Source organism: Camellia sinensis, chromosome 5 (genome assembly GCF_055761805.1).
Source record: "Camellia sinensis isolate YWXY chromosome 5, ASM5576180v1, whole genome shotgun sequence".
In the NCBI taxonomy this organism is placed as follows: domain Eukaryota; kingdom Viridiplantae; phylum Streptophyta; class Magnoliopsida; order Ericales; family Theaceae; genus Camellia; species Camellia sinensis.
This window is the reverse complement of record NC_138965.1, coordinates 113476614-113548702: the sequence shown is the minus strand read 5'-3', so window position 1 is coordinate 113548702 and position 72089 is coordinate 113476614. Positions and strand designations below refer to the sequence as shown.

The 72089-nt window shown below is 45.0% G+C and overlaps 1 protein-coding gene across 1 annotated transcript; it reads right to left on the bottom strand.

Moving 5' to 3' along the window:
• Nucleotides 1–64703: 64703 nt before the first annotated feature.
• On the bottom strand, nt 64704–66120 carry LOC145790187 (uncharacterized). The gene is made up of 2 exons (XM_082867997.1): nt 65986–66120; nt 64704–65744 (listed from the first exon to the last, which is right to left on the bottom strand). The coding sequence occupies exons 1-2, from the start codon at nt 66103–66105 to the stop codon at nt 65460–65462; spliced, it is 405 nt and encodes a 134-aa protein (XP_082724123.1). The 5' UTR covers nt 66106–66120; the 3' UTR covers nt 64704–65459.
• Between the last annotated feature and the right edge of the window lie 5969 nt (nt 66121–72089).

Sequence of the window (72089 nt, the reverse complement as noted above, 5' to 3'; positions counted from 1 at the left end):
TGGAATTGCTCCTCGAACCAAGAGTATCTAACCATACCTGCTCAAGCAAGGGGTGGACGTGCTCCAAGCAACACATCCTATCCAGCCACCCACTCCCCCATGTCGGGATCTAGGGGAATCGGATCACCTCTCACGCCCAGACCGGTGATCATAGCAAAATCAAAAGGAGTCATGGTCATCTCCCCTGCTGTGGAAAAATGAAAGGAATTGGTGGTGTCCCACCACCTCTTCACAAGAGCCCCCAGGAGAGGGCGACTCGCTGTAACTCGCGTCAGGCTGCAGTAAAATATACCGAAGCCGGTCTCGTTGACAATCTGGTGGACCCTCGCGGGGAGCACATCATACCAATCTCGAGCGTTCGTAGCGCCGTAGCCTCGGAAGGAGCGAGATCCCTCCTGTTGAAAATACAGTTCAAATCAGATAAGCAGTGTATTGAAAATACAGTTCAGATCAGATCAGTGATGTATTGAAAATACAGTTGCATCCAGAGCAGTGATGTGTCAAAGATGCATTCGAATTCAGAGTAGTGACGCATGAGATGCGGTTGTCTACAGTACATACAGGGCAGTGATGTGTAAAGTACAGTCAAGTGCAGATTAGCAATGCATGAAATACAGTCAGATCAGAGCATGTGATGCAATCAGATCGAAACAGCGCAAGAAATACAGGCGATCGAAATTAATATTACAGAAAAACAGAGATGGTACCTTCACGGCAATGGCCGACAAGTAAGACATCGGCTCTCTCAACAAGAGGTCGTCTGGCACGTCCTCATCAAAATCGGTAAAAGTATGGATGCCTCCCGCCACCAGAATGATGTGAGTCTCCGGATGGTACATCGCAGGGTCGAAGGGACGTACGTCCAATGGTAACGGCTGAGGCTCAACCTCTGGCTCAGCCGCAAACTTTGCCGCTAACTCTACTGGAGAAAGTGCGGGGGAGCCCTCGCCATGAGGTACATCGTCAGCCATCTGAAATGGAAGCAAAGAATGATGGGAAAATGAGCAAAATGTTAAAATTTTGAATAAACTCAAACCTTAAGAGAGAGAAAATTCAAGAAAAGTTGAAAAACCCGGGAAAGTGAACTAACCTCGAGAGAAGATCAGGGGAAATGATCCTTGAATGCGGGAAATGATGAAAGAAGCCTCAGATGCAATTTCTGATCGGTTCAAATCGAAGAAAATCAAGAATCCTTAGTGATGCAAGGTTATATAGGGTGTTGGGAAACGCGTAGAACGCGCGAATCTAGAGAGAAGGCACACCTAGGAAGGAAGAAAATTGATTTCTATGGAAGGGTTTGTGAAGAAATGGGTTGGTTTTGAGCCTATTTAAAGACCCACGGCTTAAAAGCCCCTTTTGCCCGAATCTACCACCGATGGCCGGCAGGGGCACATCGGTGGCCGACAGCCTGTTGTCGATGGCCGGCAGTGTATGCTCATGGCCGGCAGTTGCCCCTAGTGACCAACAGCCTCATATAAGCTTTCTTTGCCTATTTGATCTTGGTATGTGTCCCCGGGCCCCAACAACCCCGAGGAATGCTCAAAACTTGATTCGAAACGCCTCCGTGGGAACTCGGGAATCACGTCCTCAATATACGATGGTTTACACCAATTAAGGCACACAAGGTGTATCCTTTTGATGCATCCCAAACCCTCCGGGAGGTAAACCGGAGGTCTCCTTTTAAGATGTCTTTATTAAGCATCTTTCTCTTCTGTTGGTGTCAATTAGCATTCGTCTGTTACAATAAACACCCATCTAGTTCACATGTATTGCTTTGCATATCTCTAAAATGCATTGTCATACGTTTTCTCTATCATGCATTGTTAAGCATTCTCCTCATCACGCATCGTCACGCGCACCTTACATGCATTGTCATGCATTTCCTTATCCTTATTATGCATTGTCATGCATTTTCTCTATCATGCATTGTCATGCATTTTCTTGTCACACATCGTTATGCACTTCCTTATCATGAGTTGTCATAATTTCCTACTATACACATTCCTTGCGTTACTGCATGCTTTACTTACATGTGTATATGTATCCTTAGGTGGTTACACATTTTATACGTTTCGACGTGTGCTTTACTTACATGTGTTCATACCTTGCTTGCTTACACATTGCATGTGTTTCCACGTATGCTTTACTTACATGTGTTTATGCATCTCACAGGAGGTTACACATTGTATGCGTTACTGCATACTTTACTTACATGTGTTCATTCCTGCAAATACACATTGCCTGCGTTAATCCCGCATGCTTTACTTACATGTGTATATGTATTCTTAGGTGGTTACACATTGTATACGTTTCGACGTGTGCATTACTTACATGTGTTCATACCTTGCTTGCTTACACATTGCATGCGTTTCCATGTATGCTTTACTTACATGTGTTTATGCATCTCACAGGAGGTTACACATTGTATGCATTACTGCATACTTTACTTACATGTGTTCATTCCTGCCATACACATTGCCTGCGTTAATCCTGCATGCTTTACTTACATGTGTATATGTATTCTTAGGTGGTTACACATTGTATACGTTTCGACGTGTGCTTTACTTACATGTGTTCATACCTTGCTTGCTTACACATTGCATGCGTTTCCACGTATGCTTTACTTACATGTGTTTATGCATCTCACAGGAGGTTACACATTGCATGCGTTACTACATACTTTACTTACATGTGTTCATTCCTGCCATACACATTGCCTGCGTTAATCCCACAAGCTTTACTTACATGTGTATATGTATTCTTAGGTGGTTACACATTGTATACGTTTCGACGTGTGCTTTACTTACATGTGTTCATACCTTGCTTGCTTACACATTGCATGCGTTTCCACATATACTTTACTTCCATGTGTTTATGCATCTCACAAGAGGTTATACATTGTATGCGTTACTGCATACTTTACTTACATGTGTTCATTCCTGCCATACACATTGCATGCTTTTCCATGTATGCTTTACTTACATGTGTTTAGGCAACCTCCCGCATTGTTATGCTTGTTTCGAATCGCATTGTTATGCACTCGCATTGTTATGCACCCCCTTCCACCTGCATTGTCATGCATCCCCTCACTTGCGTTGTCACGCACTTTCCATTGCATTGTTATGCACACTTCTAACAAAATTGTACCTGTTAAGTTTTGTTTCTCTTTCAGGCACGATGTTGTATGTACGGTTCATTTGAAGCTGGCACGACCAGACGAGCCGCACAGGTATTATATGCACTCCGCGTGAAACGTGGTAAGACTTGCATAATTTTCTTACATCCTTCTTGTCGAAATATGTAGGACTGTTGTTCACCTGCTTAAAATTGTTGCATGATTTGCTTCATTACAGCATTCTTGGCATAATTATAAGTCATGCTCTTGCATCTTGCATACCATTTGCATTATGCCCCAGCCTCCGGGCACATCTCCGCATGCCTATATTGATTGATTGTCTGAGTCTTCGGCCTTGTCAAAAATGGGTCGTCTCTGGGCTTTGACACTCACTCCCGTTACTTTGTGACAGTCGAGTTCTGTCAAAGAAGGGCAACTGTAGACACCCCATTTTTGACCATCCTCGAGACTTGGTTGTGCTTGCAAGTACACCCAACCACTAGTTTGATTGCTCACTGAGTACTTGACTGTCGTGGCGGAACGTCACCAGTTCGAGCTTCTCGGACCTTGTATCCTTTCTGCCCTTTTTTTTGGACCTTGACTAGGTCCTTTCAAAGTGACATTCTTGGTGCACTATCGGCCATTTACTTGTGCATGCCAACCACTGATGAAGCCCTGCCGGCCATCAGTGAACCACTGCCGGCCATTACTGATGGCCAGCTGGTTTTCCTCCAGATCTTTTGAGCCAACTGGTTTTTTGTTTTCTGCTCTCCATGCACGTGTATGGAGGGATGGAGCTTTGAAAAAGCTTCTTGAAGAAGCTTCTTCTTGCTCTCTTCTATATAAGCAAGAGGGCTCCCTCTATATCAGAGGTTCAGCACTTTGACAAGAGAGATAGCTCTCTCTCTATATTTCTTGCTCTCTCTCTATATTATTGTTATTTTAGTCCCTTTTCCTTGCACTTTTGCACTATACCTCCTAGCACAACACCTCCACCACCCATTCCATCACCTTGGAACTGATTTGCAGAGGTTGAAGACTCACTTCCTTGGTCCAGAAGTTGCTGCATTGCTGTGCTACAAGGGTAAATCCCCATTTCCCCCTTTTTTTGTATTATTTTGCTCTATACTTTAGCTCCATTTGAAAGCATTTTCGAGTTTTGGCATGAACTGAAAAGTGTCTTATTTTGAGTCCCTCTTGAAGTTTGATTAAGGATACTTTTCTGTTTGAGGTCATCTACCTCCTTGTATGCTCCATCTCTCTTTTAAGGCTTATTTTGCATCATATCTTAGCCTTACTTGCAAGCATTTTCGAGCTTTATCATAAAATGAGAAAAGCCTTATTTTGAACTCCTCTTGAAGTTTGTTTAAGGTCTATTTTCTATTGGGGGTGATCTCCCCCCTTGTATGCTTGTTTGCATCTTGCTTTGAGCCTTGCTCCTAGGCCTTTGTTTCATGCTTTGTTTGGCCTTCTAGCCATTGAAATCCAGTGGATTTTCAGTGGCTAGCATACTATTTTGAGAGCCAAAATTAGAGGGGGGTGACCCCCTCTCTCCTTGTCTTGTTTGTTGGCCTTTTTGGCCTTCCAAAGAGGCTCTATTTTGCATGTATTGGATTCATGTTTTAGGCCTTATTTTGTGAGTTTTAAGGTCTACCTAAGCTCTGTCAAGAGCCCATTTTACCATATTTTGTGTCCCCCATGCATGTTTAGAGCAACCCTCTTCAAGGCCTTTCGAAGGGACCTTTCATTGCATGCTTCATTGACTCCTTTCAGGCTCTTTTTGGTGGGTTTTAGGACCCTCATAAGTCATTTCCAGAGTTGGTTTTGCCATGTTAAGTGTCCTTGTTGCATGTGTAAAGTAACCTCTCTTGTAGCCTTTCAAAGGAACTCATCATTCTTGCATGTGTGGACTTCATTTCAGTGGGTTTTTGGGGCTTATTTGACATGCCATGTTTCTTTTTTGGGCTGATTTGATGACCTCCCTTGTGCTTCATATACATGTAGTGAAAACCATGCTTACTAGCCTGTGTTGCATGTTGTTTTAACTCTTCATGTTAGCACTTTTTGACCATGCTTGGAACTGATTTGGTGCATGTTTAGGACTACCTTGGCTCTCTTTTCATGCTTCATGTCCAAATAATGCTTGCTTTGTATGGTTATAGTTCAATGCATTTGCCTAGTTTTGAGTTTCGGGGGCCTATTTCATGCATTGGGTGACATATTTCCATGATTCAGGACCATTGAGCATCATATCTCAGAGCTGAAAATTGCGTGTTTGTATGCCATCTTTTATCCCTTGCCATGGTTTGATAGAGTGGCATTTGATGCCTTAGGATCGGTCCCTTGCATCGTGCATGTTTGCATGTGTCTCGGTTGTCTCATTTCCATCATATGGCCACTGATTTGAGTATGGCTGAGGTCCGCTCATATTGGTGTAAGCCCATCGTGCATTGTGTATGCCATTTTAGTCCATTTCATTGCATATGCTAGGTTGTTAGTCGCATTGTGTATGCCATATAGTTTATAGCATTGTGTATGCTAGTAGCATGTTGCGTCTCATCCTTGCATGTTTGCATGGCTAGGTCGCATTGCATTAGGATTGCATGCTAGTTACATTTGTGCATGTCATGCATATTGCATTGTGTTTGGATTTAGGGTTAGTCCAAACATGGGAAACGAGGGACGTTTCATACTCCGAGTGATGGAACGTGTCTCAATTCTCGGTCGCCGAAGCTCTTGATGATTCATGATAGAGTTCTAGGCTTTACTTGTTGTATTTGTGCATTTATTTTCATATTGATTTGCATAAGTCGGATCTTTGGCCATCATGCATAGGGATGCGTGATTGATGGTCGTGGATCCGACTATACCTCTCCCTTGATGTTTTGAGGTGATTTGGGGTGGCATAGTGCATATACACCCTTGGGAGACCCTCCCAATTCTCTATTTTGTGCTTTGTTGCAGCTTGGTGTCACAACACACCAATGGCCGGCAGTGCACCACTGATGGCCGGCAGGCTCTCATCCTTGGCCGGTAGTGCCCTATTGTTGGCCGGCAGTGCCTCTTTCATGGCCGGCAGGCCACTGGTGAACCCTCTAGCAGTGTTTTGGTAAGTTTCAGCAGCACACACTGGAAGACACCCTGCAAACAGAGCCTCTAAAGAACAACCAGAAGGCGTTCCGAGGCGAGGAACCAAAGCAAGCATGCATACCTTCCTTCTTCGAACAAAGCTGGAGCATCTTCATTTGTTGCTCTTCATTTGTTGTTTATTAGTTAATTTGTTAATTAATTAAAGTTGTGTAAATAATTGGTTGTAGCTAGTTATTCATTTGGTTTTGTAATTAATTAGCTTGTTAGTTGTTAATTAGGCGGCCTGTATTACTTATTCGGACCCTCCGAGAAAGGGCCAATTTTAATAAGTGTGCGTGTGTGTGATGTATGTCTTCCAACCCCATGTCTTTTTCCCTTTTATTTACCAGCTTACGATGGTTAGATTAGGGCATGTTTCAATTAGTATCCTTATGCTATGCATGTTTGCATCATTCATATGTCTTGCATGCACCAGGCTCGGCGCATCATACTAACTGCATTGTATTTCAATTTCAAGTTGAATACGTGTTAGTTGTAGCATCTCATATGCCATCTTAGAACATCCGAGCCTATTGTAGTTGTATTCCTGCATGCGTTGCATTAGCCATCTTAACATGAACTAGGATCATGCATGTGATTACTAACTAGTTTCTGTTTTGGCTCGGAGTACTCGGTAAGTGTTTATGCTTTAGCATCCTTGCATGTGTGTGAGTGACTGCCATGATAGCATGCTTACCATGAGGCTAACTGCTTATGTGATATACCTGCCTGAATGCCTGTGGGTGAAGGTTGGATTATCTGAGTTGGAATAATGCATTGACTGTGAGTTTTAAGCCCACTTGAGAGTGGCAAATCATCTTGTTTTCTGAGCCCACCCGAGGGTGGCAAATCCACGTCTTAGCCTACTTACGAGTAGTACCATCAAACCATTTTCAAATAAACAAACATGAAATGTTTTGTTCCAATTCAGGCCATCCAGTCTGTACTTGTATGATGTGCGCATCACATAGTAAATCTAGGCTAATAACCAGAATAAGAACGCATAATGTTTTCAAAACTTGATATCATGGTTAGTAGAAGCCGATCTTTGATCGGGCGAGCGGGGGTGCTCACGAAGTGACCTTCCCCAATCGTACCCAAGTTCCCGAGCCGAGGCAACTTTGGTAATGACGGACACGTGGCCTTAGGCACGAGTCAGGGTTTTCTAAATTTCTCCCAAAATAAAATATTTAGCTGGCGATTCTGTATCTAGCAAAGCAGTCCATGTTTGGCACTTCTTTAAAAAAAAAATCTGTTTTCAAAAACAATTTTCCGGATTTGGACTCTTTGACGATTCATCGGTCTTGCATTGTACTCTGCGAGATTAGATACAAGACCATGACTTTAAGTCCTGAACTGTAGTGAGCCTTAAATGAACAAAATGGGATTTTCCTCCCGGGACGTTCGGGGACGTCTACAGTACCGTGCAAGTGAATAATTTCCTTGATGTATAAAGTGACAAACTTATTAAGGGAGTACATGATTTTGATTGGCAGAAAATGCGCCGACTTCGTCAATCGGTCTACTATGACCCATATTGCATCATTCTTTGAAAATGACTGTGGTAGCTCGAGCACGAAGTCCATAGTGATGTGCTCCCATTTCCATTCAGGAATAGGGAGTGGTTGCAGCATTTCCGTAGGTCTCTGATGTTTTACTTTAACACGCTAACAATGCAAAGATTTGGAGACATGGCTTGCTATGCCTCTTTTCATTCCTATCCACCAGTAATGTTCTTTCAGATCATGTTACATCTTTGTGTTGCCAGGGTGGACTGCAAACCTCGAGCTATGAGCTTCCACCAATATCTTCTTCTTGAGTTTCGGAATGTCGGGTACACAAATTTGATTCCGAAATTTTAGTATCCCATTGCTTATAGTGAAATCAGGATCAGGCGTATACCTTTGCTCCTCGTACTTTTTCTTCAAAAGTTTATCTTCCCATTAGCGTGCTTTAATTTCTTCAATCAATGTAGGTTCCATGGTTATGTTGGCAAGCAGTCCATTGATCTTACAGGAAACGCGAGTACATGCCAAACTTCTGGTCGTCTTTCGGCTCAGTGCGTTTGCCATAGCGTGAGCTTTGTCTGGATGGTGATGGATCTCTATATCATAGTCTTTCATAAATTCTAGCCACCGTCGTTACCTCATATTCAGTTCCGTCTGTGTGAACAGATATTTAAGACTCTTGTGATCAGTGTAAATTTCGCAAGTTGCACCGTAGAGATAATGACGCCAAATTTTGAGTGCAAAGATTACCACAGCCAATTCCAGATCATGAGTCGGGTAGTTCTTCTCGTGAGTCTTTAGTTGTCGCGAGGCATAAGCAATGACTTTTCCGTTTTGCATAAGAACGCAACCCAAACCATTGTATGAGGCATCACTATAAATTACGAACCCATCTGCTCCTGTAAGGAGTGCTAATATAGGAGCTGACACAAGTCTGCTTTTAACTCTTGGAAGCAACACTCATATTTGTCAGTCCATTCGAAGGGTGTATTCTTCTGAATTAGCTGAGTCAAAGGTGATGTTATTTTTGAGAAATCTTGCATGAAATGTCGGTAATAGCTAGCTAGACCCAAGAAACTTCATATTTCTGATACATTAGTAGGTCGTGGCCAGTCCACGATTGCTGCAACTTTTTGGAAGTTAACCAAGATGCCATCTTTGTTAATGACGTGACCGAGGAAATGTATACTAGTGATCCAGAATTCGCATTTCTTTAACTTGGCATAAAGTTTGTGATCATGTAGTGTTTGTAGAACAGATCGCAATGCTACTCATGGTCTTCCGGTGACTTGTAGTATATAAGGATGTCGTCAATGAAGACGATGACGAACTCATCAAGATAGGGTTTGAACACTTGGTTCATGAGGTCCATGAAAGCTGCTGGAGCATTTGTGACGCCAAAAGGCATGACAAGAAACTCATAGTGCCCGTAATGGGTTCTAAAGGCAGTCTTTTCGATGCTTTCCGTTTTGACTTTTAGTTAATGGTAGCCAGAACGCAAGTCAATTTTCAAGAATACTTTGAAGTTGATCGAACAAGTCATCAATTCACGGCAGAGGGTACTGATTCTTGATGGTGACGCTATTCAGCTTTCGGTAATCGATGCATAATCTCATCGTGCCATCATTTTTCTTTAAGAACAATACTAGAGCTCTCCAAGGTAAGGTACTAGGTCGAATGAAATCTTTGTGCAAGAGTTCCAGGAGTTGAGTATTCAGCTCTTTCAATTCTGTCATCGACATATGATAAGGACCTTTTGATATTGGTTGTGTGCTAGGTTGGGTTTGAATGGTGAATTCGATTTCCCGATCAACTGGGATACCAGGTAGATTTTTAAGAAAGACATCTGGTAATTCTCGAACCACGAGGATTGCATCAACAGTGGGGGCCTCTTTTTGTGTATCGATCACATAACAAATATAACTACAACAACCTTTTCTTAGAACTTGTTGGGCTGTCATGAAGGATTGAAAACTCCAGTCCCATCAAAGATAAGTTCGAGTTGGTTTGGTAACCTGAGGGAGACCTCTTTCGCTTTACAATCAATAGAGACATGGTTGGCAGCCAGCCAATCCATACGTAAGATCACATCAAAGTTCCCAATGTAGAGGGGAATTAAGTCTCCATATAAGGCTTTTCCTTTTAAAGACATAGTACATGATCTGTAAATATCTGTACTACAGGCAAACTTACCAGAAGGAAAAAACACAGACAATATATATCATAATGGTTCGGGGTGTTGATGCCAACTTGGCAGCAAAGTGTAGTGCAACAAAAGAGTGAGTTGACCCAGATTCAATGAGGACGTGAGCTAAATGACCATAGACAAAAAGTATACCTGACACAACGTTTTCGGTAACTTCTAGTTTTCCAGGTACTAAGGCAAAATCCCTTCCTTGGCATTTTTGGTCCTTCCTCCCTCCTTTAGGTTCTGCAGGCACCATCTTTCGGTAGTCGATACACAATCTCAAGGCACCATCTTTCTTTTTAGCAAAGAGAGCCGGTGCTCCCCACGGTGAAACACTAGGGCGAACAAAACCCTTATCTAACAATTCCTGGGGCTGAACTTTCAACTCAACCAACTCTGCTGGAGCAAAACAGTAAGGTGCCATGGAAATCGGCGCCGTGCCGGGCACTAGATCAATAGAGAACCCTATCTCTCGGTGCGGTGGCAAATTAACAAGGTCTTCGGGAAAGACATCCGAATACTCACAAACCACCCTCGGCAACACCAGCTGGGTCTCAGCACACTCACCACTCTCAAAGCTAGCAAGTAGACCACTAAGCTCACTCCGCCCTCGCGAATCATACCCCGGTGGTAAAACACTACCAACCCGGTCTCCCAAGAAATGGAACCACTCCCCGCTCAAGGTACATAACGTAACCCTCTGACGGTAGCAATCGATAATAGCCCGGTATGACGATAGCCAGTCCATACCCAAAATAACATCAAAACCCTTCATGGGCATGACAACAAAAGGAAAAGGAAGCCTATGGTCGGCGACCTCTATATCACAACCTCTAACACCTTGTTTGAAGATCAACCCACCACCAATAGGCGATACCACACAAATAGGAGATGCTAACTGTGCCAACTCCAATCCCAAAACAGATGCAAATGCAGCAGATACAAAAGAATGAGATGCACCCATGTCAATCAACACATTAGCAATCGAGTTGCAAAACAGAAAAGTACCTCTCACTACTGATGGAGCCGGTACTAAATCCTGCGCGGTAACAGCATACACGCGCCTCGTAGGCCCCTGATCCACCTGCTCACCCCTCGGAGCATACGACTGCTGCACTGACTGGGATGACGAAGCTCCCGGTTTGGCCTTCGAGGCCTGCACAGACTGAGCTGGCTGATAACTTTGCGTCTGCCTAGAACCAGACGCTCCTGAAGTAGCACTCAACTGCGGGCAATACCTCTTCAGGTGCCCAGGCTGACCACACTGATAGCAAGACAAGGGCTGGACCCTGCCCTGACTCTGGCCCGGAGGTCTAGCTGAAAAGAAAGCAGCTCACTGACTCCCTCCCTTCAGCGGGCAAACCGAAGACTTGTGACCCAGCTGGCCACACGCAAAACAAGTCAAGCCTCCCTAACTACCTCTCCCAGAGCCTGCACTCGGCACCGGAAAGGTCGATCTAGTAACTCCACCCTGAGACTGCTGAGGGTTATAACCCCTCTGTCTCCTGCCATCACCCTGACCCACCTGGCCCCGCTTGGAGCCTCTGTGTTTCTCTTCGTCCTCCTCCTGCATCATAAGCTCCATATGAGCTGCAGCATCCACTAAATGTCTATACTCTCGGATGTAAGACCCACCAACCCTCAACTTGAGGCCCCGCCTCAACTTCCGTTCAAACTCATAGCAACGGCGTTCTTCGGACGCCACCAACTCAGGTGCAAACCTGGACAAACTAGTAAAAGTGGCCTCAAACTCTGCCACAGACATACCCTGCTGATTAAGCCAGCTAAACTAATCCCTCAGCTTCTCCCTAGCAACTGCAGATAAGAACCTCTCCTAGAAAGCATTCACAAACACCTCCCATGTACCACCAACACGAGCCTTCTCGTATTTCCACCATTGACCCGCATCTCCCTTCAGCTGGAAAGATGCCAAGGTCACTTTCAATGCTCCGTCCTCGATGCCAAGCATCTCGAACGTCTTACTCATCTGTTCTAACCACTCGTCAGCCTTTAGTGGTTCCTTCGGATCTCCAACAAACTCGTCCGGATTAGATCGGAAGAACTCCTTCTTCAAGAAAGAAGGCCCTGCCTCTGCTGCCTGATTCCCTGCTCTGAGAATACCCAAAGCTCCTGCTGTCTCTCAGGCCAAGGCACTCATAGCCTGCTGACCCGCTGGCTCGGCCACATTGGCCTGACCAACTCTCTCCTGCACTGCCGGAATATCATTCGGTAAAGGTGCTTCCTGCCTCGCAGGCCTACCACGCCTAACACCTCTTCCTCGCCCTGACATCCTAATAAAGGTAATGCAGAACGTTAGCACATTTACAAATGTGCCAAAACTAAACACTCACGTCCTAATGCATAGCCAACCGTAATTCATTCCACTTAAGCACATAAACACATAAGCACTTACGAATTTCATTTCCGGATAATGATAGTCCCGAGGCATTACTAGAGTTCCGGTTAGAAACAGCATTGATCAAGTGCCTTTCCAACAAGACTCACAGAAACACAAGGATCCAATCAACATCCTAGAAACTAAATCCCATACCCGCATAGTCACATAAGCACGTTATCAATTAAGCATGTAGCATATGACACTACATCTAAGTCTCTATCAAGCGAGACAAACCCATTGTGATCCTAATCACTTCCCACGTACCCAAAGTATTCAAACCCGATACGCTCTAATACCAAGTTGTAACGCCCTCAAAATAATAACGTTAAACCCATCAAATATAGACATGCATTGATATGTAAAAGCTCCACTTTCTTCTATTCATCAGAGTTTCATTACCAAAAGTATCACATGTTAACAACAAAAGCAAATGCCCTAAAGGCTTACAGCTTTCCAAGTTAACACTTGGTTACAACAAAAGAGTGCTAACTCATTTACACATTAAGCCCTTGGCTTGAATATACATGTAATACATCAAGGAAATAAAACAACAAAAGTCCGCCTGCCTCTAGCCTCCCAAGCTACGTCCTTGGAGGTGGCATGCTACCTGTACCAGAAAATGATATTCCCATATAGGGTGAGCCACAGCCCAGTAGAAATACACTAAACCAAATATGGACAATGACTAAAAGATTAGCAGTTGATAGATGGCCAACACTGATACTTTCCCTTATCACACTTTACAGTTTCATGACATATAAATCCATGTTACAATTCATTTTCCAATTCTTTTCAATTCTCAATTTATAACCATGGCTCAGAACCTGGCCAAACAACTCACATGAGACAGTAACTCATATTAAGCACTTCCCCATTTCATAATAGATAAGCATACTAGCTATATCACACACCAACAGATAAGCATACAAGCTATATCATCACTTCCACAGATATGCATAAGAGCACTATCACACTTCCAATGACAAGCATATGAGCTCTGTCAACACATTACTAGATAAGCATATGAGCTCTATCTATGGAGTCCATCCCATATCTCCTCCCAACAATATCCGGTTTAGAGGTCCATCCCCTATCTTCCCCTAAACCGTGGAGTACATCTCCTATCTCCTCCAACACAACACAATGCATATAAACAATAATTATACACATCATCACACAACACATAAATTTATGTATTCTTTCAACCGTCATACTCAATGACACATTCCGATGATTTGTTTCAGTTTGCCTAATCATCATGCATTGTCTACAACAATCAAGACTATCCTCCACCGATAGCCCAAAGCAGTTATTTCTATACAGAAATTAAATGCAACAATGGATATATAATCAACATTTCAACTAGGTGAGCGATAAATAATCCAACTACACCCTTTAATCCCATACCATTCCAAATCACTTCCTCATTTCCCATAATTAATTATACGAATTAATTAACCAATGTAATTAGGGCATATTTCATAATTAACATTACAACCCTTAGGTTCCATTTTCATTAATGTTTTAATATTAATTTCACTTTTCCATGCCAAACATGCATCTAGGTTTTTATATAGTCAAAACCCCAATTTTTTGTAAATTTGCACAAAAGCCCCAAACTTTCACAAAATTACCAAACCAACCCCAACATCTCAAAATACTAAAATTTAAAGACAAAGCCCATAGTGAGGAGTAGGTTATCCCTACCTCGAAGTTAGAGCTCGAATGGAGAAGAGACCAAAACCAAAGTGCTTCAAAGACCAAGACTTTCGGATCAAAACGATGCCTTCGACGATCAACAACCTTTTTGTAAAGGCCAAAGGTGAGGAAATCACTCCTACTAGATCAATACCTAGAGAGAAGTCAAGGTTTTAGAGAGAGGAGCTCTCAAAATGGGTTTTAGAAAAAGTAGGAGAGAGAAAGGAAAGTAAAAAGTGATTTAAAATCACCCAGCGGATAACTCATATACGCATGACCCGCTCGAGCGGAGAACATAACGCTCGAGCGCCAAGAACGAAAATCTGAACACGCTCGAGCGCAATAAGGCCCGCTCGAGCGCCAAGACACAAGAACAAAGCACTTCCGCTCGAGCGCGAAAACCAGTCCGCTCGAGCGTAGATTTCCCCCTCCCAGAACTTCTACCCAGAAAGTACTACCCGCTCGAGCGCCACAAAACCCGCTCGAGCGCTACCGCTCGAGCGTAAACAAACCCGCTCGAGCGTAAAAATTCCATCTGCAGAAGTTTTGCAGGAACACGAATTACTGGAGGTGTGCAATCCCCGCTCAAGCGTAAGAAGGCCCGCTTGAGCGGACCGCCTAAAAACTGGGCAACAAGGAATTGAAACCAGGGCCTAACCAACCTGTAACAACCCTGCCCAAAACATCCTAAAACTCATTCAAGTTGAATTAAAGGACGACACAAGATAGATACAACTACCAACTTCACGGAACCAAGTCCCGAACACAACAGAATAGTAAAGGGACAACTGGGATCGGTATAGCGTGGGCGTGGTGCTCTGCTAAAATCTCATCCAAATTAATGGCCCCGTGCTCATCCCAAAATGCCTCATCAAGGTTAATCTCAGACATTCCTACATCACTAGAATAAACGTGAGATTTTACATAAAATGACTAACGTCACAGGTAAATATTTATTATTTATTTTATTAAGTAGACATTTTATTTTATTATATGTATCTAGCTATATAATTTTATTTATAGCTTTATTTATAATTTTTTGAACTTTTTGATCAAATTAAAATAGCTTCTTTTTTCTTTTTCTTTTTTTATATGAATGAACTTGATTCTGATACCACCCTGTCACGACCCAATCCCAGTGGCTTAGGGCTGAAACCGTAACTCACTACTTTATTCTGATTGTGGCAAATTAAATGGTGCAGGTGGAGGCAAACAGAAATAAAAATAATTAAACAAAATAAGAGAAAATACATCTATAAGACTTTTATTATTTTATTATTCAGTGACCAGCCCGGAGTAAAAACAAAAGGGAAACAAAATAAAATAAACAAAAGGAAAAAAGGAAAGAAAAACAAAATAATGGTTCAACATCAAATTCTCATGCGGGTTCCACTACGTGAGATTATGGGTCTCCCTTATATCTCGTCACTTAAAAGGGTAACAGTTATAAGCACACAACAGAGTGAGAAATATTATGCCAAGAGTATAGGAAATACAAAATAACCATGGATTGTTAGTTAAGCTAAAGCATTTACATAACTTAATTTGAATAAACAAATTATTCAAAGTGGCAGAAACTAAAATACGGAAATTATGTAAATAAATAACCATAACCATGGTACAAAACAGAACAGAGGTCACATGAGTGACAGTCAGAACAGAGGTCAATGGATCCATGACAAACAAAGGACCACAAAGTGGCCAAACGGAGGCCAATAGTTATTTAAGTCCCCGAAGGTATGGAACTCTCGTGGTAGTATTTACAAAACATAATTGTTTATAAGGTTATAATCAAATACCTTCTAAAATTTAAACAAAATATCCATGGATTTCATTTTAAACAAATAGAGTTCAGAAATTAATCCATGTAATTAGAATATTAACATAATTTATTGTAAGTCAAAGCATACGTAAAATATGTTATGGTGACTCAAGAAATAATATAACTCACCTTAAGATTGAGTCTTACTATTTCCTTCCTATTTTTGTTAACTTCTCACGGCTGCTCCCTCGCTTCCTCTTTTTTTTTTTCCCCTTTTTTTTTTCTTTTGTTTTCTTTTCCCTCCGTCTTAATGGCTTCACAACCCCACCCACCTTTATATATACACAGAGCCTGGTGATAACATAATGATCCTAATTGGATGACTCACCTCCCTCTAGGCCTTGAGTGTCACGACCCAATCCCAGGGACTTAGGGTTAAAATCGCAACTTACTAGCTTTTTCTATTTGTAGCAAATTAAACTGCGCAAGCGGAAATAAAAATAATTAAACAGAAATTACTCCATTTTACTATTTTAATAAGAGAAATACATTTATAGGGCTTTTATTATTTTATTGTTCAATGACTTGCCCCAAGTATAACAAAAGGAAGCAAAATATTTATTAAAAAAAAAAAAAGAAGAAGAAGGAAAAAAAAAGTGGTTCAACATCAATCCACGTGCGGTTCCATTTCGTGAGGTTATGGGTTTTCCCCTACATCTCGTCACCTGAAATGATAACAGCTATAAGCACACAGTAGAGTAAGAAATATTATGCCAAGAGTATAAGGAATATAAAATAACCATGGATAGTTAGTTAAGCCAAAACATTTACATAACTCAATTTGGTAAATAAATCATTTAAGTGGCAGAAACTGAAATACAGAAATTATGAAAGTAAATAACCATAACCACAGTACAGAGCAGAACAGAGGTCACAGAAGTGACAATCAGAACAGAGGTCAATAGATCCATAACAAACAGAGGACCACAAAGTGGTCAAACAGATGCCAATGGCTATTTAAGTCCCCCAAGGCGTGGGACTCCCGTTGTGGCACTTACAAAACATAATCAAACGTAATTGTTTATAAGGTACAGTCAAATATTCTTTAAAATACAAACAAACACGTCCATGGGTTTCATTTTAAGTAAATAGGGTTCAGAAAATAATCCACGCAACTGAAATATTTCTAAAACATAACTTAAATTAATATAACTTGTATAAAATAAATTATGGTAACTCAAAACATACGTAAAACATATAATGGTAACTCAAGGTATAATATAGCTCACCTTAATATTGACCCTTAGCCTTACTCAACTATCACAACCTTCCTACTATAAGTTTAGTACTTACGTACCTCTCTCGTTTTTTTTTTTTTTTTTTCCTTTCTTTGTTTTCCTTCACAGGTTTGATCAACTCCTCCATATTTATAGGGAGGAAAAACCAATATCTGGCCAACACGTGGCCAGCCGAATCATCCCGCAGATTTCCTTCATAACTTCACCTGATTTGCTTATTATTAACATAGATTTATATTTATCTTAATAAATATTTAAGATAATTACACTTTGGCCCAACTTCCTAATATAACTATATAAACAAATTAATCCCTAATTAAATTATACTTGATCGTATACCCACAGAAAATTAATTGTGTATTTTACTACCACACCCACTATTATTATTATTATTATTGTCATTATTTATTTACTCTTACTTTTGTATTTATTTATTTATTTATTTATTATCTTTAACTCTAATTTGGACCAACTAGTATTATAATTCCATATTTGTGTAATTTGGCCCCAAATAATAATCCCTAATTAATATCATATTTGATAACCCAATGCCGAATTAGATTTATATATTTATTATTATTTATTTATTTAATAATATATCATCACATACAACCATAATTATTTATGTGGTATTTAATTAAACGTTCAGGGTGTCACATTTCTCCCCTCCTAAATAGAAGTTTGTCCGAAAACTTGGCATACCTTAATTTTCGAAGAGATGTGAGTATTTGGCTCGCATTTGACTTTCCGTTTCTCATGTAGCTTCTTCGATACGATGATTTCGCCATAAGACCTTTACCAGTGGTATGGTCTTGCTTCGAAGAATTTGATCACGACGATCGAGAATCTACACTGATTGCTCTTCATTAGAAAGATATTCTTGAACTTTTAGATCCTCGTAATTAACAACGTGCTCTGGATCTCGAAGGTACCGTCGAAGTATTGAAACGTGAAACACATTGTGGACATTGGATAGTTCAGGTGGCAGTGCAAGGCGATAAGCTACAGGACCAATTCTTTCCAGTATCTCGAATGGCCCGATGTAACGTAGGTTTAGCTTTCCTCGCTTTCCAAATCGGATCACTCCTCTTGTTGGTGAGATCTTGAGGAACACATGATCCCCTACTTGAAATTCCAAGTCCCGTCTCCGAGTATCTGCATAACTTTTTGGGCAGCTCTAAGCTGTGCGAATTCGTTTTTGGATGAGTTAAATTTTCTCACTGGTGACTTGCACGATCTCAGGGCCTAGTAATTTCTTGTCCCCAACTTTCATCCAACAGAGAGGTGATCAACATCTCCTTCCATATAGAGCTTCGTACGGTGCCATTCCAATGCTTGCTTTGTAGCTGTTGTTATAGGGGAATTCTACTAAAGGTAGGTGCTCATCCCAGTTACCTTTAAGGTCCAACACGCATACACGTAACATGTCTTCCAACGTCTAGATTTTTCTTTCGGATTGCCCATCCGTTTGTGGATGATAAGTAGTTCTAAATTTCAATGTGGTTTCCAAAGCTTCCTGTAATTTGTTCTAGAAATGAGACACAAAACGAAAGACTCGGTCAGACACGATCGAAATTGGGATACCATGCAAACGAATAATTTCCTTGATATATAAAGTGGCAAACTTATTAAGGGAGTACATAATTTTGATTGATAGAAAATGCGCTGACTTCGTCAATCGGTCTACTACAACCCATATTGCATCATTCTTCGAAAATGCCTGTGGTAGCCCGACCACGAAGTCCATAGTAATATGCTCCCAGTTCCATTCAGGAATAGGGAGTGGTTACAGCAGTCCTGCAGGCCTCTGATGTTCTGCTTTAACACACTAACAATGCAAACATTTGGAGACATGGCTTGCTATGTCTCTTTTCATTCCCGTCCACCAGTAGTATTCCTTCAGATCATGGTACATCTTTGTGTTGCCAGGGTGGACTGCAAATCTCGAGTTATGAGCTTCCTCCAATATCTTCTTTTTGAGTTCCGGGATGTCGGGTATGCAAATTCGATTTCGAAATTTCAGTATCCCATTGCTTATAATGAAATCAGGATCAGGCATGTTTCTTTGTTCCTCGTACTTTTTCTTCAAAAGTTTATCTTTCCATTGGCGCGCTTTAATTTCTTCAATCAATGTAGGCTCCACAGTTACGTTGGCGAACAACCCATTGATCCTGCAAAAAATGAGAGTGCATGTCAAACTTCTAGTCGTCTTTCGGCTCAGTGCGTCTGCCACCTCGTTAGCTTTGCCTAGATGGTGATGGATCTCTATATTATAGTCTTTTATAAATTCTAGCCACCGCCTCTGCCTCATATTCAATTCATTCTACGTGAACAGATATTTAAGGCTCTTATGGTCAGTGTAAATCTCGTAGGTTGCACCGTAGAGATAATGACGCTAGATTTTGAGGCCAAAGATTACTGTAGCCAATTCCAAATCATGAGACGGGTAGTTGTTCTCGTGAGTTTTTAATTATCGCGACGCATAAGCATTGACTTTTCTGTTTTACATGAGAACGCAACCCAAACCATTTTATGAGGCATCACTATAGATTACGAATCCATCTGTTCCTATAGGGAGTGCTAGCATAGGAGCTGACACAAGTCGACTTTTTAATTCTTAGAAGCAACGCTCTTGTTTATCAGTCCATTCGAAGGGTGTATTCTTTTGAGCTAACTAGGTCAAGGGTGATGCTATTTTTGAGAAATCTTACACGAAGTGTCGATAATAGCCAGCTATACTCAAGAAACTTCGGATTTCTAATACATTAGTAGGTCGTGGCCAGTCCACAATTGCTGTAACTTTTGGGGGGTTAACCGAGATGCCATCCTTGTTAATGACGTAACCGAGAAAGTGTACACTAGTGATCCAGAATTCGTATTTCTTCAACTTGGCATAAAGTTTGTGATCACGTAGTGTTTGTAGAACCGTTCGCAAGTGCTGCTCATGGACTTCTAGTGACTTGGAGTATATGAGGATGTCGTCAATGAAGACGATCACGAACTCATCAAGATAAGGTTTGAACACTCAGTTCATGAGGTCCATGAAGGATGCTGGGGCATTTGTGACACCAAAAGGCATGACAAGACACTCGTAGTGCCTATAATGGATACTGAAGGCAGTTTTTTCGATGCTTTCCATTTTGACTTTTAGCTGATGGTAGCCAGAATGCAAGTCGATTTTGAAGAATACTTGGGCACCTTGAAGTTGATCGAACAAGTCATCGATTCGCAGCAGAAGGTACCGATTCTTGATGGTGACCTTGTTCAGCTCCCTGTAATCGATGCATAATCTCATCGTGCCATCCTTTTTCTTCACGAACAATACTGAAGCTCCCCAAGGTAAGGTACTAGGTTGAATAAAACCTTTGTCCAGGAGTTCCGGGAGTTGAGTCTTCAGCTCTTTCAATTCTGTCATCGACATGCGATAAGGAGCTTTTGATATAGGTTGTGTACCAGGTTGGGTTTAAATGGTGAATTCAATTTCCAGATCAACCAGAATACCGGGTAGATCTTCAAGAAAAACACTTGGAAATTCTCGAACTATGGAGATTGCATCAACGGTGAGGGCCTCTTTTTGTGTGTCGATCACATAACAAATATAACTACCACATCCCTTTCTTAGAAGTCATTGGGCTGTCATGGAGGATATAATACAGGGAGGGTTAGAAACTCCAGTCCCATCAAAGACAAGTTTGGGTTGGTTTAGTAACCTGAGGAAAACCTTTTTAGCTTTACAATCGATAGAGGCGTGCTTGGCAACCAGCCAATCCATACCTAAGATCACATCAAACTTCCCAATGCGGAGGGGAATCAAGTCTACGTATAAGGTTTTGCCTTTTAGGAATATAGTACAAGATCTGTACACATCAGTACTACAGGCAGACTTAGGAGAAGGAAAAGACACAGACAATATATATCCTAATGGTTCGGGTGTTGATGCCAACTTGGCAGCAAAGTGTGGTGCAACAAAAAAAGTGAGTTGAACTAGAGTCAATGAGGACATGAGCTAAATGACCACAAACAGAAAGTGTACCTGACACAACGTTTTCGATAACTGTTGGTTTTCCAAGTACCAAGGCAAAAGCCCTTCCTTGACGTTTTTGGTCCTTCCTCTCTCTTCCAGGTCCTGTGGGTTTCCTAACTAGGCCAGAGGGGCTGGCTGTAGGATTAGTCGGCTTTGGACAATCCCTTAGCAAGTGGCCAACTTGACCGCATTTAAAACATACTCCCGTGTCTCGATGGCATTGTCCCCAATGAGCCTTCCCACAAGTGGGACAAATTGGAACAGTGCCACCTCAAGGATTAGTAGGACCTTGATGGCCTGAATTGGTTGTGCTTGTATTCACATTTTTAGAAGGCACAACACCAGGTTTTCTGTTGTCTCTTTCCCAGAATCGCTTTTTGTGGCTTGGTTCCCCGGAACGCGAGGCTTTAATTCCCTTTTCTGCAATGTATGCCTGGTCTACCACTTTTGCATAGGTTGGCAGTTTCAAAACCTCGAGCTTTTCTTTAATTTCAATATCCAATCCTGCTTCAAATTTTCTTACTTTTTGAGTTTTGGTGGGTATGTTGCAAACCGAGCGAGTTGTGTGAACTTGCTTTGGTATTCGGCCACCGTCATGGTTCTTTGCTTTAGATGTATGAATTCGGATGCCTTCTGTTCCCGCAATGAATTTGGAAAGTATTTTTCGTAAAATACTTCCAAGAATCTTGCCCAAGTTGTAATTTCTTCTTTGGCCTGAGTGAGAAGCAATCATTCTTGTGCATTGTCTTTGAAAGTGAAAGTGGCGAAAGCTACTTTGTCTTTCGGTGCAGGTTAGGGCACAAAAAATATTTTCCATGTCTTTAACCCAAGCATCTGCTACCATTGGGTCTGGGCCGCCGGTAAATGTGGTGGGCTTCAGATCCTGAAACTGTTTTATGGTAATCGGCTCTTCTCACCGTTTCGGCATCTCATTGTTGATGTTAGTCTGCAAGGCTTGCAAAAAGCTAGTAACCACTCTTTCCATTTTTCTTTCCATCGATTTAGTGCCACTGACTAATGACTCGTTTCCATTACCATTATTGGCCATTCTACAAAGTAATAAACGAGACATTACATTCACAACATAGCATATATATAAGCATGTGTAGCGCAATCTATATTTATATAAAATGCCAACTTTACAATTTTTTTTTTTACAATTCATATTACATCAGTCATAATATATTTGTGTCTCATCCCTGTGGTAAACAAAAACAAAAAGACAACAAAAAAAAGGAATTAGAACACATCATGGTCAGCAGACAAAAAGATTTTCTACTACCCAAATCTAGAGTGGTGGGTCAAATGAGCCGAAAAACCATGGGAAATAGTGCTGCATAAAAAGCTCAAATTCCCACCCTAACTGGACTACACCAAAACACATCCATACTACTTGGACTGTGAAAATTGGGATGGACTATAAGTATCCCAAAAATGCTCGGTCGACAATCCAGCCGGGTGTCTCAACATATGACATGTCATTATTAAAGTCAACATTTTGAATATTAATGATCTCCAATAGGTTAGGGACTGTGGTGAAAATATAGTCCTCCGGGTACACGTTCCCCCTTCTGGCCACAAAGTCTGGGGGTAGAGGGCCTATAATATAGTGCGGGCGGTCATGTCCCGGGGCAACGCCAAGGACACGAGATAGTCCAAGAAAACGTCTGCGTGTATCGATAAGGCTTTGTCTCCATAATAAATGTGGGACATCGGTAGGATCAGCCTGGATATAAACTGGCCGACCCATCAACTAGGCAAGGCCTGGGTGCAGTCCTCTGATTATGTCCTCAGAATCTCCCCAACCCTTAGGTGAGGCGGGGGCGGGGTGCTCAGCTAAGATCTCATCTAAATGAATGTCCCCGAGCTCATCCCAAAACGCATCATCAAGATTAATCTCTGACATTCCTACAACACCAGAATAAACATGAGATTTTACACAAAAGGACTAACATTGCAGGTAAGTATTTATTATTATTTTTTATTTTTTATTTTTATCTTATTTTATTTTATTATGTTTATTTAGCTATATATTTTTATTTATAGATTTGTTTATAACTTTTTGAACTTCCTGATCAAATTAAAATAACATTTTTTTTTCTTTTTTTTTTTGAACCGTTGCTCTGATACCACCTTTGTCACGACCCAATCCCAAGGGCTTAGGGTTGGAATCGCAACTTACTAACTTTTTCTATTTGTAGCAAATTAAACTACGCAAGCGGAAATAAAAATAATTAAACAGGAATTTATTCCATTTTACTATTTTAATAAGAGAAATTCATTTATAGGGCTTTTATTATTTTATTGTTCAGTGACCTTCCCTGAGTATAAGAAAAGGGAGCAAATATAAAATAAAATAAAATAAAAAAGAAGGAGGAAAAAAAGTGGTTCAACATCAATCCACGTGCGGTTCCATTTCGTGAGGTTATGGGTTTTCCCTTACATCTCGTCACCTGAAATGATAATAGTTATAAGCACACACTAGAGTGAGAAATATTATGCCAAGAGTATAGGGAATAGAAAATAACCATAGATAGTTAGTTAAGCCAAAACATTTACATAACTCAATTTGGTAAATAAATCATTTAAGCAGCAGAAACTAAAATACAGAAATTATGAAAGTAAATAACCATAACCACGGTACAGAACAAAACAGAACAGAAGTCACAAAAGTGACAATCAGAACAGAGGTCAATAGATCCATGACAAACAGAGGACCACGAAATGGCTAAACAGAGACCAATGGCTATTTAAGTCCCCCAATGCGTAGGACTCCCGTGGTGGTACTTACAAAACATAATTGTTTATAAGGCTATAGTCAAATATTCTTTAAAATATAAACAAACACATCCATCGGTTTCATTTTAAGCAAATAAGGTTCAGAAAATAATCCACGTAATTGAAATATTTCTAAAACATAACTTGAATTAATATAACTTATAAAATATAACTTGTATAAAATAAATTATGGTAACTCAAAACATACGTAAAACATATAATGGTAACTCAAGGTATAATATAGCTCACCTTAATATTGACCCTTAGTCTTACTCCACTATCACAACATTCCTACTATAAGTTTAGTACTTACGTACCTCTCTCTTCTTTTTCTTTTTTTTTCCTTTCTTTTGTTTTCCTTTGCAGGTTTGATCAACTCCTCTCTATAAATAATAGGGAGGAAAAACCAATATCTGGCCAACACGTGCCCAGCCGAATCATCCTGCAGATCTACTTCATAACTTCACCTGATTTGCTTATTATTAACATAGATTTATATTTATCTTAATAACTATTTAAGATAATTACACTTTGGCCCAACTTCCTAATATAACTATATAAACAAATTAATCCATAATATTTTTTTGATCGGCAAAGAAAAATTTCGTTAAAAATATGAAATTTGAAGGTACAAGGAGATAAAACGCATTGAGAGAGATTTGAAGAGTAAAAACTCACTCTTCTACTACTGCTACTCGCGATTTTACAACCAACCTCTTAGCCTCACAGTTTTAAATTTTGAAAAGCAACTAGAAAATAAAAAAAATAAAATACATCACACTCTCTTGAGCCCCTACCTAACACACAGAAATACACCCCACGTCAGACTCAAACACTTGATACACTCTTGAGCCCCACGTTCTTACACCCTGTACCATTGTCGGACTGCCCCATGCCTGACTCTCTTGGGCACTCAACCTCCATAATCCATTGCCGTCGAGAACCACCCGTCGAGAACCACCATTGCCGGACACCCACGCCTTGCTCTCGACTTCATCCTCCACCATTGCCGGACACCGACGCCTTAGTTCTTCTTCAGCAGCCCCAGATTCTGCCTCTGGGACTGGGTTGCTGTATCACTGATGCACAAATAATCCCCAAGCTTGCCTCGAGAGCAATTCAAAACTCTTCATCGGACACTCTGGTTTCTCCTCCTTGAGTCAACAAATTCCTAGCTCTCGACTCCGACCTCTGCCGGGACTGCTACCCTGAAAACCCAGTTTCTCCTCCTTCACCACGCTTCTGCCCTGAAAACCTAGTTTCCATCATAAACTTCTCCCACGGTTTTCCTCTCCCAAACACCTCCCTCAGTTGATCCTCACCAACAACGCTGAGCAGTCCCCTCTTTGTAGACCCGGCTCCATTCTCCTCTTAACCGAACACAAGCTCCGACCACGATAGAGTTGAACAGAAATCAACCCTTAAACTCCCACGCACACAGAGCGCTCGAATGAAGATCCTAAACAACTCTGGATCCTCCACCCCTCAAACTCTCGCTCGCAGAGAAGTGCCCGAATGAAGTTCCTGAACCAACCCACCTATGGTCAACGCGACCACCCAAAACCGAAACCCATGGCTGAAACTGAACACCATGGCCAAAACACCATTACCACCGAACCTCTTCATTCGAAGAAAGAACCCACCAAAACCACCTAACAAAGCTGTGAAAAACAAGCACTGAATTAATCCATAATTAAATTATACTTTATTGTATACCTGTAGACACCCCATTTTTGACCGACCTTAAGACTCAGACGTCACCAGTTGAGCGCTCGGTGATGTTGCATATTGTGCTCGTTCTGAGGTTTCAGAGTCTCGGCTGCGAGCCTTGCCTCCGGACTTCGGGGCTCTTTTGTGCTTTGCCTCGGTTTGCGAACCAGATCCTGTTTTCTCTCTCCTGGGTCACATTTTTTGGTTTTTCACTATACAGCTGTGTTGCACTCATCTGGGAGGCCACATTTTTGGGGTGGCCGGCCAGAAATTCTTCTTGAACCTTTTGACCCCTGATCGGCCGACCAGGGGGAGTGGCCAGCCGGCCTGCTTCTTGCTTTTTGCCCTCTCTGAATGCATCACTGCTGTGCCAGCTGTGAGGTAATTGGACCATCCTCCATACACGTGTATGGAGGATATGTGAAACCCTTTTGGGATATTTTGGAGCCTCTCCTCTATAAAGGGGAGGTTGATCTTCCCCAGCAGGGGAACAACTTTGAAGACTTACAACTTTCTCTCTATATATATCTCTACACTTGAGCCTCCAAACCCTAATTTTCTTGGATCATTTGCACTACAACCCTTAGGACCACACCTCCTCCATCTATTCCAGCACTTTGGTACTGATTTGCAAGGGTTGAAGGTTCACCAACTTGGTCCAAAAGCTCCAGCTTTGCTGCTCTTCAAGGGTAAGCACCTATTTCCCTTAAACTTGCATCTTTTTGCTCCATTGATTAGCCTTACTTGCAAGTATTTATGGACTTTGTCATAATATAAAAAGTGTCATATTTTGAGCTCCTCTTGAATATTTATTAAGGACACTTTTCTGTTTGAGGTCTCCTACACCCTTGTATACTTTGTCCCTCTTTGTAGGCTTATTTTGCATCATATCTTAGCCCTACTTGTGAGCATTTTTGAGATTTTTCATAAACTTGAAAAAGTTTCCTTTTGAGCTTATAAACATGTTTGTTTAAGATACTTTCTCTATTTGGGGTCATATACCCCCTTTCATGCCTTATTTCCTCATGTTTTGAGCTATGCATGTGAGCACTTGCATTGGCCTTGATTTGGCCTTTTAGCCACTGAAATCCAACAGATTTTCAATGGCTTAGATGTGCCTTTGAGCTTCAAAATCATAGAGGGGTGACCCTCTCACCCCTCATTCTCTTTACTAGCTTTGTTGGCCTTCCAAAGGGACCCCTTTTTGCATGCTTTGAAGTTAAGTTCCAGGCCTCATTCTGAGGGTTTTGAGGTCTTCCTTAGCTCTGTCCAAGGCCCTTTTAGCCATATTTTATGTCCGTCATGTATGTGTGGAACAACCCTCCTCGAGGCCTTTTAAGAGGACCTTTCATTGTATGCTTTATTGATCAATTTCAGGCCCCTTTTTGGTGAGCTTTAGGGCTTTCATATTTGATTTCCAGAGTTGGTTTTGCTATGCTAAGTGTCCATTATATATGTGTTGAATAACCCCTGGCATGCCCTTTCAAAGGAGCTCATCATTTTCGCACATGTTTGCTGTATTTCAGTGGTTATTTGGGCATATTTTGTCATGTTTTATTCACTATTTTTGACTGGTTTGATGAGTTCTCATACGCTTCATATACATGCCATGTAAACCATGCTTGCTAGCCAAATTTGCATGCTATTTTAGTCCATCATGTTAGCACTTTTTGGCCATGCTTTAAACTAAAAATGTGCATGTTTTGGGACTGCCTTGGCTCTGTCTTTGTACTTCATGGCCAAATAATGCTTGCTTTGCATAGCTATAATTCAATACATGTGCCCAGCTTTGAGTTTCGGGGCTTATTTCATGCATCGGGTGCCATATTTCCATGTTTTGGGACCATTTAGCATCATGTTTCAGTGCTGGAAATTATATGTTTGTATGCCATGTTTCATCCTTGCCATGCTTTGGTAGAGTGGCATTTCATGCCTTAGGTTCGGTCCTTGGTATTCGTGCATGTGTGCACATATTTCGGTTGTCTCTTTTCCATCTCATGGCCACTGATGTGAGTGTAGCTGAGGTCCTTTCATGTTCGTGTAAGTCCATCGTACATTGTGTATGTCATTTCGGTCCATAGCATTGCGTATGCCAGATTGCATGTTAAAGCATCGTGTATGCCATGACACATCGAGCATTGTGTATGCCATTTCATAGCATTGCGTATGCTAGGCTGTATGTTAATCGCATTGTGTATGCCATCTCATTTGCATCGTGTTTGGGATAGGAGTTAGCCCAAGCACGGGAAACGAGGTACGTTTCGTACTCCGAGTGACGGAACGTGTCTCAATTCCCGGTCGCCGACACTCCAGATTACCCATGATGGAGTTTAGGTCTTGTTGTGTTTTCATGTGCATTCATTTCACATCGAGTCGTGCAATTCGACTCCTCGGCCATCATGCATCGAGATGCGTGATTGATAGCACGAGGATCAAGGACTACACTCCCTGAAGAGTAGTCATGCATACATATGTGAAAATACTTTGCTGTGCCCCTTTCTTGCTCTCTGTTGCAGCAAATCAGAAATCAGCAGCTTTCTAAAGCCTTGCATAGCATTCCGGGATTAATTGCAAACAGAGGTGAATCGGGGCATCGCAATGGATTTCCGCGCCAGGCAACTCAAGCATGCATCATTCATCATTCAGAACAAGAGCTGAGGCAGTCTATTTTGTATCTTGCGCGCTATTTACTTACTTTCCTAGTTAAATTGTTATTTAATTAGGGTTTTGTACTATGTAATTATTCATTCGGACTGTAATTATTATTCGGACTGTATTATTTATTCGGACCCTCCAAGCGAGGGCATAATTGTAATAAGTGTGCGTGTGTGTGATGTATGTCTTCCAACCCCTCGTCTTTCTCCCTTTTATTTACTAGCTTATGATGGTTAGATTAGGGCATGTTTCAATTAGCATACCTATGCTTGGATGTTTGCATCATTCATCTGTGTTGCATGCACCGGGCTCGGCGCATCATACTAACTGCATTGTATTTCAATTCCGAGTTGAATACTTGTTAGTTGTAGTATTTCACATGCCATCCTTAGAATAGCTGAGCCTACTATAGTTGCATTTTGCATGTGTTGCATTAAGCATTTCTGTATATTCAGGATCATCCATAATTTCTAATCAGCTTCTGTTTTGGCTTGGAGTACTCGGTAAGTTTTATGCTTTAGCATCCTTGCATGTGTGTGAGTGATTGCCATGATAGCATGTTTACCATAAGGCTAACTGCTTATGTGATATAACTGCCTGAATGCCTGTGGGTGAAGGTTGGGTTATTTGGATTGGAACAATTCATCAATTGTGAGTTTTAAGCCCACTAGATAGTGGCAAATCATCTTGTTTTCTAAGCCCACCTGAGGGTGGCAAATCCACGTCTTATCCTACTTGTGAGTAGCACCATCAAACCATTTTCAAAACAAACATGAGATGTTTCGTTCCAATTCAGGCGATCCAATCTATACTTATATGCTGTGCGCATCACATAGTAAATCTAGGCTAATAACCGGAATAAGAACGCGTAATGTTTTCAAAACCAGATATCATGGTTAGTAGAGGCCGATCTTTGATCGGGCGAGCGGGGGTGCTCACGAAGTGACCTTCCCCAATCGTACCCAAGTTCCCAAGCCGAGGCAACTTTGGTGATGACAGACACATGGCCTTAGGCAACGAGTCAGGGTTTCCTAAATTTCTCAAAATAAAAAATTTAGGTGGTGACTCTGTATCTGGAAAAGCAGTCTATATTTGGCACTTCTTTCAAAAAATTTGTTTTCAAAAACGATTTGCTGGATTTGGACTCTTTGATGATTCATCGATCTTCAATTTCACTCTGTGAGATTAGATACAGGACCGTGACATTTGAGTCCTAAACTGTAGTGAGCCCAATGAACAAAACGGGATTTCCCTCCCGGGGCGTTCGGGGACGTCTATAGTTTCTGGCGACTCCGCTGGGGATTTAGAGAACTTGACTCGAACTTATGGTATCTTGTTTTGACTACACTTATGTGTTTTCTGCATTGCATTTGCATTGGTGTGCCTAGGACACCGTGTTTGCCGTATGCTATTCCTGAACGGTTTGTCGGAGGCTCGCTTCGAGAAGCGTGCCACAAGGCTGACCAGTTGCGGGCTCTGCCACGACGGGAACACAAACCCCGATTTTATCGGGGCACTCTTTTCGACCATTCGACCTAGTGCATATTCGGAATCCATAGTGACCATTCCAAACTAGGACTGGTTGCTTACCCGTTTATAGGTTGTTTGAAACCACTGCGTGCGTAGTGAAACCCTAGCTCCTGACAAAATAGGACAGGGAAACCTTACCTCAACATAGGGGTGTTTTGGCTTTCACTTGTTTGTTATGTGCTTTTAGAGTGCGTCTCTATACAAATGCATGTATCAGTTTACAAGTTTGGGTATCAAGCCTGCGGGCACCAGTTCAGTATTTTGGGTATCAGGCCTACGGGCACCAGTTCAGTATTTTCGGAATCAGTTATCTGCGGGTATCAGATTCAGCTTCGGGAACAGTGATTTGGGAATAATGATCAGTCTTTGAGAACACTGTATCAACTGCGTGTTAATTATACCCGACTGTGTGTTATGTTTATTTACGCCGTTATGCTGTCCATTTTTCTGCTCGTTTATTTCCTTATTATTGCTTTATTTATCTTTTTGCTAGGTAGTTTAGCACAATTGCTTCAGACCAAGGAGATATTCCCCAAGCACTCTGGACAAGAGGTCGCCGACTCAATCGATCTGAGGATCTGGTCGACGGACAACCAGTGTTTCACTCTCTACCCCCGGTTATCAGACGGAGGTCGAGAAGACGCAGTGTATCCGAGCAGAGGCAGCCAGCGCAGTGGATTACCCCATCAGTGGACAGTCGGACTGAGATCTCAATTGTTGCTATAGAGATAGACATGCCAGTAGTTCAGACAGATCAGGGCAGTATGGCAGTACCGACAGGAGTTGAAGAAATGATGCGCCAGATGCAGGAGACCATGAGCGCCATGCAGTAGGACGCTGTTCGCCGGGATAAGTTTTCCAAACAACAAGCCGAGATCATGGCCCAGCAGGCAAAGTTAATTGCCAGGTTGCAACAACAAACCGGGGCATCTGCTTCACACCCAGCTCCTCCCCCACCAGGAGTTCCGGCACTGAGGGAGGCACCAAATGTCTAGGGAGATACGGACATCCCGACGGGGCTGGCTCCGCCCCCGATTCTACCACAGTTATCCAAGGCACCTACGCCTGTCAATCAACCAGATTCTCCCTTTGAGTTTGAGGTAGACCATACAGCGTTGAAATTAAGCAAGCTCGAGAAGTTGTTCAAGAAATCCCAAGGGGTGAAGTCCATTCCAAACATCGAGGACGGATATACCGATGTGGCAGTGACGCTACCAGATAGGTTCAAAATGCCACAAATCGACCGCTTTGACGGATCCGGGGATCCCATGGTCCATCTTCGGTTGTTCTCAGATATACTGCGACCGATGGGCCTCACCAGACCACAGAAGCTTTCACTATTCAGCCGGACCTTGTCAGGTGTGGCCGCTATCTGGTATGCAAAATTAGAAGATGATGTTAAGCGGAACTGGGACGAGATGGCCGAGGCTTTCATTGCGCAGTACTCCTATAACACTCAGATCGAGATTACAACCCGTGATCTTGAGATAACAAGGCAGGAGCCTAAGGAGAGCTTTTCTGATTTTGTGGCCCATTGAAGAGCGAAGGCCTCAACGATGACCCTAAGGCCTACAGATAAAGATCAAATCCGGATGATTGTGCGTTTTCTCCAACCAAAACTGATGCAGAAAATGATTGTGCTCCCCTTCCCTACCTTTTCAGATTTGCACGAGATGGGGGTACAAATAGAGGATGCTATGAAACAAGGTCTGATCGATCAAGATAGAGAGCAACCTTAAAGAACTTTCAACCGCAACAACAACACAGGCACCAGCAATGCTGCAAATGCTAGAGCTTCAGAAGTAAGCGTGGTCACCACCATCCCCCCTCCCAGACCCATGGCAGCTACACCTTTCTTTAGCGCGTCCGGAAGCAACACACAAACCACCCGATTCCAACCCAGAGGCCAAAGAACCTTCACCCCACTGTATATGCCCCTATCCATGGCTCTAGGGGTATTAATCAGGAAAGGGCACTTGAAGCCCCTGGAGCCGAGGCCATTCCTCAACGATGACCCTAAGGCCTACAGATAAAGATCAAATCCGGATGATTGTGTTCAATCTCCAACCAAAACTGATGCAGAAAATGATTGTGCTCCCCTTCCCTACCTTTTCAGATTTGCACGAGATGGGGGTACAAATAGAGGATGCTATGAAACAAGGTCTGATCGACTAAGATAGAGAGCAACCTCGAAGAACTTTCAACCGTAACAACAACACAGGCACCAGCAATGCCACAAATACTAGAGCTTCAGAAGTAAGCGTGGTCACCACCATCCCCCCTCCCAGACCCACGGCAGCTACACCTTTCTTCGGCGCGTCCGGAAGCAACACACAAACCACCCGATTCTAACCCAGAGGCCAAAGAACCTTCACCCCACTGTATATGCCCCTGTCCAAGGCTCTAGGGGTATTAATCAGGAAAGGGCACTTGAAGCCCCTGGAGCCGAGGCCATTGCCAAATCCACTTCCCCCCTCCCACAATCCAACCAAATATTGCGCATATCACCAACAGCACGGTCATGACACCGACCAATGTTATAGATTGCATCACGAGATTCAGGATCTCGTTGACAAGCAGGTGATTGTGCCTCCAGAAACACCCAATGTCACAACAAACCCTCTCCCACCGCACAACCAAGCTCCGCCTCCCAAAAGAATCAACTTTATCCAGACTGGGGTCGTGTCTTACGATCCCAGCGTATATATTACCCCAAGCCACCTACCCAAGCCGGAGGTGCTCCTTCCTGACTGCACTAACTTGTGCATGTTGGACATCTCCAGAGCCCAACCCAAACCATTGGTGATGGCTGTCGAAGACAAAACAGGGGAGATTCTAGGAAAGAATGGGATTGTCGAGCCAGGATCTGAGGAATCTGAGAGTTTTTTATACAGTCCGAGTGACTACATCCGATCAGCGGGCCAAGTTCGGCCGAACTTTGAATTGCCGGTAGGGGCAGAACTTTGCATGATACAAGGAGATGAATCTAGTTAGAGGATAGATGACTTGGCAGCTGTGGAAAAGGACTTTGCCAACCTCCAATTTTTCAATGAACAAGAGCTAGAGGGCATGGCAGTCAACTGGTCAGATTTTGAGGAGTCAGCAAAGGTCACCGGGTGGCTTGATGACCTACCAGACGTTGTTGACGAAGCTCAGTTGGAACAGGGCCCAACAGGGGCAAGAATATCAGTGGTGGCCGGAAGGGCCGAAAATCAGAATGAATCGCCGGAGAGCGCCGGTGCTAAGAATTCCGCTCAAGACTTGGGTATTGTGAATGCGAGAATTGTTGAACAACCAGCTATATTGACGCAGTTGGAACAAGAAAGGTTTGAGGATGCTGAGAGAATCAGGAAAGCCAAGGGCCCTGAGGGGACTAAAAGTGCTGTGTGCACGAAGATAGAGAATGCTACGAGTATGTGGACGGAGAGTATTGCAGGTGCAATTGAACCGGAGCTAGACAGGTGTCTGTTGGCTGCTAACGGAATGTGGTGGGAGGACGACGATTTATGTCTTGCCCACACGGATGAGGATTGGGGGAGCAATCAGCCAGATGATACTTGGTATATCGGCGAAGTCGATCATATGACCAGGAGTGAGCGGTATTTCAATCCCCCGCACCTAGATCAGCCAGAGGCATCTGGGAAAGATAAAGAGGCAGAGAAGAAGAAAGAAAAGCAACTCGAAGAAAAGGCCGTACTGAAGCAGTTGAAAAAGATACAGGCAGACATCTCTATCTGGGGACTGCTTATGGCATCGCGAGTGCATCGACAAGCTGTCTTATCGGCCATGGACAAGGCCAAGCTCTCAATAGACACCACGCTCGAACAGTTGGTGGGCTTAGTTTTTTCGGGAGGAGCTACCCCGATGTTGACCTTTTCTGACAAAGAACTGCCACCTGAGGGTGCGAACCATAACAAGCCACTCTACATCTCCGTGGAGTGCAGAAACAAATGGATACCCGTGGTACTTGTCGACACAGGGTCCGCCATCAATGTGTGTCCAATGAGGACTGCCTATGCAATCGGTTTGAAGACCGCAGACTTTGTGCCAACAGCCCAGGTGATTCGGGCATACGACAACACAAGCAAAGAAGTCATGGGGACAGCGAAAATTCAGACCAAGGTTAGGCCGGGGCAGCATGAAATTGACTTTCACGTCCTAGAGGTTCCCGCCACTTTCAATCTACTCTTGGGGCGGTCGTGGCTGCATCAAGTGAAGGTAGTTTCTTCTACCTTGCATCAAATGGTGAAATACCCCCATGGAAAGGGAGTAGCCATTATTTTTGGGAATTCATCGATCCATCCACCGCCGAAGTATCTACGCCAGTCCTAGAAATTGAGCACGGTATGGAGGATGTGTTTTTATCCGACTTCACTCTGGCTGAGGCCCGGGTCGTGCAGAACATTTTGGCTGTTAATGAGGGAGTGTATGTCAGTGCTCAGTCGATATACCTCATGAACAAGCTTCAACATATCCCCGGGATGGGATTGGGAAAGAGCGGCCGAAAGGGCGTTACAGCATTGGCCGAGGTGCCACACAACCCACATACTTTTGGCTTGGGTTATCTGCCCACCAAAGAGGATTGGATAAGGAAGGGTAAGGAGATGGTTGGAAGAGCTAGAGCGAAGAAGGTGGGGAAGCCTTTTGACTTAATGCATCGGCCCATTCAGGGTACCCTAAATGGACGCTTCGTCCGGGAGGGGGAGGACTTTCCGTTTTGTGGCTTCCCAGAGCCGTGGCTGAACGCGGAGAGGAAGTGCGTGCCGGGGTTTGAGATCTTCTATGACCTGTAGTTACCTGGGGATGACATTGCCGAAGAGCAGACGGACCCATTGGCAGAGGCTGAGCAGAGTAAGAAAGTGCAGTCTGAGGACGCTGAAAATGAAATGGGGGTAGCGCTGGAGTGTCTACTTTAAGATCCTCTGATCGAACAGAAGTGCTTGGGGGATAACTTCTCGGTATGCATGATCGGGAATGGAACGGTTGCGGGCCTACCAGCAACTATTTTGGATGCATCTATCGCACCCTCTCTCATTTGGCAATATGAAGAGGGATTTTTGTCTAGCAGCACCGGGTCAGGTAGTGAGTCAGAAGCTGATTCCACCGAATCTTGTGAGTCAGAATCAGGTTTCAGCTCGACTGAGTCTGAGTCTGGTAATCCTGGGGATGATAACCCGGATGCCACAGTCTTGTCCAGGTCGTCTTTTTCACAGTCTTGTCCAGGTCGTCTTTTTCTTTCTCTTTTGAGTCTGTTGTAATCGAAGAATCGGACGATTTGGATGTGCTTCATGAGAATCAAGTAGTTGTCGTTTCTGAGTACTTTTCTGTGCCCTTGATTTATTGCATTAATTCAAACTTTCAAAATTTTGATGAAAACAATGAGGAAGAAATTCCTCTGATTTTGCAACGCTTAATTGAACAAGAGCAGGAGAGATTTGTTAAACCCATAATGGAGGAAATCACTACTGTGAATATTGGTACTGAGAAGGACCCGCGGCTGGTCCAGATCGGGTCCATGTTGTCTTCAGAGGAACGTGAGCGCTTAGGCACTTTATTAAAAGATTTCAAAGATGTTTTTCCGTGGTCCTATGAAGACATGCCTGGAATCGATCCTGAGATTGTACAGCACTGGATCCCTCTTGACCCCGAGGCCCGACCCGTTAAACAAAAACTCAGAAGAATCCGCCCGGACTGGGCTCTCAAGATCAAGGAAGAGGTCACCAAGCAAATTGATGCAGGCTTCTTGCTGGTATCCGAATACCCGACTTGGTTGGCCAACATTGTTCCAGTGCCGAAGAAGGATGGTAGGATCCGGGTATGCATGGATTTCAGGGATTTGAATAGAGCTAGTCCGAAGGACAACTTTCCCTTGCCGCATATTGACGGGTAGGTAGATTTCACGGTGGGGCATGCTTTGCTTTCGTTTATATATGGATTCTCAGGCTATAACCAGATAGTTATGGCAGCTGAAGACTGGGAAAAGACTACATTCACCACCCCGTGGGGGACCTACTGCTACAGAGTGATGCCATTTGGGCTAAAGAATGCTGGAGCTACATATCAACGGACTGCGACCACAATATTGCACGGCATGATCCACAAAGAGGTTGATGTGTATGTGGACGACATGATTGTCAAGTCCAAGGAAAGAGAGGGCCACTACACCGCCTTGCAAAAGTTTTTTCGAAGGATCAGAGAATTCCGGTTGCGGCTGAATCCTCAGAAGTGTACGTTCGGTGTTACAACAGGGAAAATGTTGGGGTTCCTTATTACACAGAGAGGTATCGAAGTCGACCCTTCCAAAATCAAGGCCATCTTAGAAATGCCAACACCAAGGACTGAAAAGGAGGTGCGAGGCTTTCTGGGCAAAGTGCAATTCATAAAACGGTTTATCTCAAAATTAACCTTGACTTGTGAACCACTTTTTGGTCTCCTGAAGAAAGGAAAGAAATTTCAGTGGGACGGCCGGTGCCAAGATGCTTTTGAAAAGATCAAGGAATATTTACAGAACCCACCTGTGTTGTCACCGCTAGAGCCGGGGAGACCGTTGATATTGTACCTTTCAGTAACTGAGACCACAATAGGCTGCATGCTCGCGCAGGAATCAGAGGACAAAGTGGAGAGGGCCATCTACTATTTGACCAAGAAGATGCTAGAGTATGAGACTCGCTCCACACCATTGGAGAAGGCTTGCTTAGCCTTGGTATGGGCTACCAGGAAGCTGCGACACTACCTGTTAGCTCACTCCGTAATGTTGGTTTCAAGATTAGATCCCATCAAATATCTCTTCGAGAAACCGGCGCTTACGGGTAGGCTGGCTCGTTGGTTGTTGTTGCTTTCTGAATTCGATCTAAAATATGTGACGCGCAAATCGATCAAGGAAAGAGTAGTAGCAGAGTTCTTAGCCGATCATCCAGTGAAAGGGGGTGAAGCAGTTGAGTACTTATTCCCAGATGAGGCCATTTTGCATATCGACGACGAGTTTTGGACGATGTATTTCGACGGAGCGTCCAACCAGTACGGGTATGGGATAGGAGTGTTGCTGATAACACCCGACAATTCCCGTATCCCTTTAGCATTCAAGCTCCGATTCAAAGTCTCGAACAACGAAGCAGAATATGAGGCATGCATTGCCGGTCTAGAAGCAGCTCTGGAATTAGGGGCAAAACGGTTGGATGTCATCGGGGACTCGAACCTTGTTGTATCTCAAGCGAAATGAGATTGGAAAGCCAAAGAAGAAAAAATGAGGATGTATCATCAAACCTTGGATCTGCTGATTCCTCGGTTTGAGAAGCTAAACTTCACTCATCTACTAAGAGAAAATAACAGGTTCGCAGATTCACTAGCAACTCTATCTTCCATAATAGACATCCCATTTGGAGTCCAGATGCGTCCAGCCATCATTGATCAGAAGTTTGCGCCAGCATATGAATCAATCGCTGTTATAGATGAGGTTCAAGATGAGAACCCCTGGTATTACGATATTTGGAATTTCTTGGAGAAAGAGGGGTATCCACCAGGGGCAAATGCCAAGGACAAAAGGGCAATAAGAAGAATGGCCGTTCAGTTCATCATCTGTGGAGGTAAATTATATAAGAGAGGTCATCTAAGAATGCATAAGCTGTGCGTTGAAGCCGAAGAATCAAAACGCCTGATGGAGGCCATCCATGGAGGGGAATGTGGCGCGCATATGAACAGAGTAATGCTAGCACGAAAGATCCTCAGACAGGGTTACTACTGGTCCACCATGGAGGAGGATTGTATCGGCTTTGTTTGGTGATGCCACAAATGTCAAATCCATGCAAATCACATGAACATCCCGCCGTCGAAGCTGTACAATATGACTTCGCCATGGCCATTTTCAGTTTGGGGAATCGATGTGATCGGGGCTGTCACTCCGAAGGGGTCTAACGGGCATGAGTTCATCCTGGTCGCGATAGATTATTTCACGAAGTGGGTTGAGGCCCAATCCTATGCGGTGTTGAAAGTGTCACATGTTGCAAAATTCATCAGAAACAACATCATCTGTCGTTATGGGGTCCCAAACGAGGTCATTTCAGATAATGGTTCCCACTTCAAGAAGGAAGTGATTGACTTGTTGGAGAAATACAACGTGGCTTTTCATAAGTCATCCACATACCGGCCGCAAACCAATGGAGCGGTTGAGGTCGCCAACAAGAATATCAAATACATATTACAGAAGATGGTGGAAACCTACCGGGATTGTCCAGACAAGCTGTCGTTTGCTCTATGGGGGTATCGGACTTCAATTAGAACTTCTACTGGGGTGACTCCGTATTCATTAGTTTATGGGATGGAGGCCGTTCTACCTATTGAAATTGAGGTTCCGTCTTTGCGAGTGCTGGCTGAGTGTCAGATAGCCGAAGCAGATTGGCAACAGAGCAAATTTGAAGAACTCATGCTTTTTGATGAGCACAGACTGAAAGCACTGTACCATGTTCAAGGTTATCAATGCAGAATTGCTAGGGCTTTTAACAAGAAAGTTAAGTCCAGGAATCTAAAAGAAGGAGATTTGGTGCTCAAGGACAACCGAGCTCCCATCCACGACCCTAGGGGCAAGTTCAGACCTAATTGGACTGGTCCCTACATCATTAAGTCTATCTGGTCAGGTGGAGCTGTGGTTCTAATAGACCTAGATGGCCTAGAGTTCTCGCAACCGATCAACATGGACAAGTTAAAGAAATATTACCCCTGAGAGGCTCGCTAGGCCGAAAACCCGAAAGGGCGACCTAAGCAAAAGCCAGAGCACAAAAAATTTGAAATTATAAAAACTGAGCTCGCAAGGTTGAAAACCCGCAAAGGGCGGCCTTGGCAAAAGTTAGAGCGTAAAAGGAGAGTGAAAATACTCGAGTGAACCTAAGCCAGAACTACGTAAGGCTTGATTCCTATCTTTGGGATACGTAGGCAACTTCATCCTGAAGTTCAGCCAAAAACTTTTCCCCGATCAACTTTGTCCATTTGATCATCTCGGCCATCTTTGTCTATTCAGCATTCAAGAGTTCGGTTATGATCTCCGGTGCAGTGCTCTTCAGACTAGGGGCAACTTTCCGTTGCTGTGCAGTGCCGCGGTACTCTTCAGACTAGGGGCAACTTTCCAGTTGCAGGGATCCGGGGTTGTGCATCTCAGTGACAGATCTCAGGCATGTCCAGTTCTGGTCCGTATCGAAAACGATTTTGAAAAGTTTTAATAAAAGTTGACTTTGTTCAAATTAATCTTTTTACAACTTAGACCATTTTTGGACCAAAGCGAAAAATTTTCAGTACCCACAACCTTCAATTTCATTGATTTCAATACAGAGTTCTCCTGCTCTTGCATGCAAATTGAAGTTGCTTTTTATTACAATCATAAAGAAAACTTGAAAGTACTAATAAAGCAATAAATCCGGGGCATAGCTAAGTCAGGTGTTCCTGCGCCCCCTCCCAGAGCTGGTCGAAGCCTCTGATGCCAAAGCGGGCCCTTCCTGCGCCTCTTCATTGAGCCAATCCAAGCACTCATCAGACAAAGTGCAACTGAAAGTGGGAGTAGGGGCCAAGAGCTCTCTAGTCCTCCATGCTGTGGCATACCAAGCAAGCTGTGTGCCTCGAACCGGGAATACAACAGGATACTCTATCCCCTCTGGCGAGCAAGTTTGATCATGTCCGAATTGGCGCTGGAACCAGAACGAAAAATAGAAGACACAGTGTGTTATGCCAATCAATTGAATCCCAGGTTGACGGGTCATGTTGTAACTCATCGCCGGCAGATCGAGCCAAGGACAGCGCCAAGCAATGCGATCCGCAGACAAATTGCACATCCAGTCGAGCCACCATCCCTCATCAAGGGCATCGACTAGTCGTTGTCGGAAGAAGTAGCCGCGAGCTGAGTAGGCTGGGCAAGAGTCCACAACCTGCAATTTATCCATCAACCATACCTGGGGAGGGATAAAAAATGAGAGAATAAAGAATAGAGAGATGTACGATGAAAGAAAAGTGAAAAAAGGGTTTTGTGAGAAAAACCGAGCCTGAGGGCTGAGTGATGTGAGCAATATATATGTGAGAAAGGGTGGGAAACATTACCTACAACTGTAGTGGACTCCCCGCGAATCTAGTCATCTCTCGGTGATAGAAAGCATCCAAGCCCATCAGCGTCTCGGCCAATGTCATAGCAATGCAGCTCTTGCCCTTCTTCAAACCTTGGGCATCCTCGATCAACCGGACACTGGATCCTCCGGAACCTAAGGCAAGTAAAAAATGAGATGGCAAGCATAGGCAAAGCCCGTGTTGCCGATAGCTCTGCCAATGATGGTCGCCGCGGTCACCAGCATTAGAAAACCGACAAACCAAGCTCAGGATGTCTAACTCCCCGTCATGAATCAATGATCGAGCATCATGCAAAGTGAGGCCGCACATTTGTCCTAAGGCTTGGACGTGGCCGAATCGGAATTGAGGCAAGACTTCCTCGTTGCGTTCGGACTCCATCAAAACTTGGAAATCCTCAAAAGTAGGACACATCTCTTGTCCGCTAAAGATAAAGACATGTGTTACCAGATTCCAAAACCTTACCGCGACATAGAGGAAAGGAAGATGCAGCGGAGTACGGCTCAGCGTGAATAGTGCATTCAAGCCGAAGCCCCGGAAGTTTAACTTTTCTGAGCCGTCTAAAGTAGCAATCCAAGCTGCGAGATTTTCGACTAGAAACACCTCCATTTTGGTGCAAAACTGAGGTGAAATGAATGAGCCACGGAACTAGGACTTTTAAAGAGGATAAGGCACTGTTCGGGGGACACGTGTCGAAAAACTGATGGTTATTGAGCTAGGTGGTTGGCCGACCACCTTTTCTGGTAGGCCGACCACCCCCTTGGTCTCCAAATGTAAAAGCTGGTCAGCCAGCTCCCAAAGGTGGTCGGCCATGGAGGAAAACACCCCTTTGGTCTTTTCCTAGCTTCTAAAAGTGAGTTCCTAGCATTTCCATGCATCAGGAATGTTAAAGGTGCGAGTTTCCCTCTGTTTCGGATGCGTTCCGTCACCCAGATCGTCCGAAATGCATTTTGTTTATCAAAGTTGTTGTTAAGTTTTGCTTATCGAGTTGTTGTTTTGCTTATCGAGTTGTTGTTTCGTTTGTCGAGTTGTCAAGTTTATCGAGTTATTAAGTTTTGTCGAGCTGTCGAGTTTTGTATATTGAGTTGTTACTCTCTGTTTAATCAACATTGTTGTGTCTTGCTTATCGAGTTGTAAACTTGCTAAGGTTCTGTTCTTTTTTAGTAAGTTAAGTTGCTTTGCTTGTTGCGTCGGTTCACTACTTGACTTGGCTATTTTCAAATGCACAATTCCATTCAATCTCATTTTGTGCAAAATGGTGCGATGCGATGCAAGAACATAAAATGCAACACTTTTTTAACAAAAACAGTTTCATTCCAACATGCTTCATTTGTTACAACATTTTACAACAAGGGTACAAGTTTTACAGAAAATAAAACTGCCTAATAATGTGCAATGTGCTACAACTACTAGTAAAAAAGGCAAATAAAGCAGGAACATCTGTGCTCTCAAGCGTGAGAAAAAGAGGCCCTCTTCGTCCTCTTCTGCGGAACCACCCCTACGTCATCCCCATCAGCACCACTATCTGAATCAGAGTGGCTGTCCTCGGAACCCTCATCGGCATCACCTCCGCCCTCGGAACCGGACTCAGAGTCATCCTCTCTACCGGCGGATGCTTTGACTGAGGATGCGCGGACTTCTCCTCCTCACTGGACCCCTCCTCGATGATATGTGCTCTGCGCCCACCTCGTCTGCGAGACGACTCCCCTCTCCCAGCTCCTCGAGAAGGCCTAGATGGCCCAGCTCCTCGGGAAGGCCCAGATGGCCCGGCCTGTGGCTCAGTATATAGCGGAGGCATCTGAAAAGAAAGAGTGCAATTCGAATGCATCAGCCAAAATATGTATATCAGATGCACAGATAAAAAAGCTACATGGAGTGGATGTATGCAGATATAGTACATGAATGTGGTGTGTGTCAGATATGCTCTACATATACAGTCATTCAATGCAGTGGAATGATCAAGTTCCGTATGTCATCAGAAGTATGATAAAATACAAGAAAACTAAAGAGTACCGAGACACCCATGATGGACAGATGCGCCTCTCTCCGCAAGACCATACCCTCGAGTGAGGCCACCAATCCGAGCATCCCCTCCATGTACTCTCTGGGTGGCTGCAGATACAAGCTCAAATCATCAATGAATAAATAAGTGTCTAAGTATCTGAGTGATAAATGAAAAGCAGTGGAGCATACCGGTAGTGAGTCAGGATCACTGACATATCGATGATCAGGCATAAGAGGCTCTATCAGAATCGGGTTGGAAGTCCCGTATCGCCAACCCGTCAACTTAGTCGGAGTGTCTGGCCATCCGGCATGATGATAAGTCGGGGGAATCGAGGGGACCAGTCCAGCCCCACCCCTAGATGTACCAGCCCTACTGGTCGAAGGAATGTCTCTAGCTCGGGTGCAACTCGAGGATGGCATGCCAGTAGACCTCCTCATGGGAGTACGGATACCTGCCAATGGAGGCATCAAATATGTATGACGGTAGGTCGCGTACTCCCCGTCCTCCAAGTGTAGCAATACATCAGTGCCCAACCTGGCGCTAGTGACACCCTGGGGAGTGAGCCTATTAGCGGACCGCATGTCGACCAGAGGTGCTGCACGGACACTCTACTCGGGGTAGCCCATAGTCTGGCGAATGAAGCGTTCCCCCAGGAACCAGGCCCTACCAACCGGCCCCTCAAACAGGATCCTGTACCAAGAGGTGGCCCATCCTCCAGCAAGCTGAAATCGGAGGTCCCCACCCAAAGGCACCAAGGGCTGCCAGGTGATCTGCAGATAACCAATGCATAAGCCAATCAGAAATCGTAGATGTGTAAAATAAATCAAAGATGAAAACATGGAGGATGGAGAGTTTTGAATTACCTCTGTCGGTCGTACTGTGTCGAAGAACTGCCGTAGGTAGGGGAGAGTCACCTGGACCCGCGGCCAGTACTGGCCCTCGAAAACAAGCGAGTAAGGGGTCATGAGGGGCGCCTCTACCTCGAGCTCTGGGGCTAGCGTTGGGAAGTACGCAAAAACCCATAACTGTGGAAAATAGGGCAAAAGCCATCAGAATACAGAATGCTATGTGCAGAATCTGAATACAGAATGCTGAGTGCAGAATCTGAATATAGAATGCTGAGTGCAGAATCCGAATACAGAATGCTGAGTACAGAATGCTGAGTGCAGAATCAGAATACAGAATGCTGAGTGCAGAATCAAAATACAGAATACTGAGTGCAGAATCCGAATACAGAATGCTGAATGCAGAATGTGAGTACAGAATGTAAAGTGTGCCGTGCGTGCAATGTACAGATAATGAAAAATAGAAATGTAAATCAAGGGGGCAGAAGGTACCTCCCAGGCTCTCCAGTAGCCGCCGACTATGTTTCCCCGTCCGCGGGAGGTCGCGCTCATATAGCAATTGAGGGTAGCCAAGCTGGCGCCACCCCAGTCATACTGACCAACCTGCGAGAGGTCTACCAAGGCACTCAGCAGATATAGCCCAACGGTGTTCCCCCTATCGGCGAACAGAGTGGTCCCGAAGAGGAACATCAAAAATCCTCGGGCGTACTATGCAATCTCCTCAAGAGTCTCGGGCTTAGTATACCTGAACTGTGTAGAAAACCAGGTGTATCGGACCCGACCCGAAAATCGGTCGACCGGTGGGCGAGCTCCCAACAGATAAACCCAGGCAGCCTCCTACTCACCCATGTCCTCATCATAGGGGATCGCCCAGCCTCCCACGTCGAGGCCTGTCAATACAACAAAGTCGAATGGGGTCATAGTCATATCCCCGGCAGATGAGAAATGAAAGGAGTTGGTGGTGTCCCACCACCTCTCCACCAGGGCGCCCATCAACGTCATGCTAGCTGGATAACGAGATATCTCGGTACAAAAGGGCCTGAACCCTGCTAGATCAACCCAATCGCGGACGACCTCCGGGAGCTCCGCATACCAATCTCTCGCAACAATGGAGCCCTATCCCCGTGTAACGCGGGAGGACATCTGCATTCACAATGAACACATGTATTCAGTTTCAGAATGAAATGAATAAGCTGCGTGCAAATGAAAGATATGAGCTGTGTGCAAATCAAATCAAATTCAATTAAATATGAGCTGCGTGTTCAGAAATTTAAAGTTTGGGCTGCGTGTTCAACTTTCATCAAATATGAGCTGCGTGTTCAGAAATTTAAAGTTTGGGCTGCGTGTTCAACTTTCAACAAATATGGGCTGCGTGTTCAACTTTCATCAAATATGAGCTGCGTGTTCAGAAATTTAAAGTTTGGGCTGCGTGTTCCACTTTCAACAAATATGGGCTGCGTGTTCACAATCAAATATGAGTTGCGTGTTCAGAAATTTAAAGTTTGGGCTGCGTGTTCAACTTTTAACAAATGTGGGCTGCGTGTTCAGAAATTTAAAGTTTGGGCTGCATGTTCAACTTTTAACAAATGTGGGCTACGTGTTCACAATTAAATTTGGACTATGTGTTCAGATTTCAGAAATTTAAAGTTTGGGCTGCGTGTTCAACTTTCAACAAATATGGGCTGCGTGTTCACAATTAAATTTGGACTGTGTGTTCAGATTTCAGAAATTTAAAGTTTGGGCTACGTGTTCACAATTAAATTTGGGCTGTGTGTTCAGATTTCAGAAATTTAAAATTTAGGCTGCGTGTTCAACTTTCAACAAATGTGGGCTGCGTGTTCACAATTAAATTTGGGCTGTGTTCAGATTTCAGAAATTTAAAGTTTGGGCTGCGTGTTCAACTTTCAAGAAATGTGGGCTGCGTGTTCACAATTAAATTTGGGTTGTGTGTTCAAATTTCAAAAATTTAAAGTTTGGGCTGCGTGTTCAACTTTCAACAAATGTGGGCTACGTGTTCACAATTAAATTTGGGCTGTGTGTTCAGATTTCAGAAATTTAAAGTTTGCGTTGCGTGTTCAACTTTCAACAAATGTGGGCTGCGTGTCCACAAACAAATTTGGGCTGTGTGTTCAGATTTCAGAAATAGTGTGGGCTGCGTGTTCAAAACGACTAGAAGTATGGCATGCGAATGTCTTCAGAACGAGCAATAAGCATACATAGCATGAAATGCACGAAAAATGCAGAATTAAGGCAAGAAAAGTAAAAAAAGTGAAGTACGTACCTCTCGTGCCTGATGAGAGAGATGGGACACCTGCTCCCGCAATAGCAGGTCCATAGGAGCTCGAGGATCGAAGTCGGTAAAGTGATAAAAAACCGCCTGAGGAAGGACGTGTGCTGGAGGGTCATACCTCTCGGGAATGAATGGCCGAATCCTAGGCGGCAGAGACATGATATCTGGATCGCCTCCGGCATCTGGAGAACCTCCGCCATGGGGAAATTGACCCGCCATCTCAGGGAATCTGTAAAAAAGAGCAAAAATGAGCGAAATGAGCCAAAATTGGAAAAAGTCAACAAAAGTCAACTCTCAGGAAATGAAAAAGTCAACAAAAGTCATCTCCCGAGAAAATCTTCCAAATATTGAGACAAACTTACCTCAAGTGGTGAAAATGAGAAAAGAAGCTCCGAAATCAAATTTTAATCGGTTCAAAGTGAAGAAAACTGAAAGTTTTCGCGAAACAACTTGGCGTGGGGCATTGGAAAACGCGTATAGAGCGCAGATCTGAGAAAGAGAATGGTCTAGGAAGGAGGAGGAGGCAATTTCGGATCTGAAGTTGTGAGCAAAAAGTGTTTGGCTTTGTATATTTAAAGAAATGAGTGTGAAAAGTCAAAATTGCCCCGGATTTGGGCTAGGTGGTCGGCCGACCACCTTTTCTTGTAGGCCGACCACCCCCTGCACTCAAACCTGGTTGGTGGCCTCCAATATCCTCCAAACCTGGTCGGTGGTGTTCCCAAGAGGGTCTCCAAGGTCTCTGCAAATTTTGGTAGTCATTGGAGTTCCCGGTACCCGAGAAAGTGCAAGAAAAGTGCATTTTTCGTCGCGAAATCCCTCCGCAGGAACTTCAACTCCAACTTTCGATGCGTGTTTCATCGTCACTCGTCAAGAGCAAAATGTATCCTTTTTGAGTATGTTGTGACCCTTCCGGGAGGTAAACCGGAGGTCGCGATTGAGTCGCACTCGTCGAAACTTGCATTTCTTTGCTCGTTGTTTCACGTCACACACGCATTCGAATTTGCACTTATCCTGCATTGTTATGCACGCCACTTGAATTCTTATGCATACCACTTTCATTGTTGTGCACATTTCATTGGTATTGTCATACCTCCATGCTTAACTTGCGTTGTAACGCGCGTGTCTCTTGCATTGCGATGCACTTTCCCATCGGCACCCTGTTTGTCTGCATTCGATGTAGCGTTGAACATGTGTTGCTGTAGACACTCCATTTTTGACCGACCTTAAGACTCAGACGTCATTGATTGAGCGCTCGGTGATATTGCATATTGTGCTCGTTCAGAAGTTTCAGAGTCCCGGCTGCAAGCCTTGCCTCCGGACTTCCGGACTCTTTCGTACCTTGCCTCAGTTTGCAAACCAGGCTCTGTTTTCTCTGTTTTCTCTTCCCGAAGGGAGGGAGAGGTCTCGTAGATCATTTCTCAGTGGCCGTAGGCTACGTTTCGTGGTCGTAGGCCATTTTTCCCGTTTGGAGCCCGGTTTTCGGTTTTTCGAAGCCGACGGCCGTGTGCCTCGGTTCGGGATCGCCTAACCACCTCCATTTGCTCCGGTTTTCGACACACATCTTATTTACTCCCTTTTGGGGGACACTGTGGCTTGAGAGACCAACTTTGTGGTCGAATGCCACCTCCGGTGTTTAACAGCCCATTTTCGGGGCCTTGGGTCGCGCGTTTCGGTCCCTTAACCTCCGTTTTGCATCCGTTTTGGTTCATTTTTGGTGGAGACCTTATTTTCACTGTTAGAAAGCTTGTAGGAGGGTGGGAGGCCAGCAATTTTTCTGAAAACCTAGTTTTATTTCTTCATCGCTCTCCGTCGCCTGTTTTCCTCACTAGAAAGCTAATGTTGACCACTCCCGGACCATTTTCTTTAGCCCTAAACCCCATATTTGTGTTGTACACACCTGGGAGGCCACCAATATGAATAGGCCGGCCAGTAATTGTCTCTGACCCTTTTGAACCCCTCTAAAAAGTTGACTTTTCTCTCTCCTAGTTCACATTTTCTGGGTTTTGACCACATATTTGTGTTGTGCACACATGGGAGGCCACCTTTTTGGGGTGGCCGGCCAGTAATTTTGATTGATCCTTTTGACCCCTGGCCGGCCGGCTAGGGGGGGTGGCCGGCCGGCCCCCTGAACCTTTTGAACCTGGCCAGCCATGATCCTCTCTCCAAGTGTATTCCAGCTGTGCCAGTTGTTTCCCCCCAGATCCTGTATCCGAGGGGCTGCCTTTGGGAGGGAAATTTGAATTTGTTTTTCCCCCCCTTCTCTTGGCCTCTCTCCCTCTTTAAAACCAGCACTCTACCACCATTTTGAAGGGTTAGAAAAACCAGCTAGGATTCATATATACACCCTTCCATATATCTCTCTCATTCAAGCCTCCTAACACCCTTGTTCTTGACCTTTACACTACACCTCCAAGCCTACTACCTCCACACTCTGCTCCAGCAACTTGGAGGCCATTTTCAGAGGTTAGGAGCTCACTTTCTTGGACCAAAAGCTGCTAGAAACCTGTTGTGGGCTCTGCCAGTATGGGAACACAAACCCCGATTTTACCGGGGCACCCTTTTGACCATTCGACCTAGTGCATATTCGGAATCCGTAGTGACCATTCCAAACTAGGACAGGTTGCTTACCCGATAGGTTGTTTGAAACCGCTGCGTGCGTAGTGAAACCCTAGCTCCTGACAGAATAGGACAGGGAAACCTTACCCCAACATAGGGGTGTTTTGGCTCTCACTTGTTTGTTATGTGCTTTTTAGAGTGCGTCTCTATACGAATGCATGTATCAGTTTACAAGTTTGGGCATCAGGCCTGCCAGCGCCAGTTCAGTATTTTGGGTATCAGGCCTGCGGGCATCAGTCAGTGTTTCAGAATCAGTTATCTGCGGGTACCGGATTCAGTTTTCGGGGACAGTGATTCAGGGATAATGATCAGTGTTTAAGGACAGTGTGTACTCAGCTTGTCGACCGTGTGTTGTTATGCCCGGCTGTGTGTTGTGTATTTATTTTAAGCTGTTATGCTGTCCGTTTATCTGGTTATTTATTTCCTTATTGCTTTATTTATCTTTTTACTAGGGGAAGGTAGTTTAGCACAATTGCTTCAAACCAAGCAGATATTCCCCAAGCACTCTGGACTAGAGGTCGCCGACTCAATCAATCCGAGGATCTGGTTGACGGACAACTAGTGTTCCACTCTTTACCCTCGGTTATCAGGCAAAGACCAAGAAAACGCAGTGTATCCGAGCAGAGGTTGCCAGAGCAGTGGATTACCCCATCAGTGGACAGTCAGATTGAGATCCCAATTGTTGCTATAGAAATAGATCTGCCAATAGTTCAGACAAATCAGGGCAGTAAGGCGGCACCGACAGGATTTGAGGAAATGATGCGTCAGATGCAAGAGACCATAAGAGCCGTGCAGCAGGACGCTGTTCGCCGGGATGAGTTTGCCAAACAACAGGCCGAGATCATGGCCCAACAAGCAGAATTAATTGCTAGGCTGCAACAACAAACCGGAGCATCTGCTTCACACCCGGTTCCTCTCCCACCGGGAATCCCAGCACCCGAGGAGGCACCAAATGTCCAGGCAGATACGGATATACCAACGGGGCCAGCTTCGCCCCCAATTCTGCCCCAGCTATTTAAGGCACCTACGTCTGTCAATCAACCGGACTCTCCCTTCGAGTTCGAGGTAGACCATACAGCACTGAAATTGAGCAAGCTCGAGAAGCTATTCAAAAAATCCCAAGGGGTAAAGGCTATCCTGGATATCGAGGACGGATATACCGACGTGGCTGTAACGTTGCCAGATAGATTCAAAATACCGCAGATAGATCGCTTCGACGGATCTGGTGATCCCATGGTCCACCTCTGGTTATTCTCAGATATATTACGGCCAATGGGCCTCACCAGACCCCAGAAGCTTTCGCTATTCGGCCGAACCCTGTCAGGCATGGCCGCTATCTGGTATGCGAAGTTGGAGGATGATGTCAAGCGGAGTTGGGATGAAATGGCTGAGGCCTTTGTTGCGTAATACTCTTACAACACCCAAATTGAGATTACAACTCGTGATCTCAAAATAACAAGGCAGGAGCGCAAAGAGAGTTTCTCGAATTTCGTGACCCGGTGGAGGGCGAAGGCCTCGATGATGACTTTAAGGCCCACCGATAAGGACCAGATCAGGATGATGGTGCGCAATCTCCAGCCAAAACTGATGCAAAAAATGATTGTGCTCCCCTTCCCTACCTTTTCGGATCTGCACGAGATGGGAGTACAAATTGAAGATGCAATAAAACAGGGTCTGATTGACCAAGACAGAGAGCAACCCCAAAGAACCTTTAACCGCAACAATAATGCAGGCCCAAGTGGCGCTGCAACTGCAAGAACTTCGGAGGTAAACATGGCCGCCACCATTCCCCCTCCCCTTCCAAAGCCCATGGCAGCCACACCCTTTTCCGGTGCATCCGGAAGCAATACACAGACCACCAAATACCAACCTAGAGGCCAAAGGACCTTCACCCCATTGTACATGCCCTTGTCCAACGCTCTAGGGGTCTTAATAAAAAAAGGACATCTAAAACCCCTGGAACCGAGGCCGTTGCCAAATCCACTCCCCCCCACTCACAACCCAGCCAAATATTGTGCATATCACCAACAACACGATCATGACACCGACCAATGTTTCAGATTACGTCACGAGATTCAAGATCTCGTTGACAAACAAGTGATTTTGCCACTAGAAAGACCCAATGTCACAACCAACCCACTCCCTACACACAACCAAGCTCCACCTCCCAAAAGAATCAACTTTATCCGGACTGGGGTCGTGTCTTACGATCCTAGCATCTATATCACCCCGTCTCATCTCCCTAAGCTAGAGGTGTTCCTCCCTGACTGCACTGACTTTTTGTGCATGCTGGGCACCTCCACAACCCAACTTGAGCCAATGATGGCGACTGTTGAAGACGGTACGGGAGAGATTGCAGAGGAGGATGGAGCTATTGAATCAGGGTTTGAGCAGTCTGGGAACTTTGCTGGGGAAGTCTATGATCCAAGTGATTACATCCTGTCAGCAGGCCGGTCTAAGCCAAGTGTAGAATTGCCAAAGAAAGCAGAACTGTGTGTGATCCAGGGAGATAGATTTGAGCAGGGAACAGATGACGTAGCGGCTATAGAAGAGGACTTTGCTAACCTACAGTTTTTCAATGACCAAGAATTAGGGGGCGCGACAGTCAACTAATTTGATTATGAGGAATCGGCAGAGGTTACCGGATGGCTGGATGATCAACGGGATATTGTGGAAGAGTTCTAACCAGAACAGGGCCCGGCAGGGGCGAGGGTATCAATTGGGCCGGAAGGTCCGGAAGTCAGAATACATTGTCGGAGAGCGCCGGTATGAAGAATTTCGCTCGGGACTTGAGCATTGTGGATGCAGAGAAAGTTGAACCACAAACTGCACTGATGCAGTCAGAACAAGAAAAGTTTTGGGATTCTGAGAGAATCAGGAAGGCAAAAGCCTGTGAAAGGGCCGAAAGTGCTGTAGGCACAGGAACAGAAGACGCTGCGGGCATGTGGGCTGAAGGTACTGCGAGTACGATCATACCGGGCCGGACAGGTGTCTGTCGACCGCCGACGGAATGTGGTGGGAAGACGATGATTTATGTCTCGCCCACACAGATGAAGATTGGGGGAGTAACCAGCCAGATGATACCCGGTATATCGGCGAGGTCGATCATATGACAAGAAGTGGGCGGTATTTCAAGCCCCCGCACCTAGACCAGCCAGAAGCATCTGGAAAGGATGAGGAAGTTGAGAGACAGAAAGAAAAGCAAATCGAAGAAGAGGTTGTACTGAAGTAGTTAAAGAAGATACAAGCAGACATCTCCATCTGGGGACTGCTTATGGCATCACGAGTACACAGGCAAGCTATCCTTTCAGCCATGGACAAGGCCAAGCTTTCTATAGACACCACGCCGGAGCAGCTAGTTGGATTGGTTTTTCCGGGAGGAGGTTCCCCGACGTTGACCTTTTTTGACAAAGAACTACCGTCTGAAGGCGCAAATCACAACAAACCTCTCTACATCTCGGTGGAATGTAGAGGTAAATGGGTACCAGTGGTTCTTGTCGACACGGGATTCGCTATTAACTTGTGCCCGTCAAGGACGGCATATGTAATCGGGTTGAAGCCCGCGGACTTCGTGCCAACTACTCAAGTTATCAGAGCCTATGATAACACAAGCAGGGAGGTGATGGGGACTGTCAAAATTCAAACCCAAGTTGGTCCAGGACAACACAACATTGAATTCCATGTCTTGGACGTTCCCGCAACCTTTAACCTACTTTTTGGGCAACCGTGGTTGCACCAGGTCAAAGCAGTCTCTTCCACCTTGCATCAGATGTTGAAGTACCCTCACGGGAAAGGGGTAGCTATTGTTTTTGGGAATTCGTCAATCCATCCACCGCCGGAAGTGTCTACACCAGTCTTGGAAATCGAACATGGCATGAAGGATTTGTTCTTATCAGGGTTCACTTTGGCTGAGGCCCAAATTGTGCAGAACATCATGGCTGTTAATGAGGAAGTGCATGTCAGTGCTCAATCTGTATACCTCATGAACAAGCTTCAACACATCCCCGAGATGGGATTGGGAAAGAGCGGCCGGAAGGGCGTCGCAGCATTGGCCGAAGTGCCGCACAATCCGCATACCTTTGGCTTGGGCTATCTGCCCACCAAAGAGGACTGGGTGAGGAAGGGTAAAGAGATGGCTAGGAGAGCCAAAGCAAAGAAGGCAGGGAAGCCTTTTGAGTTAATGCATCGACCCATTCAGGGTACCCTGAACGGACGCTTTCGTCCGAGAGGGGGAGGACTTTCCATTTTGTGGCTTCCCAAAGCCGTGGCTGAATGCGGAGAGGAAGCGCGTGCCTGGTTTTGAGATCTTCTTCGACCTGCAACTATCCGGGGATGACGTTGCCAAAAAGCAGATGGACCCATTGGCTGAGGTTGGGCAGAGTAAGAAAGTGCAGTCTGAGGACACCGTACTTGAAATGGGGGTAGCACTGGCGTGTCTACTTTTAGATCCTCTGATCGACCAGGAGTGCTTGGGGGATAACTTCTCGGTATGCGTGATCGGGAATGGAATGGCTGCGGGCCCGCCAGCAACTATTTTGGATGCATGTATCGCACTCTCTCTCATTTGGCAGTATGAAGAGGGATTTTTGTCCAGCAGCACCGAGTCAGGTAGTGAGCCAGAATCTGATTCCACCGAGTCTTGTGAGTCGGAATCAAGTTCCAGCTCGACTGAGTCTGAGTCTGGTAATCCTGTGGATGATAACCCGGATGCCACAGTCTTGTCCAGGTCGTCTTTTTCTTTCTTTTTTGAGTCTGTTGTAACCGAAGAATCGGACGATTTGGATGTGTTTAATGAGAATCAAGTAGCTGTGGTTTCTGAGTACTTTTCTGTGCCCTTGATTTATTGCATTAACTCAGACTTTCAAAATTTTGATGAAAACGACGAGGAAGAAATTCCTCCGGTTTTACAACGCTTAATTGAACAAGAGCAGGAAAGATTTGTTAAACCCCTAGGGGGATAACTTCTCGGTATGCGTGATCGGGAATGGAATGGCTGCGGGCCCGCCAGCAACTATTTTGGATGCATCTATCGCACTCTCTCTCATTCGGCTGTATGAAGAGGGATTTTTGTCCAGCAGCACCGAGTCAGGTAGTGAGCCAGAATCTGATTCCACCGAGTCTTGTGAGTCGGAATCAAGTTCCAGCTCGACTGAGTCTGAGTCTGGTAATCCTAGGGATGATAACCCGGATGCCACAGTCTTGTCCAGGTCGTCTTTTTCTTTCTTTTTTGAGTCTGTTGTAACCGAAGAATCGGACGATTTGGATGTGTTTAATGAGAATCAAGTAGCTGTGGTTTCTGAGTACTTTTCTGTGCCCTTGATTTATTGCATTAACTCAGACTTTCAAAATTTTGATGAAAACGACGAGGAAGAAATTCCTCCGGTTTTGCAACGCTTAATTGAACAAGAGCAGGAAAGATTTGTTAAACCCCTAGTTGATGAAATCACTACAGTAAATATCGGTACTGAGGAGGACCCGCGGCTGGTCTAGATCGGGTCCACGTTGTCTTCAGAGGAACGTGAGCGCTTAGTCGCTATATTAAAAGATTTCAAAGATGTTTTCGCGTGGTACTACGAAGACATGCCTGGAATCGATCCTAAGATTGTACAGCACTGGATCCCTCTTGACCCCGAGGCCCAACCTGTTAAGCAGAAACTTAGAAGGATCCACCCGGATTGGGCTCTCAAGATTAAGGAAGAGGTCACCAAGCAAATCGACGCAGGCTTCCTGCTGGTATCCGAATACCCAACTTGGTTGGCCAACATCGTCCCAGTGCCGAAGAAGGATGGCAGGATCCGAGTGTGCGTGGATTTCAGGGATTTGAACAGAGCTAGTCCGAAGGACGACTTTCCCTTGCCGCATATTGACGAGTTGGTGAATTTCACAACGGGGCATGCTTTGCTTTCGTTCATGGATGGCTTCTCAGGTTACAATCAGATAGTGATGGCACCAGAAGACAGGGAAAAGACTGCTTTCACCACCCCGTGAGGGACCTACTGCTACAGAGTGATGCCGTTCGGGTTAAAGAATGCTAGAGCTACATATCAACGGGCCGCGACCACAATATTGCATGACATGATCCACAAAGAGGTTGAGGTGTACGTGGACGACATGATTGTCAAGTCCAAAGAAAGAGAGGGCCACTACACCGCCTTGCAAAAGTTCTTTCAAAGGATCAGAGAATTTCGGTTGCGACTAAATCCTCAGAAGTGTACGTTCAGTGTTACAGCGGGAAAAATGCTGGGGTTTCTGATTACACAAAGGGGCATCGAGGTCGACCCTTTAAAAATTAAGGTCGTCTTAGAAATGCCACCACCAAGGACTGAAAAGGAGGTGCGAGGCTTTCTGGGTAAAGTGCAATTCATAAGACGGTTTATCTCAAAATTAACCTTGACTTGTGAACCACTTTTTGGTCTCCTAGAGAAAGGAAAGAAATTCCAATGGGACGGCCGATGCCAAGCTGCTTTTGAACAGATCAAAGAATACTTGCAGAACCCACCCGTGTTGTCACCGCCAGAGCCGGGGAGACCGCTGATGTTGTACCTTTCAATGACCGAGACCACAATGGGTTGCATGCTCGCGCAAGAATCAGAGGACAAAATGGAGAGAGCCATCTACTATCTGAGTAAGAAGATGCTAGAGTATGAGACTCGCCACACACCGTTGGAGAAGGCTTGCTTAGCTTGGATATGGGCTACCAGGAAGCTGCGGCACTACCTGTTAGCTCACTCTGTAATGTTGGTTTCACGACTCGATCCCATCAAATATCTTTTCGAGAAACTGGCACTTACGGGTAAGCTAGCTCGTTGGTTGCTGTTGCTTTCCAAATTCGATCTAAAATATGTGACGCGCAAGTCAGTCAAAGGAAGAGCAGTAACAGAATTCTTAGCCGACCATCCAGTTGAAGGGGGCGAAGAAGTCGAGTACTTATTCCTAGATGAAGCCATTTTTCACATCAACGATGAAACTTGGACGATGTACTTTGATGGAGCGTCAAATCAGTACAGGTATGGGATAGGAGTGCTGCTGATAGCACCTGACAAGTCCCGTATCCCTCTAGCCTTCAAACTCCGATTCAAAGTCTCGAACAACGAAGCAGAATACGAGGCATGCATTGTCGATCTAGAAACGGCCTTGGAACTAGGGGCAAAATAGTTGGACGTCATCGGAGACTCGAACCTTGTTGTCTCTCAAGCAAAAGGGGACTGGAAAGTCAAAGAAGAAAAGATGATGATGTACTACCAGACCTTGGATTTGTTAATTCCTCGGTTTGAGAAGCTAAACTTTGCTCATCTACTAAGAGAGAACAACAGGTTCGCAGATTCTTTAGCAACTCTATCTTCCATGATAGGCATCCCATTCGGAGTCCGGATGTGTCCCGTCATCATTGACCAGAAATTTGTGCCAGCCTACGAGTCAATTGCTGCTATAGATGAGGTTCAAGACGAAAACCCCTAGTATTACGACATTTGGAATTTCTTGGAAAAGGAAGCATACCTGCCAGGGGTAAATGCCAAGGATAAAAGGACAATCAGAAGAATGGCCGTTCAGTTCATCATCTGTGGGGGTAAGCTGTATAAGAGAGGTCATCTGGGAATGCATAAGCTGTGTGTTGAAGCCGAGGAATCGAAGCGCCTGATGGAGGCCATCCATGGAGGAGAATGCGGTGCGCATATGAACGGAGTAATGCTAGCACGGAAGATCCTCAGATAGGGTTACTGCTGGTCCACCATGGAGGAGGATTGTATCGGTTTTGTTCGGCGATGCCACAAGTGTCAGATCCATGGAAACCGCATGAACATCCCGCCATCGAAGCTGTACAACATGACTTCACCATGGCCATTTTCAGTTTGAGGAATTGATGTGATCGGGGCTGTCACTCCGAAGGGGTCGAATGGGCATGAGTTCATCCTAGTCGCAATAGATTACTTCACAAAATGGGTCGAGGCCCAATCATATGCCGTGTTGAAGGCGTCGCACGTTGCAAAGTTTATCAGAAACAACATCATCTGCCACTACGGGGTCCCAAACGAGATTATTTCGGATAACGGTTCCCACTTCAAGAAGAAAGTGATTGACTTGTTGGAGAAATACAACGTGGCTTTTCATAAGTCATCCACATACCGGCCGTAAACCAACGGAGCGGTCGAGGCCGCCAACAAGAATATCAAACACATACTGCAGACGATGGTGGAAACCTACTGGGATTGGCCAGATAAGATGCCATTTACTCTGTGGGGCTACAGGACTTCAATTAGAACTTCTACCGGAGCGACTCCGTATTCATTGGTTTATGGGATGGAGGCCGTTCTACCTATCGAGATTGAGGTTCCGTCATTGCGAGTATTGGCTGAGTGTCAAATAGCCGAAGCAGATTGGCAGCAGAGCAAGTTTGAGGAACTCATGCTCTTTGATGAGAGAAGACTGAAAGCACTGTACCATGTTCAAGGTTATCAGCGCAGAATTGCCCGGGCTTTCAACAAGAAAGTCAAGTCCAGGAATCTAAAGGAAGGAGATTTGGTGCTCAAGGACAACCGAGCTCCCATCCACGACCCAAGGGGCAAGTTCAGACCCAATTAGACTGGTCCCTACATCATCAAAGCTATCTGGTCAGGTGGAGCTGTGGTTCTGATGGATCTAGATGGCCTAGAGTTCTCCCAACCGATCAACATGGACAAGTTGAAGAAATATTACCCCTGAGAGGCTCGCTAGGCCGAAAACCCGAAAGGGCGACCTAGGCAAAAGTTAGAGCATAAAAAAATTGGAAAATATAAAAACTAAGCTCGCAAGGTTGAAAACCCGCAAAGGGCGGCCTTGGCAAAAGTTAGAGCGTAAAAGGAGAGTGAAAATACTCGAGTGAACCGAAGCCTGAACTACGTAAGGCTTGATTCCCATCATCGGGATACGTAGGCAACTTCATCCTGAAGTTCAGCCATAAACTTTTCCCCGATCAACTTTGTCCATTTGATCATCTCAGTCATCTTTGTCTACCAGCATCCATCGGAATCTCCGGCGCAGTGCTTTTCAGACTAGGGGCAACTTTCCGTTGCTGTGCAGTGCCGAGGTGCTATTCAGACTAGGGGCAACTTTCCAGTTGCAGGGATCTGGGGTTGTGCATCTCAGTGACAGATCTCAGGCGTGTCCAGTTCTGATCCATATCGAAAATGGTTTTGAAAAGTTTTAATAAAAGTTGACTTTGTTCAAATTAATCTTTCTACAACTAAGACCATTTTTAGACTAAAGCGAAAAATTTTCAGTACCACAACCTTCAATTTCATTGATTTCAAAACAGAGTTCTCCTGCTCTTGCATACGATCGAAGTTGCTTTTTATTACATTCATAAAGAAAACTTGGAAGTACTAATAAAGCAATAAATCCGGGTGTAGACACCCCATTTTTGACCGTCCTCAAGACTTGGACGTCACCGTTTGAACACTCGGTGATTATCCATGTTTGTGTTCGTTTGGAGTTCCCGGAGGTCTCGGCTCGCGCGCCCCGCCTCAGGATCCCCGAACTCGACCGTTTAGTGTCTGGTTTTGCACCAAACACTTGCATCTTGCCTTTGAGAGGCAGGTTGGGGCTTGTAGACCATCCCCACCCATCACCGGCAGTGGCTAGATGCCACCGGCTGGTTTTTGCTGCCACCGGCAATTTAGTTTGCCGGTCGGCACTATTTGTTGCCGGTCAGCACTTTTTTGTGCCGGTCGGCACTTTGTTTGGCCAAGATGGCATTTTTTGCCGGCCGATTGCTGTTCATCTGCTTTTGTAGATATTTTAGGACAGCTGTATTGATTTTGCTCCCCTCCATACACGTGTATGGAGGGATCTCCCTCTTGCAAAGCTTGTCTTGTAAGCTTTACAAGAGGCATATAGAGAGGAACTCTCTCTAAGGCAAAGGAGAGGCTTTAAACATTTTTGAGAGAGGAAAATACAGAGGAGAGCTCTGGTTTTCTAGGGTTAGGGTTAGATACACTCACCTATCTCTCTTTCCCTCTCATTTTGCACACTAGGTGTTTTGTGTCTCACTATTGCACACAAACACCTAGTGTTTCACCTTCCTCTAGGAGCTGAGGTTCTAAAGAGTGTGTTTTGAAGTTTTGGTCTTGGATTCAAGCTCAAGGAGGCCATTGGAGCATCTTTGTTGAAGAAGGCATCAAGGGTGAGAAACTAGTCTTTTTTTTCCCCTTTTTTGCATTGATTTTATACCTATCTTAGAACTATTTTTGTGATTATTGTATAACATAAAAAAGTTCTATTTTTAAGCCCTCTTTATTGTTTATTAAGAGTGTTTTGTTGTTTGAGGGGTGTTGACCACCCTTAGGCCTCAAAAGGCCTCATTTTGAGCCATTTTGTGCTAGCTCCGGGATTTTGGTGTTGAGGTCTCTTCACCACTGAAATCTTGGGGGATTTCAGTGGTGAAGATGACCCTTTGAAGTCCCAAGAAGGAGAGGGCCACCCCCTCTCCTTGTTGTCCTTGAAAAGGGCATATTTTGGCCTCCTAAGGAAGCCTATGCTTGAGTGTGTGTTGAGCATGTTTGGTTTGTTTTTCATGCTTATATATCCATAATATAACATGATTTCAAGTTGGTTTTGGAACTCCATGCATGTTTAGCATAGTTGCCATGTAATGCCTTGTTTATGCCTTAATGTGCCTTAGGTTGTTAGCCTTTGTTGGAGCATGTTTTAGGCTTAGTCTTGTGAAGATTATGTGCTTATTTTGCCATGTTCTAGGTCTGTCCATAAGTATTTGGGTTGATTTTAGCATGCATTATATAGCTCTTTTGTATTTGGGCTTGTTGGCCTTGAGTATGTGCATGTGTAGCATGCCATCTTTGCATTGTTTTGGTGATTTGGAATCATCCTACATGCTATTTCAGTCCCATTTCCATGCTTGTTTGATTGCCTTGCATGCCTCTTTAACGCTTTGGAAGCATGTGTTGCAATGTTCCATGTTTTGGCCACGGTGCATGCCTTTGTTTTTGGGCCATTTAGATGCCATCTAAGTAGTCCTTTAGCTTTGTTTTAACATGCTAAACCTCTGATTTTGGTCCTTCTATGCATGCCATGTTTGGTCATGTTAAGTGTAGTTCAATGCATTATTGATTTGCCTTGAACACTTGGACTATTCGTTGCATGTTTTGGCTTGATTTTGTTGCTTGGTTTGGCACCATCCTAACATGATTTCAATACTCATGTTGCATGCTAACTTGTCCATGTTTCCTTCTTTCAAGTGTGCTTGAATGTTGTTTGATTTGTGCTTAAGTGTTGGTCCTTATGTGCATGTGTGTGTGTATGCCATTTAGCCCTCACTCTTTAGCACTTATGGCTACTGTTTTAGGCCTTTTTAGAGTTGCCTAATTCATGTATAAGTCCATCTTGCCATCCATTTGCATGTTTGCTTGTAAGCTTTGCATGATTACATTGCATTGTTCATGTTGCATGATAGCTAATATGCTTAGGTTGCATTGCATCAACATGCATTCCTTGTCCCTTGATTTGGGTGATAAGGATTGGGAGTTTGTTTGATTGGTTTGCATGCATTTGAAACCAAAGTTGCATGCTTGGTTCCTTGGGCCATCATGCATGGAAATGCGTGATTGGTGGCCCGAGAACCGAGGCACATGTCCCTTTGAGTCATTACAATGATAAGAGACATGGTTGATGCATACATGCCTTGAAATATGCTGCCATGCCTTGTTTTGCCCTCTGTTGCTGTGAGTTGCAGGTTCTGCAGGAATACTCTGCCGACCGGCAGTGTAATGTGCCGACCTGCACAATTTTCTCTGCCGACAGACCCTATTTTGTGCCGATGGCCATACTACACTGCCGGTGGAAGTTTCATTCAGCCGGTGATGATCCCCTCTGTCCAAGGATGCAGTCCTGAGGTTTTGACAACCTCCAGAGGAGGAAAGGGAGGAAAACAGAGGCGGCTTGCGCATGGTGGCACGCTTCCCGAGGCGTTTTCCTGCTTTAATTATTAGTTAATTTGTTAATTAATTAATTTGTAATATTTAATTAGCTTGCGTAGTTAATTAATTTGTAATATTTATTTGGTCCCTCCGAGCGAGGGCAAATCTGTAATAAGCGTGTGTGGGTGGTGTGAATGTCTTCCAATCCCCACTTCTTTCCTCCCTTTTATTTACCTGCTTATGATGGTAGATTAGGGCACATTTATTTTAGCATACCTTATGCTATGCATGCGTGCATTCATGCATTTGTTGACATGCATTAGGCTCGGAACATCATGCTAACTGCATCAGTACTTCAATTCCAAATTGAATATGTGATAATTGTGCATTTTCACATGACATGTCTAGGATTAGCCGAGCCTATCTTAGCGACATTTTGTATGCGATGCATTAGGCACTTCACATGGACTTGGATCATGCATGTTTGCTAACAAGTTCTTTGTTTTGGCACGGAGTACTAGGTAAGTATTTCCGCTTTAGCATATCGCATGAGTGTGAATGTTACCATAACAGCATGCTTAACATGTGGCTAGATGCTTATGTGTTAAACTGTTTTGAATGCCTGTGGGTGAAGGTTGGATTGTTTGAGTTGGAAAGACTCGTTGAAATCCGCATTTTAGCCTACTTGCGAGTAGCAAATTCCAAAGCATTTTCAAACCGAACGGATATGCAATGTTTATTTCCAAATTAGGCAATCTAGTCTATACTTGTTTGCTGTGCGCATAACATAGTAATTCTAGGCTGATAATCGGAATAAGAACACATAAAGTTTTTAAAAACGGATATCACGGTTAGTAGAGGCCGGTCTTCGGACCGGGCGAAAGGGGGTGCTCATAGCTGACCTTCCCCGATCGTACCCAAGCTCCCGAGCCGAGACAACTCCGGTGATGACGGACATGTGGCCTTCGGCACCGAGTCAGGGTTTCCTAAATTCCCCCATTTTAAAATATTTAGGTGGCGACTCTGTATCTGGCAAAGCAGTCCATGTTTGGCACTACTTTTTCAAAAATCTGTTTCTCAAAACGATTTGCCAGATTTGGACTCTTTGGTTCAGATTAAGAACCGTGACACAAGTCGAGTCCGAACTGTAGCACGAGTCCCCACGCGGGCGCTGTTACAGTTTCTGGCGACTCTGCTGGGGAGTTTAGAGAGCTTGACTCGAACTCGTGATATCCTGTTTTGACTTCATTTATGTGTTTCTTTGCATTGCATGTGCATTGGTGCGCCTAGGAACACAGTGTTTGCCATCTGCCATTCCTGAACGGTTTGCCGGAGGCTTGTCTTGTCAAGGCATGTCCATAAGGCTGACCGGCTGTGGGCTCTGACAGTATGGGAACACAAACCCCGGTTTTACCGGGGCACCCTTTTTGACCATTCGACCTAGTTCATATTCGGATCCATAGTGACCATTCCAAATTAGGACAGGCTGCTTACCCGATGTTAGGTTGTTTGAAACCGCTGTGTGCGTAGTGAAACCCTAGCTCCTGACAAAATAGGACAGGGAAACTTTACCCCAACATAGGGGTGTTTTGTTCTCTTTACTTGCTATGTGCTTTTAGAGTGCTGATCCACAGGAATGCACGTGTCAGTTTGCAAGTCAGAGTATCTAACCTGGGGACACCAGTATCAGTATCAGTTATGAGAATCAATTATCCGCGGGTATCAGATTCAGTATTTTGGGAACAGTGATTTTTGGGAACAGTGATCAGCAGTAGGGTACAGTTGTTTGGCTACACCCGTGATTGATCAGTTTGGGCTGAAATGTTGTCTGTTTTTCTTTCAGTTCAGAGAGTTGCAGAGTTGATACTGAACAGCCAGTGTCTCCCCTTTGCTGAGGCAAGATTTATGGCGACACAAAGTTCAGAAGAAATTGTGGTTATGACAGCCGCACCGGAGCAGGGAACCACTCCGCAGAGTGAGGCCAGCATCAGTATGTCACACCCGCCCAGGATGCCCGTTGTGCACCCGGTTTGGGCTCCCCAGTTATACCAGGCTCGTGAGCCCACCACCTTCGAATTGATGGGGATGATAGGCGATCTCCAAAGGTCTGTGGCAGACCTCGCCTATGGAATGTCGGCTTCACCGCCAGCGGCGCCGTACGCCGGGAATTTTGTACCACAGGAGCCCCCGCTACTGGGGCGGATTGTGATAGAGCTCAGCCAGCCAGAGGTGGCTTCCGGCTATAGCTACGACATGTCAGCACCAACCCAGACCCTCGATCAGGCTGAGGCCAAAGGAAAGGACAAGGCAAAGGTAGACGCCGACCCTATTGAGCAACTGCTGTGGGCAGTCGAGGCTTTGAAGGCCAGAGGGATGAACAAGCAACAAACATCTGCAATAGTGACCAAAGCTGTAGATGATGCTTTCCCCGCTCCAACCAAGGGCAGTTCAAGCCAGACAGAAAACCGGGATGGGCCCCGTCATGCCCAGACAATTCCAGTAGCCCCCAACCCTGCACCGGGGAAGGTTCAAAAAGCCAAAACAGCGCCGGCTGATCCTTTCGCCAGCGCATCTGGCAAGAATCCTCAAAATACAAAGTACCTGCCCCGAGGGCGCAGGGTCTTTCACGACCTCCACATGCCTTTGTCTAGCGCATTGTTAATATTGGCAAAGAACGGGCATCTTAAGCCTTTGGAGCCCCGGCCACTCCCGAAGAATCTCCCCGCCACTCATGATGCTACCTTGTACTGCGCGTACCATCAACAGTCCGGTCACAGTACCGATGGATGTTCCCGCCTTCGTCATGAAGTGCAGGATTTGATTGATAACAAGGTTATCCTACCACCCACCTCAGGCAAGCCCGTCACCACTCAGTTGTTGGATTTCGAGGGCTCAGATACTGCGAGTATGTAAAGTGAACCGCCTGCGGGCAACATTTGGTACATTTTTGGATGAAGCGTCTGGCACGCATTTTTGAGCATCGGTGAAACCGAGTTTTGTAAATCTTGGCTTAGATGTCGAGTCAGTCTTTTGTTTTGAGTCTGTCTCTTTGTTTTGAGTCAGTCTTTTTTGCTTAAGGGTCTGTCTTGTTGTATCGAGTCAGTCCCCATTGTATATAATACCAGGTGATTCTGGGGTTGTTGTCCCGAACGCCATTTTGTTATTATTTGTTTTTGTTTTGAGTCTGTTTCTGCCGAGGGGCCAGTTGCACCAACAAAGCCGATTGAAATAGCTGTTGCTATCTCAACCTTCATGCTTGCTTTCAGCATAAGTGCCAGAGAATTTGATTGGGCTGACAGTACATCTCGCCTGCTCTCCTGCGCGCCAAACTCATTGCATTAACCTAATTTTTTTCAACAAAACAAACTTTTTGAACACTGCGGTGATGAAAACGAAGAGGAAGGAATTCCTCGGGTTTTGTAAAATTTTGATCATTTTGAGAGAAAGAGAGGCGTGCTAAGTCTTTTTATGAATAAAGCCATGCTTGTCGGCATGAGTACTGAGAAGGACCCTGGCCTGATCCAGATTGGTTCCACACTATCTTCGGCACGAGCGACTTCTCGCTTCCTTAAAAACTTTCAAAAACAAATATTTTACGCGGCCCTGCGAAGACCTGTATGGAATCGCTCTTGAGATTGCGCAGCCTAGGATCGCTCTCAGCCTCAAGATTCAACCTATTTGTTTTCCGAGTTTGAACCCTTTCAGAATGTTCAGAAAGCTCAACGGACAAACGCCATGAAAGGCTCGTGTGGCCAGTTTTGAGGTAGCCTTCTATCAAGAAGCATCAAGGCCGAATCAGAAGGAGTAGATCTCGCCGGGAGAAGCTCGTAGAGTAACCCTGATGGATTCTCCGCAAATCAGTGCAACAGCCGTTCTCCTAGACACAGAGAGGCTTCAATTTCAAGAAACCATTTGGCATGGACTTGCTACACTTTTACCCTTTGAGAGGCTCGCTGGGCTGAAAACCCGGAAGGGCGGTCCAGGCAAAAGTTAGAGCAAGAGAAAAATACAAAAAGAAAAAAAGAGAAAAAAGGAAAGAAGAAAAGAAAAAAAAGAGAAAAAAGGAAAGAAGAAAAGAAAAAAAAAGAAAAAAAGAAAGAAGAAATAGAAAATGAAAAGAAGCTCGCAAGGTCGAAAACCCGCATTGGGCGCCTTGGCAAAAATGAGAGCCTAAAAAAGTGAAGGTTAAAATACCCGAGTGGACCTTAACCGGAACTACGTAAGGCTTGATTCCCATGTTTGGGATACGTAGGCAACTTCATCATGAAGTCCAGCCCCCAACGCTTTCATAGCGTCTCAGTCCATGCAATGGTTTCGATTTCATCCCAAGGTCCAGTTGCCAACACCTTCCAAGGTGACTGTGTCCATATATTTGTTGTGACCGTCTTCGTCATCGCTGTGTCCAAGAGATCAACCACCGCCAATGAAGACTGTCTGCGGATTGCTGCGGCACCATCCCAAACAAAGGGCAACTTTCCGTTGCCACCACCCGCCGCGAGCCGCCATTCAAACTAGGGGCAACTTTCCGTTGCCTCCCACCCTCCTTCAAACCAGGGGCAATTTTCCATTGCCTCCGATCCGAGGTTGCGCATCTCGAAGGGTAAGTTTCATGCTTGTTGAGCATCAGCTGTTTGAAAAATAGTTTTTGAAAATTTTTACTGAGGTTGACTATTTTCTCGAAAACTATCTCATTTTCCAAAACTGGACCATTGTCTTGGACCCCAAAAGGAAAATTTTCAGTGCTCATAGCCTAACTTGCATGATTTCAAATCAAAAATCGAACAAGTACGTTAATCCGACTCTCGTTTTGATCAAAACCGTTTTAGTAGAAAGCAAAAACGAAAGAATGGTTAAAATGATGAACTAGGGGCACAGTTGAGTCAGGCATTCTGTCTTTCCCCCGTCATCAACATACTTGCCAGAAGAGCGCTCTGCCTGCCGGAAGAATAGCTGTGAGCTAACGGCATCGGGCGTGAACCCACGCCTCGCTATTTATCCATCAATCACCCCGGGGAGGGATGAAAAATGAGAGATTGAAGAATAGAGAGGTGTGAGTTGAGAGAAAAGAGAGGAAAAGGGTTTTGAGGGAAAATCCGAGCTTGAGAGTTGAATGATGTGAAGATCACAAATGAGAAAGGGTGGGAAACAATACCCAGATTGAACTGGCTCCTCGTGGTCCGAGGTCCCCCATCTTCGTTTACGCGTCTGTGTGTCGTGTCTCTTTCATTTGACGGTCTCGTCTTTTGTTTTGAGTCTCTCCCGAGCGTGTCTCGTTGTGTTTAGGTCGTGTACCTCTTTGTTTAAGTCCTCCCCGCTGTGTTCAGTGGTAGGCTCGATATCCCGGTTTGAAAAACCCTCATTTGATTTCAAAAATCATTTATGCTCAGGATGCCGTGCCATTCTCTACATTCGAGCGTATTTCGACTCCAACCGGTTCCGTCTTTGAGCTCCGTCTTGTCAGATTGGACCGTTTGTTCAGAGTTTGCTGTGTGTAGAATGAACCGAATGCTGTGTTTTGGGCTGTATGCAGATCAATCCCCAACAGAGTAAGGGCTGTGTGTTCAAGAATCAGGCAGTGGGTTGCTTGGGTGTATTTTGTTGTTGGCTGTTCAAGTTATCTGATTATTACAGTGCAAGTGTTCAATTTTCAGACAACCAATCAGTTCCGTTTACATTGAGGTGTAACATGATGAGATGCGATGCAATGCATGAGATGTGTAAATGTAAACACTTTTTCAGATAAAAAGTCCGTTTCATTTCATTATCTTTTCAAGTGTACAAGTTTTGGAAACAAAAATCTGCCTGCGGCAGTACAAGGTAATCTATCTACCAACAAAAAGAAAAGTAGAAAGAAAGAAAAGATAGCAAAAATCTGCATCTGTGTCCAGCGACTCCAAGGGCTGTCAGTCCGTCCTGGTCCTCTTCCTGGACGAAGGTCCAGGAGCATCGTCAGCGTCGTCGTCAGAGCCCGAGCTAGAACCGTCTCCGGTCTCCTCCTCCGATGACCCTGCCTCTGCCTCTGACTCATCGTCGTCGTCGTCGTCCGGAACTGGAGCTCGCGAGCTACTCCCGACGTGAGTACGCCCACCCCTAGTGCGGGGAAATATCCTGCCCTCCTCGTCTCTCCCCCGAGCAGGGACAGCAGGTCTAGCTGGAGCACCTCCTGCCATGGGAATCTGGAAAGGAGGCTGAAAAAGTACACAAAAGTGAAATGCATCAGTATACTGTAGACAATTTATCAGTGGAGAATGCAATGTTGAATGCAGTGTATGAATGCCGTGAGCAGTTTATTAGTACAGAGTACAGTGCAGAAGGCAGTGTATGCAGTGTATCAGATGCTGCGAGATCAGTATGTCGGGTGTTGTGCCGTGCATCAGATTATACAAAGCAGTGTATGAATGGTTTGAGGCCAGTGTCAGAAGGACGTACCGGTATGCTGTAGACAGCCAGGAGGTCAAATGTCCGCTGGAGCATCCCCATCATCGAGGCATTCATCGCCAACGACTGACGGGTGTACTCAGAAGAAGCCTGCAAAGGTATCAGATGCATTAGTATTCTGTGGAATATCAAGTAAACTGAAATGAAATAACTGTACGAAGTGCAGTGATACATACCGGCAGAAGGTCGGGGACGTCAATGAACTCATGACCAGCCGGTGGAGGGGCGAAGGGGATCTGATAGGTCGACCCACCCTGCCCCTGGAAAGTCAGTACAGCAGGCAGGGCAGGCCAGCCAGCTCCTCGTCCACCCCGCACTCCGCCCCTGCCACGGACCCGGGCCCTCCTCGAAGATCCAGCCCCTGCTCCCGCTCCGGCCCCAGCCGCCGATGCTACAGGCCTGGCCCCCTCTGCTCGACGACCGCTCAAGGGGCGCATCAGGTACGTCCGCACGTACTCCTGATAGTCGCCGGTGCCTCGGAAGCCGGCCTCCTCCCAGCCGATGGAGTAATCATCCAGCTGCTCAGGGGTCAGCCCCTCGGTCTCCCTCATCTCTGCAGGAGGGTGAACCGGGACTATCTGCTCAGGTAACCCGCGGGTCTGGGGTAGAAAACGCTCCCCCAGGTACCAAGCCCGACAGACAGGGCCCTCAAGCAGAATCCGGAAACGCGAGGTCTCCTCAGCACCAGGGAACCGACCCCGCATCGCCGACGGCAGCAAAGCCCATGGCCGCCATGTGATCTGAAAGTAACACACAGTTTGTTATCTACTGTTATTGAAACATGCAGTGGGAAAGCGAAGCTAAATGAACTGAAAGTAAAGCATACCTCGGCCGGGGTAATGGTGTCGAAATATCGGCGGAAGAAGCCGAACGTCTCCCGTGGTCGACGGGTGCATCTCCCGTCGAAGCGACTCGAGAAGGGAACGGCCGGAGGAGGCTCCGCAACTGGTACGGGTGCAAGCCTAGGGAAGTAGGCGTAAACCCACAGCTGCAAAACAGATGTCAGTATGACTATCAGAAAAAACAGAATATACAGAATAAAGCAGAAATGGCAGAGCCGTGTGTTGTGCAGTGTATTGTGTACAGTGTACAGTGTGAGCAGTGTACAGTCAGTGTAAAGCAGAATATATGTGTGTGCCGTGTGTACAGTATACAGTGAGTGTAAAGTAGACCGCAGTGTGTGCAGTGTACAGAGTACAGAAAGTACGAGATAGAAATGAAAAGCGGAGAAGAAATGTACCTCCCAAGCCCGCCAGTAACCTCCGAGCAGCTGGCCACTGCCGCGAGAAGCCGAGCTCATATAGCCGTACAGGGTGGCTAGAGCAGCACCGCCCCAGTCGTAGTGCAGAATATCCCGGACGTCCACCAGTGCGCTGAGAAGGCAGAGAGGCACGGTGTTCGCCCGGTCGGCGAAGATAGTAGTCCCGAACAGGAACATAAGGAAGCCGCGGGCATACCTCTCCACGTCCTCCTCGGTCATCTGAGTCTCCTCCCCCAGTGCGGGCTGGACCCTGAACTGTGCCTCGAACCAGGAATATCGGACGAAGCCTGGACGAGCTAGCGGTGGGGCCTCCCCCAGTAGATGGACCTGAGCGGCGGTCCACTCATCCATGTCGGTGTCGAAGGGGATCGGATCCCCCCCTACCCCGATGCCTGTGAGCATCGAGAAGTCATAAGGGGTCATCGTCGTATCCCCCGCAGCAGAAAAGTGGAAAGAATCGGTGGTGTCCCACCATCTCTCCGCCAGAGCGGCAAGGAGAGGTCTGCATGTGGAGAGCCTAGAGAGCCCTCGGCAGAAGGTGCCAAAGCCCGCTCGGTCCACGATGCGCTGGACCGCATCAGGGAGCTCGTCATACCACTCCCGCGCACCAGTATTCCCATACCCGCGAATGGTATGGGAACCCTCCTGAAAACAGAAAACAACAATTGCAAGACAATATTCAACATGCAGTTTTGAAAAGACAGATATGGCATGTATGCAAGTTTGTCAGATTCAGGCAAATACCGGGTGCCGGTGTGCTTACAGTGAAATACGTGTGCTGTGTCAGCGTTTTTGGGTGTTTCAGAACAGATGTAGCGTGTATGCAAATCTAACAGATTCAGACAAATACTGGGTACCAGTGTGTGTGCAGTAGAATACAGTGTGTGCCGTGTGTTTGGGTGATTCAGGGCTAGTGCAGTGTGTGTGCATGTGTCAGTCTCGAGCAGATATCAGTTGTATGTATGTTTACAGTCAACTATGGTCTACGGCATATCAGATTTCAGCAATTAAAGAATACAGCTAACTATGGCAGTTTTGTATCCTACATTGCAGAAAGTAAAGCAGAAGATGAAGAGTTACCTCGGGAGTGCCGAATGAAAGGTGGGAGGTAGGCTCGCGTAGTAGTAGCTCAGGGGCCGCGTACCTCTCAAAGCTCCGGAACTGACGCAGGCCGTCTGGGGGCAGAACGTGGATCGCCGGCCGGTAGGTCGCCGGGTCGAACGGGCGCTCGCTCAGTGGTAAGAGCTCGACCCCGGGATCCATCTCGTGGTCCGGGGGAGTCCCGACACGTGGAATGTCGTCCGCCATGTAGAGAATAGTGTGAAAATGGCCGGAAAAGGGAAAACCGAGCCGGAATACGAAGAGTCAACTGAAAAGTCAACTCCCGAGAGGGTCGGAAATGGCCGGGGAGGCCGGAATGTGAAGAGGCACGGAAATGAAGAGGAAAGTGAGGGGAACAAACCTCGAGAAGGCGAGAACGCCGAACGAGGCACCGAAACGAGAATGTGATCGGTGGAAAATGTCCGAAACGCGAAGAGGATCGCGAATCCGACGACGAAACGAGCGTAGAACGCGAAGAAATGGACAAAAAATAAGAGAGAAGCACTCTAGAGAGAGAGGGCAAGAATTTTCGGCGGTGGAAAAGTGAAGAATAGGGTTTTCAAGCCCTATTTTATAATGCCCGAAGTGAAAAGACAGAACTGCCCCGATTCAGCAACTGTTTGCCGGTCGGCAATGTTTTGTGCCGGCCGGCACTTTTTTGTGCCGATAGAATTGTTTTTGTGCCGGTGGCCTCCCCTTTCTGCCGGTGGGGTTCCCACAGCCTTGTTTAGGCCATTTGAATTGTTTTGGGTCTTCATAGCTCAAGAAAGTGCAAGAAAGTGCATCTCCGACGCTCAACCGACCTCCGTTTTGACCGCAGGCCGTGTCTCCAGTGCGTGGCACTCGAATTCATGCAAGGTGTATCCTTTTTGTATCCTTTTGAATTCAAAAGTTACCCCATGTGTGTTGCACAAATTCATCACACTACTTCGGTGCATTACATCGCGTTGTCGTGCGTCACACATTTGCGTTGTTATGCGCGTGTTACATGCGTTGCAACACGCACCCCTTTGCATTGTCGTGCACATCTCCCATGCATCATCATTGCATTTCCATTCCATGCATTGTCATGCATTTCGGAATACTTGCGTTGTCGCGCATTTAAGCCCATTTACACTCCGTGTGGCATGCACGTCACACTTGGCATCGCACTGTTTTGTGCATCACATTTTCTTCGCGCTATTTTGCGCATCGCACTATTTTGTGCATTGCATTTGTTCGCGCTATCTTGCCCACCTCAATTGCACTTGTTAGTGCATTGCATTTGTTCGCGCTATCTTGCGCACCTTACTTGCACTTGTTAGTGCATTGTATTTTGTTCGCGCTGTTCTGCGCATTGCACTGTTTTGTGCATTTCAATTTCGCGCTGTTCTGCGCATCGCACTGTTTTGTGCATTGAATTGTTCGCGCTGTTCTGCGCATTGCACTGTTTTGTGCATTTCAAATTTTGCGCTGTTCTGCGCATCGCACTGTTTTGTGCATTGAATTGTTCGCGCTGTTTTGCGCATCGCACTGTTTTGTGCATTGTATTGTTCGCGCTGTTCTGCGCATCGCACTGTTTTGTGCATTGTATTGTTCGCGCTGTTCTGCGCATTGCACTGTTTTGTGCATTTCAATTTCGCGCTGTTTTGCGCATCTCATTGCATTTTGCATGCATTCCATCGCACTGTCCTGTGCACTCGCGTTGCCTAACGCATTGCGCTATTTTGCGCATCATGCCGTCGTGCAATACCCCGTGGTCTGGCGAGACCTTAAACACGCACGGTCTGGCGAGACCTTAAACACGCACGGTCTAGGAGACCTTAAATCCTTTGGAGGTGCGAAACCTTCAGCGCATTGTCACGCGTCTTGTAAATACCCCAGTGGTCTGGCGAGACCTTAAACACGCATGGTCTGGCGAGACCTTAAACACGTACGGTCTAGGAGACCTTAAATCCTTGGAAGGTGCAAGACCTTTATTGCATTGGTGTGCACACTATTGCTTTGTACATATCTTAAGCCGCGTGTTGTCGCGCATTTCATGCAACATGCATCACTTGCATCATTTGCATTTCAAAAAAAAACAAAAAAAACATGCATTGTCATGCATACATTTTGCATCCCGGTCTAGGAGACCTTAAATCCTCTGAAGGTGCAATTCCTTCGGTGTTTGTCGTGCCCGAACGACTTTTCGGTGGTCTGGTAAAGCCACCTGCCTGTGCTTGCGATGAGTTCCTAGAAGACCAACTGGGACGGTGGAAACTAGAGTTCGAACGGCTTATGCCTAGAACGCAAAGGTTCGGGAGTTCCGAGACTAAAGTCTAGTTTAAATACCCAGAGGTTTACCCTCGGCTTGAAATCTGTATGGAAGCCCCATAGGTTGAGACGGCATGTCTACGCCTCAGTTCTGGATACTGAACCAACCTAGTATATCACCCTGTTGGTAAGATAGGGAAAGTTGCAATCATAGTCATTGCATCATAGTGCATTGTCATGCACTTGCATTGTAGTTTGCATGCATTCATTACATCACCTTCCGCCTTTGGCTTGCGCCTTTCCAGGTTGAGTTTGGTCCGGTATGTGTCCTTACTTTTCATGTTAAAACACAGTTCTGTATGTGTATCGCGCCGATTCCACGTTGATATGTTGGTTGAGGGTTGCGGCACCTTTTCTGTGTTACACATGGCTCGTATGTATACATGCCTTTCCTAGGCAAGATTTGGTTTGGCTTGTATGCCATATCCATTGTATCCATTCCATTGCATATTTGTAAATATTGCATTGTAGATTGCATGCATTCATTGCATCACCTTCCGCCTTTGGCTTGCGCCTTTCCAGGTTGAGCTTGGTCCGATATGTGCCCTTACTTTTCATGTTAAAACACAGTTCTGTATGTGTATCGCGCCGATTCCACGTTGATATGTTGGTTGAGGGTTGCGGCACCTTTTCTGTGTTACACATGGCTTGTATGTATGCATGCCTTTCCTAGGCAAGATTTGGTTTGGCCTGCGTGTCATATTCATCCATTACATTGTAGTGTAATTTTTTTTTTATCCGGCATTAGGATCGTAGTCCTTTCTCCAGCGGGTTGTTTCCCCACTTATGTCAATTCCACCCAATACTTGTTCTTGCGTCTGTCTACAATACTCATAGTTCAGTTGACCGTTCTATGGTAGACAGACTTGTTACCTCCATCAATCTATTTGACATAGGTGTGGTTTCGAACCGTTCGTGATTGGATCACGATTCAAATGCTTTGCATATAGCTTGCATTGTTTCAAATACATTGCATCTTCATTTGCATTGTTTATACATTGTTTTGTATATATTGCATATCGTCTTGCATCCATTTTGCATTGTCATGCATGTTGCTAACCATATTGTACCTGTTAAGTTTGTTTTCTTTTCAGGCACAATATTGTATGTACGGTTCATTTGAAGCTGGTGCAACCAGACGAGCCGCACAGGTATTGTATCTCCCGAGTGAGACGTATTGAGAATTCCATAATTCTCTTACATCCTTTCTGCATTGTAGTGTAGTTTGGTATGCTAGCTTAAAATTGTCGCATGTTTGCTTCATTACAGCTTTCTTTGCATGATCATAAGTTATGCTCGGCTCTGTGCATTGTCTTGCATTTTGCCCCTGCCTCCGGGCGCATACCTTGTTTGTCTTGCATGTTTGTCTAAGTCTTCGGCCTTGTCAAAAATGGGTCGTCTCTGGGCTTTGACATTCACTCCCGTCATTGTTATGACT

Coding starts and splice junctions, on each gene's coding strand:
- LOC145790187 (XM_082867997.1), bottom strand. CDS start 66,105: ATGCATCTGATACCTTTGCAGGCTTCTTCTGAGTACACCCGTCAGTCG. Junction 65,745..65,985: donor TGGCTGTCTACAGCATACCG/GTACGTCCTTCT, acceptor GTACTTTTTCAG/CCTCCTTTCCAGATTCCCAT.